The following is a 72,089-nucleotide window of genomic DNA, read 5'->3' on the forward strand; positions in this document are numbered from 1 at the left end:
CAAAGTAGAGCATATTAACTTTGTGGTATGTATACATAGATTTTAGAGCATCTCTTTTGTCAGATTTATTACAATACAATGATGAAGTTCTATTTGTTGTTTAGGTTATGGGAAGGATTTGCTCCATCCTCTAGTGGAATTGTTGTCACTGATGTTGAAGTTCGTCCCATTTCCTACCCTTTTTTCCCCTGTAATTATACATTAACTGTGCTAGCAGTTCTCATTTTCTGTTTTACTTTTCTTTCCAAATTTCTACCAAGTTTGAGTTCACTATCTTGTATTAACCAAGTCTAATTTCTTTGTGTTGAGAGGATTATCAAGTCTAATTTCCATCACGTGTGCATGTCACCTATGCTATGTGAGCATGTACTAATTTTTGTTTCGGTGGTCCAACTTGTGGAAGTTATAGGAAAAATGGGGGAAAGAAAACCCCACCAATAGAATTGTGGCTATTCCATGATTGGAATCAATTAGTACAAGTTCAAGATTGTAAACCTTGAACTTTAATGTGTTCTAGGCAATCACTAATTGTTTGAATATCTAAACTCTCAAGGAGGCCTAAGTGCAACATAAGGATGTGGAACTATGAAGTGCCAATGATCACCACCATGATTCTATCATTCTATTAATGCTTGCATAGGAAGCTTACTGAGGTCCTCTTATAGGCACATGGGGAATGATTTTTCTTGCTAAGCCAATTTCCTTATTCCTCACCTTTCTAATGATTAAACAGCTTTGTCAATAGTAAATACAATGGTGTGGGACATGTTTGGGATTCTTTAGATGTAGAATCTGTTTGAAGAAGTTGGCTAAAGAACTCTGATAAGACTTTACTTTCAGCTGTATTATCTGAGATTCATTTTAACCAAGAAAAAAGAATTTAAATGACAACTTTTACAGGCAGTTAGAAGACTATATGAACAAGTTGGTCTTGGATGGGTTTATGTCATTACCAAATATGAACTTGATAGTTTCTTTGTTCTTCCTAATTTTACCTGTAGTTCAATCAAAATGTTACCATCTTGTAGACAAATAGGGTTTTGGATAATGCTCCCTTGTCATTTTCTCATTATTTGTACTTAATATAACAAAATGCATTTAATAGATTGCAACAATAACAGATGTCATATATGGTGTTTGGGCTAAATACCATCTTCAATCACAGGTAAATTCATATTGCTTAAACAATTTTGTGTTACAACTCCTTGAAAGTTCTCTTGCAGTCATGCCTTCTTTGCTTCAATGACCAAAAAGTAATGCTATAGCTGAATTGTTTTCTTGGATTTACATAATAACAGAGTGGCACCAGCCTTATGATCCACGCACCCAAACCTGTGACTTTAAATTGTTGTGATAAGAAATTATTTGTTTTGATAACCTTTAAATTGTCCATTAATAGAAAAAACCTATCATTTGGATTTAGTTGCACCATGAAAAACTCTCTTTGTGCTTTTTTAACTTGTCTCTATGCAAATTTTCAATATCAAACCTAGCCCACAACATACTTAATAGGAAGATCATGAGACTTGCTTTGAAAACTAATTTTGTTAATGACTAATGTGATTCTGCTCAATCAATCAAATTATTAAATTATATAAATTTGATGCAAATTTTTTTTTTTTTTTTTAGGCCGACAACCTTTAGAAGCGATTTTGGAATCATAAAAGAAGAACAAGGTTTGTATACTACTTTGCACGGATTACCATATTTGAGGTATATGGTGCTGATTCATGTTGGACATTCTGTTTTCATTGCAGGATGAAGTATGTAATGACAGAAATTCATGTAAGATGTGAACTTGCTCAATAATTGCCAGAAGTCCAAGCTTTCCAGGCTTGCTCTTCATTTGCTTACAAGATGAAGAGGTATGGCAAGTCACATACATTTTTCAATTAATTTTAATCATCTAATAGTCTAGTGAGTTGATGCTCTTATAATGCATAAGGATGTGATAATTCACTTTTGCTGGATGGGAAAATGGAGATAACTAAGAAAGCTCACTTTAGAAGTAGTATATCAAAGCTTTTGCTTATCATTCCAAGCCTATTTCCACTTTGAAGTCCAATGGTTGATAAGGATTGAAGAGATGAGTCTAGAGAGGTCTAGATGTTCATGGGAATTAGTTTTTGTTTGTATATAAGGTTTGACAATTTGATTGATTCTTAAACTTCATAGGAGTTCCTAAAAGAGGTATGTCTTAATTTTAGTTCTTTCTTAGTTTTGCTTTGATAAAAATTAGCACCAAAATTTGACTTCATATAACCACTATAAATTGTATTCTTTTTTTGGATGAATAACTCTTTTGCGATTCTTCTTTCTTAATTCCTTTTCTTTGGTCCTATAGTCCTGAAGGTGTTTTTGGATACCTCATGTAACTGCTAGCCTCATGTAATTGCTAATACTGTCTCTCAGGATCTCCAAAGAAGATTATGGTCAGCTTTTTTCTTTTTGGAATTATGGTTGGACATTGGTCTTATGCCTTTAATCCTACATTATGTAGTTATTGCACAATTATACCACGTTCTTTTATTTATTTATTTTTTCTTCCTCCTGATATAAGAAAATGATGTTCCAACTGTTTGCCAAACTAAAACCCCGTAGACCAATGGTGTGGTGGTTCGAATGTGGGACTTCCACATTTACATCACACCCCAAATTAATGAGTTCACCACCCAGGTACCTAATGGGGGTTATACTATAGTCTTTCATATCATAAGATATTAGTAGAACATTTAATTTTTAGAGTCTCTTTGAAGATAATGATAAATGTGCGACTATATGAAGAAACTCTATTGGTTCTAGAAATTCACCTAAATAAAATGCCTAGGGAAACACATTTATTTTCTTTTTGATAATTTGATAATTAGGGGAATATTGAACTATGGATGCCTCCATTGAAAATATCAGGAGGTGCCAATTGAATTACAAGGCTCTTGAAAGTTTTCTATAACATAAATTGACGTAGGACAAGGGGGTACAAGGTAATCGGATTTAGAACTGTTGGGCTAGATCTGGTATTACCTCTATTTTGAGGGCTTAGGGTTAGGTTTTGATAGGGAATAGGCTAGAAAATAAAAGGGATAATAGGGTTTCCAAAGGGGACAAGGATTAGTAGGGTTTGGGGATGAAACAAAGGAAAACAATCAAGGTTTGGGTGGCTGTTCTTGTGCTGTGAATAGTGATCTGTGAACAGTAAACGTGAATAGTAAAACTAAAGAAAATAGATAAATTCTAGGAATCACACCTAGACTTCCTAAGCATCACACCTAGGGTTCCTCGGCATCACACCTCGGAGAAGGTTGCATCACACAAACCATAAAAGAAAGCTTCATAGCTCTTAAATTTTGAAAGCATTCATTAATAATTAACTCCATAGAAAGTACTACAACTCTTTAAATAGATGACTAATACCTGATCCTAGTTGAACTAGGATTTCTTAAAACCCTATTAAGATTTGGACTTGGACTCATTGGGCTTTACTACTAAACCCAAATTAAATAACCAAGCTTAAAATAAAACTAAAGTAAGACCCAAAAAACTATAAGCACAACCCATTACAGAATATTAGGAAATTACAAAATTGTCCTTGATACAAAAAATCAAATAAGATATAGGAAATCTATCTTCTCACTGCCTCCTACATCATAAACATTTTCGTTCCTTTTGTCTTTTGCTACTTTATTGTTTGTGAGAAAGGAATTTTAAAGAATGCTACACACGTAAAAGTGTTAAACCAATTGTTATCAGAAGAAGATTATAGAGGGAGATTTTGTTAAAGCTTATAAAAAGGCTATGATTCCAAATCCTAGAAATGTCTAAAATGTTCATTATTATTTCCAGACATCTTACCAGTGGTGTACTGGTGTTATTGTAGCACTTGGACAGATGTACAGGATATTTGTTTGCTCTCCAAAATGAAATATGCAAGCTAATTATTTTGGATGTGAGTGTGACTGTGATTGAGTTCAGTTCTCACAACACAAATAACATGATATACTGAGCCATATGTGGAAAGTCAATATTGAGACAAATTATAAAAAGACTGGAGAACTTTGCCCATAATTTTGCAGACTCAATAGCTCAAATCTAAGATATATTTGTCGTCTAGGAAATAACTGTTCTCACATTTGACAAATTATTAGGGTTAGTTTGCACTTCCCTATAAATATGGTGTGGTTGTAGTAAGGTCTGTCTATTTCAAATAATAATGTCCTCCCTTAACTAGTAATAAGCACTTTGTCCCAAGCCGTTAGGATTTTCTTCAAATTAATAGAAACTTCAAATTCCTATTAGACATTTTTCTCAAGAAATTTTGGGAAGGAAGAACAGAAACAATGGCCAACAAAGGAATTTTTTGGCACACATCTCACCATTGCAGTGATACAGAGCATGCAAAGATTAGAATAGGTAGCTCCACCTAGGGGTCAATGTCTTGATGTAATTCTTTCACCTTGGTGTTTTCTGCATAGGATAAATATCTTATTCATCCAAAAGGAAAGATCTGCAAAATGAAGAATTTTGTAGCATTCCATTTGGAAATCTCTGAAATACTAAAAAGGGAGCAAATTATTTGGACTTAAAATGCTAAACCAGATTGGTGGTTAATGCGAGAGCAATACCAAGAATCTTCATATGTTGGTGGTGAACAAAGGAAGACTGGATAGGTACCTACAACCACGATTAGTTTAATGATACCTTTAGGGACGATCCTGTCTCCGGTAAAACTCACTAAAAGGGAAGTAAAAGGTCAAAGCCTTTCTTGGCTCAGCTTCATTTGCTAAAATGCAAGCAAATAGATGATGTCTATAGAGCTCTCATTGTCAACCAATACTAGGTGAATGTTAAATTCCTTAATTCTGAGCATTATCACGAAAGGATCGTCACAAGCTTGTCTGACACGACAGACATCTCTTTCAGGAAAGACGATGTCTAGCTCGCTACTCCTTGGCGTCTTTGGTGACGGGCATCATGAATGGATGCTATTCACTTCACTTGCGTATGTCTTCTTTAGTGACTTAGAAGATCCTCCTGTTACTAGTCCTCCTAAGATCATCCTTATTTCACCTACGAGAGTCTTCTTGCTCCTTGTCTCTTGTTCCCTATCCTTCTCGTCCTTCTGCTGACATCTATATGTCTCTATCTTTCACACAAACTTCTGCAATTTCCCTTGATGAATCAGGGTCTCTACTTGGTCCTTCAAATGTTTGCATGTAAGTGCGATGTCCGTGGTCTTGGTGAAATCTGCAATACTTGTTACTTTGACCTTCAATCCGGGAGGTTCTTCTTTCTGTTTGTTGCATGCCCAATACTCCGTGCTTCCTTCTTTATGTCGGGGTTATGGCTAGTTCCTTCATCCCACTTCCTTTTGCTTTTCATTCCTTTAGCGGTTACTGCGTCCTCTGTATTCATGTACTTCCAGGCCTTATGGAGTAACTCTACTATTGTTTTCAGCAGACTCTTGGTGATTGAGAAAAAGAAATCCCTAGGTAGCAGTCTTGCTTGGAAAGTTGTCAGGATGACCTGATCCTCTGCTTCGTCCACTTATAGCAGCTCTTTATTGAAACACATCACATATTGCCTTAATGACTCTCCCTCTACCTAATGAATGTTGAGAAGATTTCCAGTTGGCTTCTTGTGTCTCTGTCCTCCAATAAAATGACGAATGAAAGCCTTACTGAGCAACTCGAAGTTTGCAACGGTACCTGGGGGTATTTTGCTGAACCATACCCTAGTTGTGCCCTTCAACGTTGTTTAGAAGGCCCTGCACATTACTTCATCCGAGGTCATCTGCAAAAGCATCAGAGTTTTGAAAGTCTCGATGTGGTCCAAAGGATCTCTTGAATCGTTAGACAACTCTAGCTGGGGAAGACGAAACTTTGGTGGGAGAGGATGATTCAATACCTCAGTGGTGAATGGTGATGGTGAGTCTGTCCTTCGAATCATTCTGTCTAGGTTTTCCACAGCTCTATCCTTCATTGCTTTCATGAGTTTATCCATTTCCCTCCTCATGTTACGGATTTCGTTCTCCATCTTGGATGAGTTTTCTTCTGACGTCCTCGTCCTCCTGTTGATTTGGCTATCTGATTCTTCTTCATTGTTGTTTCCTTCGATTCTTTGAGGCTAGTTTTGTCATTCTTCATTCTGGGATTTAGCAGCCCTTCACAGTTCTTCATTCTGGCGAGTTAACTCCTCTACACTAGTTACGAGAGCTTGAATCTGTTGTGTGGCCTATTCAGAATCCATCTTGTGCTACGAGGGTCTCTTTTGTCACTTGGGAAAAACGGCTTGAATGATTAGCGTTTCCCACAGATGGCGCCAAACTGATGATGTAAGAAATCAATAGTTAAGCTCCTCGTCTCTGTAGATGGACGAAGTTAGGTTTATTACATCTTCGATGTGAAACCTGTAATAAGACTTGAAATGAAATCGGATACACCGATGTGGTGTTTTCCACAAACACTTCGATGATTAAGTCATAAAAAGAAAAGGTTTTTGGAGAGAAATTGACTTGGTAGTAGTTTTTGGATGAATTTTTTGGTGTACCTTTGGATTCTGTCACTTCTTTATTTTATAGTTATTCTTGGCCTTAATGGTCAATGAATTTCTAATTTATGTCCAACTGCTAGTGTGTTACCAATGGGAGCTCTGATGTACACAGCTCACTTGCTACCATTGCTCCGTTTGTTATTCATTGTTATCAATGCACGCAATACATGTGTAACGCTTGTTGGGATCGTCATTATGGAGAATGACGATTTTGGTTATTTTTTGACTCATCCAGAATCGTCTTCTTGTATTTTGAATTGAGTCAAGTTTTATTTCATATGATATTTTGAATTAGAAACTTTCAAAAATAATTGTGATAGAATTTATTTCAGATTTTCCAATCTTATAATCTTCTTTTGGTATACTAAATCATGGCAGGTTTTATTTCAAATCGATGTATTTTGAAATAGAAATTTTCAAAAAGAATTATGACAATTTATATTTTGATGTATTTCCAATATTATGTGATAGGATTTATTTCAATTTAAAAATTGAATTAAAACCTTTTATGCCACTGTAACTATGATATTGTATCTCCAAAGAACATTATGGTTGGACATCAGTCCTAGGCCTTTTTAGTGGTTATGGGGTCCTACATTATGTAGTTACTGCACAGTTGCACTATGGTTTTCATATGATAAGATATTAGTAGAACATTTGAATTTTTACACTTTGAAGATATTGATAGATGTGTGACTATATGAAGAAACTCTTTTGGTTCTAGGAATCCAACTAATTAAAATTCCTAGAGAAACATTTACTTTCAATAACATTAACATTTTTTTGGGGGGCTACTTTATTGTTTGTGAGAAAAGAATAGTAAAGGATGCTGAACATGTAAAGCCAATTACTATATGGAGCATATGAGATTCACCATAGAATCTGGGTCTCCAAGAGGAGATTCTAGGGAGAGATTTTGTTATAGATTATAAGAAGGCTACGTTTTCTAATTCCTAGAAATGTCTAAAATGGTTATTATTATTGTTAGTCATCTTCTCAGTGGTTTTATTTTGCACAATTGTAAGAATGTATAGCATAATTGTTTGCTTTCCAAACAAAATATGCAAGTTGATTATTTTGGATGTGAGTGCAATTGTGTTCTAGATCAATTCTCACAAATGAAATAATACACTGAAGTATACGTGGAAATTAGTATCGAGAGAGATATAAAAGGCTTGTTTGGCAAGGGATTTCAAGTATTGTTATTCAAAATGATGTGAAAATTATTGTTTAAAAAGTGTTATGAAAATACGTATTTAAAATACTCTTAATGAAAAAGAGACTGGAAACATTACTTGTGTTAAGACATATGTGTTTCACATGTTAGGAACATATGTCACTATTTTATGTAATTGACTAATCCTTTGACAAAACGCACTTTACTTGTAATTGGGTAGATCTAGGATGTGTTTAATGCTTCAAGAAACCTTGTTTCAAGTTCAAGTGTTAAATCCATGCAAATTTGTCCAAGATTCACGTGCAAAAAGTGTTGTTCATTAAAGCTCATCAGCTAGCTCGATAGATAGCAATCTATCAAGACTTAAGAGCTGTTCGAATCTTGTGGCTCTACAGATAGGGTATCTGTCGAGGTTTATGAAGTTCAGTTTTTCAGGATTGTTATTCATCCAATCTGTGATTATATGTTTGGACTTTCTTTTCTCACGACCCTAGACATATATAAGGATTATTTTAAGGGCTATCAAAGGTGAAAACAAGTTGCACAAGTGTTGAGCAAAGTTTTGCTCAAGCAAATTGTGACCAGAGACAAAATTTGCCCTAATTCATCTTTCTTATGAAGAAGCTATTGTGTTTGTGCACCATAGGATTTTGTGACCAAGGAACTTCTCGATCTTCATCGTGTGATAAGCTGAAGAACTTTATAGTCAATAACCATTTCTAGTTGGTGATTGAAGTCGCGTACTGAGATTCGCACAATTGGTTAGTCACATATTGGGAGCCGTGCATTACAATGAGAGATTGTCACTATAGAACAAGTCTAATTGTGTATTAGGGTAAAGGTTCAAATGTAGGTTGGTATAAGGTACTGAGATTCCTTTACTTGTAACTGCTTGTTGTGATAATAGTGGATTCTCGGAAGTGGTGACCTTAAATTCACCCGGTGGGGTTTTTGCCGTGTAGGTTTTCCCCATTCGTAAACAAATCATCGTGTCAATTTATTTTCCACTGCATACTTAGTTTATTTGGTGATTTGTTGGTGCTACCACACTCATTGCATGTTAATTTGATTAATTAATAAACATGGCTAATTAATCAATTAATTTATCACAAAGGGTCAATATGTTTTTCGCCTGTCAAGTGGTATCAGAGCAGACACACTCTGATTAGGGTCAATCTTTGCGATGTGATCCATTGACCCCTGATGTCATGGCTGCAACCGACATGAAAAGATCTTTGTTTTCAAATACATCTTGTTTTTCTAATCTCTACTTGTTTAAGTGTATTAGAAAATACAAGTCTAAAAGTTATTTGAATTCTTTTATGATGACTATTGGAAAAGATCTCAGTTTGACAAAGAAGAAACTAGACAATCTCAGAATGAAAATGTGCAAAGGAGTTCGTTTGAGAAGAGTAAAGGTTAAAGGTTTAGCTCATAAAAGGCAGATGAGAAAAAACACCATTCATACTGATCTGTCATCTAAGCACGAAGAGTGCTTCATGATGAAGTCCGCATTTAAATTTATGGACACATGTTTATGGAACCTTGATAGTAGCTGTTCAAGACACATGACTGGAGACCGATCTCTCTTCAAGATTTTTGAGTCCAAGAAAGGTGGCACTATCACTTTTTGGTGATAGGAGCAAATCACAAATTAAAGGGAAGGGAATCATCTCTCCACCTGGATTGCCAGACATTGCAAATGTTCTATATGTAGAAGGTTTGGGGGTGAACTTATTGAGCATAAGTCAGATATATGATCAAGACTTCATATTACTATTCTCAAAAGGAAAGTGCCTTGTCATGGTTGAGTCTGGAAAGAAACTCATAAGTGGTGTTTGCACTCTAGACAATTGCTATGGATTAGTTCCTGATGCTGATATTGTGTGCAATAGCATTCATTTACCAAATGAAGATCTATGACACCAAAGGATGGGACATGCTAGTTACAAACAACTTTCAATTGTATCTAAGCATGAATCCGTCTTGGGGATACCAAAGCTTAGTAGAGTGAGTAATGTGGTGCGTGGACCATGTCAGCTTGGAAAGCAGACAAAAGCTAAACATCCGGGTACTCAAACATCTGCTATATCCAGACCATTGAAGCTACTGCATCTAGATCTTATGGGTCCAACTAGAACTGAGTCTCTTGGTAGAAAGAGATACATCATGGTTGTGGTAAACGATTTCACTAGGTACACTTGGGTTATCTTTCTACGATCCAAGTCTGATGCTCCTGAGCACATTGAAGCCTTGTGCACAAGAATACAGAATGAAAAGAGCCTGAAGATTGATCGAATTCGAAGTGATCATGGTAAAGAATTTGAAAACTTATATATGGAATCCTTTTGCATAAAATCAGGTACATCTCAAGAATTCTCTGCTCCTATTACTCCTCAGTAGAATGGTGTAGTAGAAAGAAAGAACAGGGTTATTCAAGAGATAGCTAGAGTCATGTTGCACAATAAGAATGTGGCTAGAAACTTGGGGGGAGAAGCTATTAACACTGCATGTCACACAATTAATAGGGGGTACTTCAGACTCGGTACCAAGAAGATTCCATACGAGTCATCGAAGGGAAGGAAGCCAAATGTTAAATATTTCAGAATCTTTGGAAGTACTTGTTTCATTCTCAAGGATAGAGAGAATGTGGAAAAATTTGATTCCCGAAGTGATGAAGGAATTTTTTTGGGATACTCCTCTACAAGCAAGGCTTATTGGGTATACAATAAAAGAACCATGAAGGTAATGGAAACAATAAATGTTGTCATTGATGAATCTTCAGATTTTGGTTCTGAGAAGTTTAGTAAGGAAATCCCCAAATAAATTCTTCATCCCGAGCCTAGGGAAGTTCAAGAAATTGTTGAATAAGAACCTGCATCTCCTAGTACTCTAGATACTCCAAGTGTTGTAGAAGATTCAGCAGACTTATCTACTTCACCTGATTCTGAAACCCATAAGGATAAAGGACCTTCTTCCAGAATCAAATTGAATCATCCTCCTGAACTTATTGTGGGAAACATGAACTTACACTAAGGAAGTGTACAGTTGATAAATGTGTTGCTACTTTGTGTCTTATTCTTGTTACTTGTCGCAGGTTGAACCCACTGAAATTAAGGAAGCTCTTCAGGATGAAAGCTGGGTTGAAGCTATGCACGATGAACTACTTCAGTTTCAGAGGAATGATGTTTGGACTTTAGTACCTAGACCGGATGGTGAGCACATCATTGGCACAAAGTGGGTATTCCGTAATGAAACTGATGAGGAGGGTAATGTGATCCGCAACAAGGCTCGTCTTGTAGCTTAAGGATATTTACAAATGGAAAGAGTAGACGATGATGAGATATTTGTTCCGGTAGCCCGTATGGAGTCCATCAGAATTCTCCTAGCCCTAGCATATCACTTAAAGTTCAAACTTTACCAAATGGACGTAAAAATTGCTTTCTTGAATGGGCTTCTTAAAGAAGATGTCTATGTGGCTCAACCAAAAGGATTCATTGAGCCATACTTTCCGGATCATGTGTTCTACCTCAAGAAGGCACTTTATGGTTTAAAGCAAGCCCCTAGAGCTTGGTATGATCGGTTCACACAATACTTGATGTCACATGGGTTCACAAGATGAAAAGCTGATCATACTCTCTTCATCAAAAGGGAAGATGGCGAGTTGATAGTTACTCAAGTTGATGATATCATCTTTGGGTCGACTAAGAATGAACTTACTCATAGCTTCTCAAAACTTATGCAGGCCGAGTTTGAGATGAGCATGATTGAAAAGCTGACTCACTTCCTTGGATTGCAAATTTGTTAACAAGATTTAAGTATATTCCTATCTCAATCTAAATATGCTAAAAATCTTGTGAAAAAGTTTGGTTTAGAATCTGCTAGTTCTGTTAGAACCCCTATGAGCCTAAATGTTAAACTCACTGTTGACTTCTTAGGTAAAAGTGTTGATTCATCTCTTTATAGAAGCATGATAGGTAGTTTTCTTTACCTTACTGCTAGTAGACCTAACATTAGTTACAATGTGGGAGTGTGTGCTAGATATTAGGCTAATCCCAAAGAGTCTCATATGATTTCTTTGAAAAGAATCATAAAGTATGTCAAAACCACTGTCGACTTTGGTGTGTGGTACCGCAAGGACACAAATGATGTCTTAGCTAGGTATTGTAACGCTGATTGGTTTGGGAATGCTGATGATAGAAAGAGTATATCGGGGGGTTGTTTTTATGTGAGTAATAATCTTGTCTCCTAGATGAGCAAAAAGCAGAACTCCATCTCCTTATCCACTGCAGAAGCTGAGTACATTGCTGTTGGTAGCTGTTGCACCTAACTTTTATGGATACAAAAACTCCTTCATGATTAAGGCATTTGTCAAGAGCATCTTACCATCTACTGTGACAATACCAGTGCCATCAATATCTCTAAAAATCCGATTCAACATTCTCGAACTAAACATATAGAGATTCGACATCACTTCATTAGGGAGCTTGTCGAAAATGGTAATTTCACTCTTGAGTTTATTCACACTGATGATTAGAAGGCTGATTTGTTTACCAAACCTCTTGATAGCAAACGGTTTGAATTCCTTCGCCAAAACATTGGTGCCATCTTCATGGATTGATCTCCTCTTCTCTTCCTTCCTCCTCATGCATTTGCATTTATTTTTATGCATTGCTTTGTTTTGTTTAACATGTTTTTGTTTGGTTAGTTTTCAGTTTTTGCTTTGTTTTGATTTTCATATAAAAATTTTTAAAAAAAATTGAAAATTTGAAAAATACAAAAACAGTGTGTTTGTGTACATTGGTACTTGTGTACCTTGGATGACCATTGAAACAATTTTTTCTAAACTTTGTATCTTTTGTATCTTAGATGAGCATCTCTATGCATAAATAAGCAAGTGAGCTTTGTGGCTCATGTTTGTGATGAGTAAGATTAAGTAATCTCTTGTACTTAACACTCGTATCATTCTTTTTTACGGGAAGAACTAGAAAATCTTAAGAGAAAGGCATAAATAACCATCTCACCACTATTGCCCGCCAATCATGAAATGACATCTCTATGCTACAACATAGCAAAAGTACAATGTCAAATGCTTAACATCATTGGGTATTTCTTTTCTTTCTCTTATATGCCCATGCATGATTTGCTTAAAAAGAAAAATATGCAAAGAAAAATAAAAAGCAAAAAGATCAAAATGCTTTATATATGATTGCAAGTATGTATTCTAGGAGATGTGGGAGTTATAGGATGTATCTCGAAAGTGATAATCTCTATCAAACAATTATGATTGTGTGTGAGTTAAAGCGATTTTCTCATATCTCAAATCGTCATAACATGCATACACTTATGCAATCTTGCGATGTTTTTCACACACAACACATAATATTCTTTGCTACTTTTGATACATGTGCAGGTACAATGTGATTTGGCCATCACAAGGTTTACATGTGTTGATGTATGCTCACTAAACTATCTTGACTTGTTTTTAAAATATAAAATTGGTTAGACTTGTTTAGTGCGTGTGTGTGTGTTTTTGGGATCTATATGCTTAAATTTTTTATTATTGAGAGATGATTTTGAGAGTTCAAAATGCTGTATGGATCCTTGGTTGAGTTGCATGTTTAATTGCATTCATATCTGTATTTTTCACTTCTTTGAAAACTATTTTTAAGCAATCTCGACACCTCCTTGACACCTCTCGATACCTGGCTTATCTGTCAAGCTCTTCAGCTGCTTTTTTATCGCAATCTCGACACCTCTCAATAGCAAGGTGGATCGATCGAGAAAGTTTATGTCCCCTCGATAGCTCTTTGATAGATCCTCGATCCATCAAGCTTCCCTTTTGCCTTAGACATCTGCTCGATAGCTGCATTTGTTGACCCTCTTTAAAGCTTGACACCTCTCGACACCTTTCGATCTGTCGAGAATTACTGAGCTTGTATAAATAGGGTCAGCATAATTTGGATCTCACTTTCCTCGATCTCTCTCGATTGCTCTCAACCGTTTCACCTCCCAAACACACTTTTCTCTCTCTAAACCTCATTCCCAAGAGATTTTCAACCTTAATCAAGTTTCTCTTCACTTGGTAAGTGTCTAAATCCCTCATACTCATGCATTTCATGATTTTTAACCAAAGTTTTTGGGATTTTTGAAAATTTTAGGGTTTTTCAAAATCAAACAGGTTTTTGCAAAATTTTTGGCATAAGTTTTGAAGATTTGATCTTAAAAACTTCATGCATTGCATCTCATGTGGATTATAACTATATTTTCATGCATTTAGATGTGTGTTATATATTTTAAACAGCTTGTGTGCTAGTAGGATTGGATTGGGCTGAGTCCATAATGCAATTACTATTGCACGTCACATGTTCATACATTTTCATGCATACATCCTTTACATTTTATATATTCTTATATATTTGAACTGCTTTAGGACTTTTCTGATTGTTTCTTTCTTCCCCCTCTCTCACTTATTTATGTTAGTGCGTCATGGCACTAAAACGTAAGTCTACTCCATCCCAGAACCTTCTTCATTCTGGGGCATCCACTTCCTTTGATCTTACTCCTTCTTCTATTCGGTTCTGTGATGAGTAGTCTCGAAAGGACTTCTCGGAGAACTTTTCTTGACGAGGTGTTTATTCGAAACGCCAAGTCATTTTGTCAGACTTCTCCGACCCTGACCTACCCACTGTCATTCACAGTAGGGGTTAAGAGTCACTATGTGACGTCCTGGTCACATGTCCATCCTTGCTAATATAGGAGTTTTACTCCAACATGCATGGATTCGATTATTTAGTACCTCTTTTTGTTACCTGCGTTTGAGGTACGTGCATTGTTGTCACATCGGTTATTGTATTCAATGTGCTCCATGTCTCAAGGGTAGAACATCCTGACTACCCCGGTTGTGAGCGTCTAAGGACTATGTCCAAAGACGAGTTGATGTCCGCTTTCTGTGAGCGTCCCTCTAATTAGGGTGAGCGTTAGTTTACTCCATGTTCGACCTTTGCTAAAGGTCCTAGATTCATGAACATGGTAATGACTTTTGTTTTGCATCCCTTATCCCATTATAACTCTATTATAGAGCCCCGTGCTTGATTTTTGTTATCTCTTTTAGAGCATCTCACTATAGATTTTTCCTCTCATTTCATTCTTTCCATTATAGATGTTTATAGGGATACAGCGACTCGTGATAAGCTCATCCTCCCCTTAGCTATCACGAGAATCTTATGCCATTTTTTCTGTTTCATTTTTTGCTTCTGACCACTTCGTCGTTATGAGTGCCATAGATGTCTCTACCATTAAACGGAACGAGGCGCAGCTATGTTCAAGGTGGTTCAGTACGGCAGCTCCTCCCACTCTTTTAGCTCCATCCACATCCGCTCCCTCTTCTTTTGCGAGAGGTGTGACTTTGGCTGCAATCATGGCGCAGCTTTAGCGCATGAATGCTCGCCTTGACACTCTCACTGATAAGTTGTGTTAGGTGAACACCTGTGTTGGCCGTATTGCCAGATGGTAGGCTCCCCTTGGTGGCTTTGTAGAGTCTCCCTCTCCTCCTCCCGAGGCATCCAATGACGACTCCGATGATGATGACGATGATGGAGATAGAGATGCTAGCTCACCTAACGATGACGAGATGTCTACTTGATACTCTTACTCTTTATCACTCGTGACAAAAAGGGGAAGTAGTTTTGGATATGAAAGTAGTCATTTTCATAGGGGGAGGGTTAGTATAGGAGATTTTTGTTAGGGGGAGTGTGTATATTGAGGGATGTAGTAAGGATTAGATGTATCTTTGTCTTTTCTTTCTATTTTTAGAAACATTGTTCTTGTATATGGGTCTTGTGACCATTTTAACATACATTGTACTTATATTCTTTATATATTGATATATGTTTTTTTTTTCCACCTACCCTTACATGTGTTGTTTCTTTTCTCTCTCTATGCACATGCTTTTTATATTTTGTATGCAATCTATTATTTCTGTTTCACACAAAGATGCCTTGATTAGTTTTGTTTAAAGTGTTTCAGAAATACAGGTTGTCAAAGTCTACTTGGCATAAACTCTCTTCTTGCAAAAATTTTCAAGAGTTTGTATTAAGATAGATTTTATTGTATTTAACAACTGAGTATGAGTTGAGTGATTTATGACTTCTCTCATATCTCATTTGTTTGTTGTGGTTTTGTCACGAATTGCCAAAGGGGGAGATTCTTAGGACATATGTGTTTCATATGTTAGGAACATATGTCTTATTTTATGTAATTGGCTAATCCTTTGACAAAACGTACTTTACTTGTAATTTGGTAGATCTAGGATGTGTTTAATGCTTTAAGAAACCTTGTTTCAAGTTCAAGTGTTAAAGTCATGCAAGTCTGTCCAAGATTCAAGTGCAGAAAGTGTTGTTCATTAAAGTTCGACAACTAGCAATCTATCGAGGCTTAAGAGTTGTTTGAATCTCGTGACTTGACAGCAACTCAACGAATAGGGTATCTATCGAGGTTTATGAAAGTTTAGTTTTTCAGGATTGTTTTTCATCCAATCCGTGATTATATGTTTGGGTTTTCTTTTCTCACAACCTTAGACATATATAAGGATTATTTTAAGGGCAGTCAAAGTTGAAAACAAGTTGCACAAGTGTTGAGCAAAGTTTTGTTCAAGCAAATTGTGACCAGAGACAGAATTTGCCATAATTCATTTTTCTTGTAAAGAAGCTGTTGTGCTTATGCACCATAAGGTTTTATGACCAATGAGCTTCTCGATCTTCATTGTGTGATGAACTGAAGAACTTTGCAGCCAACAACCTTCTCTAGTTGGTGATTGAAGTCGTGTACTGGGATCTGCGCAATTGGTGAGTCATGTACTGGGAGCCGTGCATTATAAGGAGATATTGTCACTACAAAACAAGTCCAATTGGGTATTGGGGTAAGGGTTTAACTGTAAGTTGATATAAGGTACTGAGATTTCTTTACTTGTAACCGCTTGTTGTAATAATAGTGGATTCCTTTACTTGTAACCACTTGTTGAGATAATAGTAGTGACTTTAAAATCACCCGGTGGGGTTTTTACCGTGTAGGTTTTCCTCATTCGTATACAAATCATCGTGTCAATTTATTTTCCACTACATACTTAGTTTATTTGGTGATTTGTTTGTGCTACCACGCTCATTGCATGTTAATTTGATTAATTAATAAACTTGGCAATGGGTCAATACGTTTTTGGCCTATCAGCTTATAACCTTCTAGAGACTTAAGTACTCAAATCCAAGAGATTTTTGTGCTCTACGAAACAACCAATCTCACATTTGATCAGTTACTATGGTTAATTGTACTTTCCCTCTTAACTATACTGAAGTTGCAAGGTCGTTATATTTCAAAACCAAATAATATCCTACTATAAGCACTTTGTCCCATACCATTAGGATTTTCATCAGATTTGATAGAAAATTTAAATTCTTATTACCCGTTTTTCAAGAAATTCAAATTTCTATAAGCAGCTTAAGATTTGTAGTTTTCCTCCAAAAAAATGATAGGAAATTTTGTAAATTACTAAGAATCAAGAAGAAGAAACATAGCAAGGATTATGAACTACGTCAATCTTATTATAGAGAGAAGATTTTTACTAGAGAACAAAGATAAGAATGAATACTGGAAGGAAAATAGCAATTTAGCATGACTCGAGTATGCTATTGCAATAGATTACATGATGGATGTCGTGCATTGTACAAGACTAGACATTATCTCCACAATATGATTATAACTCTTTGAATAGAATCAACAATAATGGGAATTTAATCTCGAATAAATTCAATCAAAAGAGGTTTAAAGGGAAACAACAAACTTTTAGTGTGTGATTAGTTCTGATTGTTACGTTGTGGAGGATGCGTCTTATACTTGTAATGGAATTTAATAATATAGTGAAATGTTTATGCAACATGGACATAGGAAGTAGCTTCACCTATGCAAGCATAGAAATGGTTCCACTTCTAGACAAAAGTTAAGGCTTTCTCTTGTAAATTCTTATAATCCAATGAGTTGCATAAGACCATAATATTTAAGCAAATTTCCTCATTTCGAATGGTATCTTTCTGCATACTCCTGCTTGTTCATCTTAACATTCTCATTTTCGCTACACTCATTTTATGGATAACCAACCAACTATTGGTAAGATAGAGCATAACTGGTCATATAGCCGTCTTCTAATTTTTTGCCTTTAACTTAATCTATGGTCACATAGTACTCCTAATGCAATTCTCCACTCCATCCACCCTGCTTTTATGCTATGATTCGCATCCTCTTCAATCTTATCAAATATTGGTCCAAGATATCGGAAGGCCTCAATCTTCAGTATCTCTTGATGCACTTCTTCACTTCTAGTTTTATCCACTTAAAACTATATCATTAATTTGCGAAAGAGTATACACAATGGGACCGCCTCTTGAATTGATTTAGTGAGCTCATCCATCACTAGTGCAAAGAGATATGGGCATAATGTTAATCCTTGATGCAAATCTATAGTGATAGAAACTCACTTGCGATTCATAAACTTGTTCTCACACTAGTTACAACTTTATTATAAATATCCTTAATCAACTTAATATACTTTAGAGGAGCTTTTTGCTTCTCCAAAACCCACTAGAGATAACCTCTCTAGGGACCCCGTCATATGCTTTGTCAAGATCAATGAAAACCATATGAAGATCTTCAGAAGTCTATGGATTCGGAGCCTGCGCGTGGTCGTGTCAGGAAGTTTTACTGGTGGGTAGCATTAGGAAGTCGAGCGGGGAGCTTGTAGTCCTTCTGTAAGAACTTCAATTCTTTCATAGTGAATTCTGTTATGTCTTGAGGATCGGTGGGTCAAATCCTCCCCAGGTTTTTACCGAGTGGTTTCCTGGGTGATCATATCTTGTGTTATTTATTATTCCGCTGCTTTATATCTTGATATAATTATTTGATTGCTTTAACCTAGAATTGCATAATTTGACTAAGTAACAACTTGGCTAATTAATCTAGGCTACGCTATCTGTGTGTTTAAGGGGTCTAAATTTCCAACAAATAATATAGTGAAATGTTTATGCAAAATGGACATAAGAAGTAGCTTCACCTATGTAAGCATAGAAGTGGTTCCACTTCTAGACAAAAGTTAAGGCTTTCTCTTGTAAATTCTTATAATCCAATGAGTTGCATAAGACCATAATATTTAAGCAAATTTCCTCATTTCAAATGGTATCTTTCTGCATACTCCTGCTTGTTCATCTTAACATTCTCATTTTCGCTACACTCATTTTATGGATAACCAGCCAACTATTGGTAAGATAGAGCATAACTGGTCATATAGCCGTCTTCTAATTTTTTGCCTTTAACTTAATCTATGGTCACATAGTACTCCTAATGCAATTCTCCACTCCATCCACCCTGCTTTTATGCTATGATTCGCATCCTCTTCAATCTTATCAAATATTGGTCCAAGATATCGAAAGGCCTCAATCTTCAGTATCTCTTGATGCACTTCTTCACTTCTAGTTTTATCCACTTAAAACTATATCATTAATTTGCAAAAGAGTATACACAATGGGACCGCCTCTTGAATTGATTTAGTGAGCTCATCCATCACTAGTGCAAAGAGATATGGGCATAATGTTAATCCTTGATGCAAATCTATAGTGATAGAAACTCACTTGCGATTCATAAACTTGTTCTCACACTAGTTACAACTTTATTATAAATATCCTTAATCAACTTAATATACTTTAGAGGAGCTTTTTGCTTCTCCAAAACCCACTAGATAACCTCTCTAGGGACCCCGTCATATGCTTTGTCAAGATCAATGAAAACCATATGAAGATCTTCAGAAGTCTATATTTCTTTTTTTGGTGCCAGTGATGAAACTTGCGGTTTCTTTGAAGCCTTTCATGGGTTTCTTACCTTTCTCTTCTATTTCTGGCTGCCTTAATTGATTTACACTTTCAAGCTTTGGGCAAATCACCACTCAACTCGCATTTTGCCATCATCTTGCTTCTCATCATGGCTATAATTGCCATGGCATTGCATATCTGGAGAACAACTACAGCCTCAAGACGCCGAGCACCGCTCAATACGCAGGCTCATATGCTTGCTTTGTGGAATCGTTGCATTTCAGCTAGCTCTGCAATCTCATTTGCCCGTATTGGTTATTCATGGTTAATTTATGGCCAATCCTAATTGTGGGGGTACTGTGTCATTCATACCAACAAATCTACCACTCAACTAATGTGGTACTAAAAGCAGTACCTAGCTTGTTTCAAAAGATTTATCAGTTCTTTTATAAGATATATGAGTGGCTCCTACAGATATTCAAATCAATTTCTCTGCAGCTTCTCAAGCATTTTCTTCATAGGAACAAGAAGAAATCAGATGGCATAAGTTGTTTCGAAAAAAAAACTAATGACTCTATCCAAAGGTTTTTTTTTTTTTTTTCTTTTTTTTTTGAGAGAGACTCTATCCAAAGGTTCATTGTGCTATATTCAGCGTATGAATTGTAATAGTTCTAAATATCCAAGGGTTAATTTGCATTTTTGCAAATAAAAAAAAAAATTATCACTAGCTAATTTTTAAGGTTTTAACATTTTATGGAAAGAAAGATTTCTCTCTTTCTTTCTTTCTTTCTTTCTTTACTTATTTTATTATTATTTTTTGGTTACAACGTCAACAATACTGAACAGTCAGAAGATTTGTAGGTGCTACATCTGACCCAACCATGGCAATATCACAAACAAAAAAGGGAGTAGAAGAAGTTGCCAAAGCTAGGGTCCCAAATTTGATGCTTACAAATCATTCAAATTTGATAATATGTGCAATTTGATTGAAATTTTTATTCTCAATTTTTTTTAAGCAGCAAAGAAAGTTTATTTGAGATTTTAATTGTACACTATGAGCTTGATGTGCAACATCCACATTATGCAGCACAATTTGATAATTTTATATAAATAAAAACAGGGGATTTGAACGGTATTCGGTGCATTAAAGATGAAGATCAAAGAATGTTAGTCAATGCAGGGCAAATAAAAAGAGATGGAAAAGTTATTTTGATAACATTTTTGATGGAAATGGTATGAAAGATGGAGTGATTTGGGTAGTCCAATGGAGGATAGAAATTGCAGATTTGTTCAAAGAATTAGGATGATTGAAATAAAGAATGCACTAAAGAAGTCGAAAATGGGAAAAGTCGTGGGATTGGATATATAGAATCCCCTTTGAAGTTTGAAGTNTCATCATGGCTATAATTGCCCATGGCATTGCATATCTGGAGAACAAGCTACAGCCTCAAGACGCCGAGCACCGCTCAATACGCAGGCTCATATGCTTGCTTTGTGGAATCGTTGCATTTCAGCTAGCTCTTGCAATTCTCATTTGCCCGTATTGGTTATTCATGGTTAATTTATGGCCAATCCTAATTGTGGGGGTACTGTGTCATTCATACCAACAAATCTACCACTCAACTAATGTGGTACTAAAAGCAGTACCTAGCTTGTTTCAAAAGATTTATCAGTTCTTTTATAAGATATATGAGTGGCTCCTACAGATATTCAAATCAATTTCTCTGCAGCTTCTCAAGCATTTTCTTCATAGGAACAAGAAGACAATCAGATGGCATAAGTTGTTTAACGAAAAAAAAAAGGCCACTTATGACTCTATCCAAAGGTTTTTTTTTTTCTTTTTTTTTTTTGAGAGAGACTCTATCCAAAGGTTCATTGTGCTATATTCAGCGTATGAATTGTAATAGTTCTAAATATCCAAAGGTTAATTTGCATTTTTGCAAATAAAAAAAAAAATTATCACTAGCTAATTTTTAAGGTTTTAACATTTTATGGAAAGAAAGATTTCTTCTTTCTTTCTTTCTTTCTTTCTTTTTTACTTATTTTATTATTATTTTTTGGTTACAATGTCAACAATACTGAACAGTCAGAAGATTTGTAGGATGCTACATCTGACCCAACCATGGCAATATCACAAACAAAAAAGGGAGTAGAAGAAGTTGCCAAAGCTAGGGTCCCAAATTTGATGCTTACAAATCATTCAAATTTGATAATATGTGCAATTTGATTGAAAATTTTTATTCTCAATTTTTTTTAAGCAGCAAAGAAAGTTTATTTGAGATTTTAATTGTACACTATGAGCTTGATGTGCAACATCCACATTATGCAGCACAATTTGATAATTTTATATAAATAAAAACAGGGGATTTGAACGGTATTCGGTGCATTAAAGATGAAGATCAAAGAATGTTAGTCAATGCAGGGCAAATAAAAAAGAGATGGAAAAGTTATTTTGATAACATTTTTGATGGAAATGGTATGAAAGATGGAGTGATTTGGGTAGTCCAATGGAGGATAGAAATTGCAGATTTGTTCAAAGAATTAGGATGATTGAAATAAAGAATGCACTAAAGAAGTCGAAAATGGGAAAAGTCGTGGGATTGGATATATAGAATCCCCTTTGAAGTTTGAAGTGCTTAGGTGATGTGGGTGTATACTAGTTGACAAACCTTTTCAATAAGGCCTTAACTGTAAACAAAATGCCTAGTGAGTAGAAAAGTACTTTAATACCTATTTACAAGAACAAGGGGGATAATCAAAACTATACAAATTACCATGGAATTAAACTTATAAGTCACATTATGAAACTTTATAAAAGAGTGATTGAACATAGGTTAAGATGGGAAACAACAATATTAGAGAATTAATTATGCCAAGATGATCCACCATAGAAGCTTCTTACTTATATGACTAATGGAAAGTCTTTAATGTTACTTTTTCCTCCAAACATGGTAAAATTAAAATCTCACAAAGTCCACTTTAGTTTCTTCACCAAAAAGAAAAAGAAATAAGAAAAAAAGAAAGAAAGACAGGAAGACCAAGTCCACCAACACGAGTGCAGTGTAATGCCAAGAGATAAACAAGACACCAACAATAAGTAAATGTGAGAGAATAAAAAGAATTTATTCTAGAAGAAAATATTTTCTTTAACACTTATTTTATATCCATGGTTTTACGTAACATCCATAATTTTTTTTTTTTTTTTTAAAGAATTTACACAATATCCATAATAAACAAAAAGTAGAAAAAGTATGGAAGCAGATTTGAACTCTAGTTTTCCTCATAAAGGAGACTAGTCAATATCACTAAACTACAAGACTCTTGGCATTCAAAGTAAATAGTCATGTTAACGGGTACCCTTAGGGCAATTGTTAATAAACCATTTTAAACAAAAACAAAAACTAGGAGTTCAACATCGGGGGCATAAACTCTAGTCAAAATCTCAAGCGTTGACTATTCTAAATTAACAAGCATAACAAGAAACCCAATTGGCAAAGGAATAAAACCCATCTCTTCTTCCTCATTTTTCCATCTCATTCACACTATATTTTCATTGGATGCACAAAGCTCATCTATCATTGGCCTTAAATATCAGGGAAGCTTGAAAAACTTAAAAGAAAACATACAACCATGCCAGTACAGAAAAATGCATCTTCCCCTTTCCTTCCTGCTAATTTTATACTAATCAGAATATGCCCTAACAATGGTAATAGATAACTCTTTTCTTAAATCTTCAAAGAGCTCAAAAACAACCAAGCAAAAAATGCATACTGTCATACCCCTTACCCTTGAAAGAGGAAATTATGACTATGACTATTTGATAGAGAAATTATGTGAGGCTTTATGGTTTTCATAGGTAAGAGTAAGGGCCTAACTTGCGGTTGTGTAGAAGAAGAAAAAGATAGAAATTAACAACACTCAGAATTGACACCAAAATTTAGCCCATAGGCTTGTTCCCGCTCAAGTTTGGTAGTGGGCAAAAATACTTGGCTACAACTTATTTTGGATTCCATATTTTTCTACAAACAACTACTGATCCATATTAGGAGGGAGATCATCATTTAGATAAGTAAACTTCTTACTATGAAAAGAAAAACCTCAACAGCCTGGGCCCATTGCACATAATAACTCCCCTTAAGACGAATCAAAGTAATAGAGAGCATATCAAAGGGGAATAAGAAATCGGGCTGAATACCTTCCTTGGATTCCAGTAAGCACCCAATTAAGACAAAGAAAGTAAACAAGAGAATAAGTGGCAGCACCAGTGAGCAATACTAAAAATAAATAGCAACCGAAACAATGGTTGACACTCAGTCCACAAATTCCCAAAAGGTAATCACCCATACTCCTCACAACAACCCAAAAAATAGATAGGCAATACAACAGTTCCAAACCAACATATCTGATGCAGCCATGAAACATTAAATTGTTACTACTTTACAAATTCACATATTCAAGATTTATTTTGAGGGGCCAGGCTTGAAGTCTAGTTGAAATAAAAGTCATGTGATGTTAAATGTCTAGTTGTGTCTTAGGGTAAAAATAGTTTTTAATATGGGATTTTATTTAGTAAGTTATGGTCAATTTTGTATGTAGGAGCAAAATTGTAATTTCAACAATCCCTATGAATTAAAGATATTTTTGTAGTTTCATAAATTTAGTTGAGTCTAGGATTCTTTAGGAGATCTTAAATATCTCACATTTTATTTTGTTAGACTCCAATGACCCATGGAACAGAAGTGTGACATAAAATACAATAGGATGCACTACCTGATTGGGCTAAAGTGGAAGCAAAGGAAGAAGCAACTCCCTTTTGCTGAGCTAGGAATTGAGCATACTCTTCCTTTGGTATGGAGATCAATTCTATCACTAGAGTCATCTTGGGAGTTTAATGTGGCCAATGAAGGACAAAGTTCAAGCATTAGTATTCATTGCAGTTTTGCCTTCGATTACAAAATTGACCATAACATGTTAATTACAACCCATATTGAAACCGTTTTAACCTAAGGACACATATAACGAAACCTTCAAAAACAAATGATTTTTACTTTAATTGAATTTCGCACATAGATCCTTAGAAGAATTTTGAAGTAGTAACAAATTAATCTTCAATGACTGCATCAAACTCATTAAAAAAAAAGGGAGTAACTCTATAGCTAAAACATATCATGAATTGAGCAATAGTTAAGAAACTCAACTCACATAAAACAAATCCCAAAAGAGAATGGACAGCCCCCAAAAAAAAAAAAAAATCAAAAAATCAATTTCAACCAATAATTTTAACAATTACATATTGATAAATATAATAGACCTAATATGCTCTATCTGACCTATCTAACTAATCCCAAATCATGCATATCCAGAAGCTAGCCCCTATAAGAACATATTTATACAAGAACCCAAATATGTTCAATAGGTGATAAAAAAGCTTCCAAAATTGAAACCTTCAATAAATTAAGAGCCGAATTTAAGTTGAAACTTATAGAAAACAAAAAGGCAAATAACAATCAAATTTGAAAAATTGAAAAACAAAGGAGAACCCAAACCTGTTCAGTAGGTAAACAAGTGCTTCAAAAATGAGTTCCACCACTTTAATCGCAGCTGTTTTTAAGTTGAAAATCGTAGAAAAAAAAAGTTAAAAAATCAATTATTAGACAAAAAATGATCCAATCAACTTGAAAAAAATGAAAAACAAAGGAATAGAGAGATAAAACCAAGAACCCAAACCTGTTCAATATGCCATAAAAAGCATTCAAAATTAAAGCTTTCAAACTGATCGTTGTGCTCATAGCTTCATCTGAGTTGACACTGGTTAAGAATGAAAAAAGAATATCAATTATTAAAAAAAAGAAGATCCAAGTAACAATCAAATTTGTAAATTGGAAAAAAAATAAAGAAAATCAATGTGAATGCGATCTATTTAATATTTATGCCTAAACAGGGGTTTGGATCCAAGTCGAGCCTCTGAAATCCTGAAGCTCACAATGCTTCTGTCCGCCGCCGACCGATGCGGATGCCATTGCCATACCAATCAATATTATTATTGTTTAAAAAAAAAAAAAATTGACAGTTGACAGTGACACAGACAACAATGCCAAGTTTGCAAACCAAAAAAATAAAAAAGCATTTTTAGAGTCATATTATTTATACATCAAATTATGACTGTATTTACAAATAGTAGGAATTTTCTATAATATTTATAATACTAATTTCACTATATATAGTTATTGTTAAGTATATAGTATTTCTATCAGAGTCAAATTATCATTACTTCGTGTAAAAATTTTTGTTTATTTTAGCATAAGAATCTACTTTTTTTTCCACATATTCACTTTTTAAAATCCCACATCAAATTATCTATTTTACATTACATTATATTAAAATATTAATTTTTCTTAATTTTTAAAATTGTTTTTCTCTCTTCACACACAACAACTACCATTCATTCTATTTATTTATCATCGAAATACGTAAAAAAGAATAAACATCTATATACAAAGTGAACAGTGTCGGTGTAAATTTACACAATCAACATAACAACTTTGCAAATTAACACAATTATATACAAACTAATGTGAGCCATTTTTAGCAAAAATTGTGTCACTTCTACGCATTTTTCTATTATACACTAATAGTCCTAAATACCACAAAGGTAATAATTCATTGGTAAATTTTTTTTATTTTCTTTTTTTTAGGAGAATACTTTCCTCCCTTCACACAGACACAGTTCATGTTGTAACTTGTAACCCAATACCACAAAGAACAATCGATTGACAAACGGCAAAAGTTCAAATAATAATATCGTAAAATCAAAAGATCAAAAAAGATCCAAACTGGCAATTCCAAAGCCTTAAAAACATATTTAGCAACAAACAAAAGCAATTGACTATACAAAGTTTCATTATTCCAACGAATCAATATGACCAACAAAAAGGGATTGTACTGGTGGAAGATGATTGAGGAGGGTGGGGTTCGCGAACAACGTGAAAAAGGGCGCCTCAGGCGATTTTTTAACACTCCAATACCTTCTACGATGGTAGCATCTACCGTCCGGTGGCTGGAGGTTTGGTTCCTATTTGGGAGCTGAAAGTTTGGTTTTTTATTTTATTTTAGGAAATTAAGTTTTTATTTTTTTTATACAAGGTAAAAATTCTACTCTAACATAATCTAAGTATATATGTGTATAAAGTTCATTTCTGAAGACTTGAATTTTGACTCTTACCTCCCACACCTCACAAGCACTTATATTTGTGAAGTAACCACCACATCAATAGTACTATATATATTAGTACACCAACTTTATTTTAGGAAATTAAGTTTTAAGGAGTGATTGTGTGTGTGGGGTAGGTTTGATTGTCTAGTCTTTGACTTGGCATGTTCTATTGGAAGGTCGAAAAGGGGGGTTTTGCACCATGGCCCTAGCATTTTTCTTTCATTTACCTAAAACCACTTTCCTTCCTTACTATTCAAAACATTAGTTGTTATAAAAAAAAATAAATAAATAAAAAAAACATTAGTACTATTTTTCTCAACCAAAAAAAAACATTACTACTGTATTAGTACAATTCAATTATAAAAAAAAAAAAAAAATAGTACTATATATATTAGTACACCAACTATATCATGAACAGAAAAAAGTTTTTGAGGGAATTATGAGCCAATTAACTATGATATTGAATTCCCAAAAAAAAAAACTATGATATTGAAGAAGAAGATGAAAGAGGGAATTATGAGCCAATTAACTATGATATTGAATTCATAAATTAAAAAAAGAAAAAAGAAAAAAAAAGAAAACTATGATATTGAAGAAGAAAATGAAAACACTACCGTTATGTTTCATGATTTTATAGATCACGTTCGGAAATATTACCTCTCTCTATTTCAGACATTGTGGCTGTGTGGCTGTTTGAGGTTTAAATGTTTCTTTGTGCTGAAGTTGGTGTGAATTCTCTGTAGGCTGCAGGATTGGTGCATATATAATCTTCAGATAAGGCTGTGAATTGGTGCAATTGGTGCGATTTTTTGAGGTCTCAATCCCAATCCCATGAACCACAGAATGATACGGTCCAGTCTTCCACTTTCAAAAATGAAAGACAAGTTTTTCAAAGAAGCTTTACTGTTGAGTTTTGTCATTTTCTTGTAATATTATTTTTTTTCTTCGGAAATATTACTGAAGTTGGTGTGAATTCTTTGTATTGGTGTGAATTCGGCTGTGGGGCTGTTGGAGGTTTAAATGTTTCTTAGTGCTGAAGTTACTTCTTTCTATTTCTTCTTTCTGTACGGTGAATTCGGCTGTGTATCACGTTCGGAAATATTACTTCTCTCTATTTCTTCTCTCTGTACGGTACTGTACGGTCTAGTCTTTTATCAAAGACTACAGGTCCATATCACGTTCGGAAATATTTCACCGTAAGGTCCTCTTTCAGAGATTGTGGCTGTGTGGCTGTTTGTGTGTTTTATTACTTCCGTGAATATTCCACGCTTCAGTGAAGGAATATCATTTATTATAAGCATATTTCTATTCACTTTCTTAGGCGAAGTGAGATTTCATAATTGCTACTTTCTTTGGTCATTTATACAATGTTTATTAATAATGGTAACAAGGAGAGGATCATTTAAATTATATTAATTACATGACTCTAAAAAATAAGCCACATATCCTTAAAATGGATATAGTTCAAATGAGAATATTAAGATAAATAAGTAAGAATATATAAAGAGATGGGATTTGAAATAAGAAAATTTTCTCCAAGATAAGGGTAACTCTTATTAATGAAAATGTGAATGAATGCCACTTGAGATAAATTTCTTATGTTCAAATAAAAGTAATAAATAAACTAGTAAGAAAAGTGATTTGACCCATGTTAAGTGAATAAAAGAAGATAAAGGTTGACTAAAAGTAACTTTAGTAGAAGTAAAATAAATAAAAAATGTCAATTAGGGAAATAATAGAGCGTATGACTTATAAAAAAAAAAAAAAGAGTATAACTTCGATTAGAATAAAATTGAAGAAAATAATACATATAACAAACCTTAACTAATCTGTCAATGATCTGTATCTAACCCCAAAAATTTAGGATTAAGACTTCATTGATATTAGCATCATTTTCTATGTGTTAACATATTTAATATAATATAAACAATAAATAAACAACCATAAAAAACTATTACTTTTTTGTTAGATGAAAAAAAGAACATGAGTCCAAATTTTTATTCATAAAAATCATAATATCTTTTGTCTAATAAAAAAATTCTATATATTTTAATATCCCGAACTCACTGAATGCAAATAAAAACAAGTTTATATATTTTTGAAAAAGAAGAGGAACTTTTACTAAAGAAACTTACATATATTTTAATAAATGTGTAGTTTAAATGCACCTAAAATTATAAAAGATAATTCCTTCGCCTACACCAAATTTATAAGGAGTTTAAATGCACATATTTATAAAATTGTTGAAGTTGTGTCTAGTGGCCAATTTTTCCGAACGTTCATAAGTTTTTAATTATAAATATTATAAATATTAAAATAGAGGGGACGTGAAAAGCCAGCAAGCAGTTCCCCCGGACCCTTCCACGTATAGCCCCTCCAAAACCACTATTCAAAGTAAGATGCTCAGACGACGTCATACCCCGTCCAAAATTCCCCACGTCATTCGATTCTTTTAACCGACAATTGGCTAGTTTTCTTTCAGTAAAGCTCACACGTTTTCTTTAAAAAAAAAAAGAATGAAACCCGCCAATGACCAATCCATCCCCATCGAAGTCAAAAATGAGTCTCAGAGTGGACGATATCTTGAGGGAAACAGTCTTAATTAGAAAATTTAAAATATTTATTAGTCCTTGTGTAGTCTTTTTTTTCTTTTTAATCATGTGCCTGAACAATGTGTTGGAGTGGCGCCAAAATGTTTTGAATCCAAAATCTTATGAATATCATGAGACCTTAGGAACCACTAAACCAACTCTTTGGTGTGAATGTATTAAAGAAAAGTTTAGCCGTGAATTATTATCATGTGTTATTTAACTATTTATTAACAAGTGGTTATGTATGGTAAAAGTTCTTGCTTTCTATTTTTAAAAACTTGTTTTTGGGAATATAAAGAAAAAACAATTTTCTTGTGTTTTTGAAATAAAAAACATTAGTTGAAATAAATAAATAAATAAATAAAGGCACATAAAAATGTGCTTATAAGGAGTAATCTCCCTTTAATGTGTACATTAAATTCACTTATTATCAAAAAAAAAATAAAAATCAAACATAACAACACTCAAAATTCACTCAAAAAGATCCAAAAAAAAAAAAAAATCAAATGAAACAACACTCAAAAAGATCCAAAAAAAAGTCTATTGGTCTCAAATGTCATCCAAGTATTACTCCTACAAATCCAAAATCACTATTACTCCTATAATAATAAAAAAGTCTATTGGTCCTACACTCCGTATTACTCCTACAAATCCAAAATCACTATTACTCCTATAATAATAATAAAAATGTCATCCAATCAAATGAAGCAACACTCAAAAAGATCCAAAAAAAGTCTATTGGTCTCAAATGTCATCCAATTAATCAAATGAAACAACACTCAAAAAGATCCAAAAAAAGTCTATTGGTCCCAATCAAATGAAACAACACTCAAAAAGATCCAAAAAAAGTATATTGGTCTCAAATGTCATCCAATCAAATGAAACAACACTCAAAAAGAACCAAAAAAAGTCCAAAAAAAAAAAAAAAAAAGACTCCGTATTACTCCTACAAATCCAAAATCACTATTACTCCTACAATCAAAAAAAGTCTGTTGGTCTCAAATGTCATCCAATCAAATGAAACAACACTCAAAAGATCCAAAACAAGTCAAAAAAAAAAAAAAAAAGACTCCGTACTACTCCTACAAATCCAAAATCACTATTACTCCTACAATCAAAAAAAGTCCCAATCAAATGAAACAACACTAAAAGAAAAAGACTCCGTATTACTCCTAAAAATCCAAAATCACTATTACTCCTACAATAAAAAAAAGTCTATTGCTCTCAAATGTAAAAGAATGACTCCATATTACTCCTACAAATCCAAAATCACTATTACTCCTACAATCAAAATCTATTGGTCTCAAATGTCATCCAATCAAACGAAACAACACTCAAAAACATCCAAAATCACTGTTATTCCTACAAATCCAAAATCACTATTACTCCTACAATAAATAAATAAAATGACTTCGAATTACTCCTACAAATCAAAAATCACTATTACTCCTACAATCAAAAAAGTCTACTGGTCTCAAATGTCATCCAATCAAATGAAACAACACTAAAAAAAAAGACTCCATATTACTCCTACAAATCCAAAATCACTATTACTCCTACAATAAAAAAAAGTATATTTGAGAAAAAAAGTAAGTCATCCAATCAAATGAAACAACACTAAAAAGATCCAAAAAAAGTCTAGATCCAAAAAAAGTAATTAAAAAAAAAAAAAAAAAAAAAAAAGACTCCGTATTACTCCTACAAATCCAAAATCACTGTTACTCCTACAATCAAAAAAAGTCTATTGGTCTCAAATGTCATCCAATCAAATGAAACAACACTAAAAAAAAGACTCCATATTACTCCTACAAATCCAAAATCACTATTACTCCTACAATCAAAAAAAGTCTATTGCTCTCAAATGTATAAAAAAAAAAAAACCTCCATATTACTCCTACAAATCCAAAATCACTATTACTCCTACAATCAAAAAAAGTCTATTGGTCTCAAATGTCATCCAATCAAATGAAACAACACTCAAAAACATCCAAAATCACTATTACTCCTACAATCAAAAAAAAGTCTATTGGTCTCAAATGTCATCCAATCAAATGAAACAACACTCAAAAACATCCAAAATCACTATTACTCCTACAATAAATAAATAAGATGACTCCGTATTACTCCTACAAATCCAAAATCATTATTACTCCTACAATAAAATAAAAAAAGTCTGTTGGTCTCAAGTGTCATCCAATCAAATGAAACAACACTCAAAAACATCCAAAATCACTATTACTCCAAATCCAAAATCACTATTACTATTACTCCAAGTCCAAAATCACTATTACTCCTAAAATAAAATAAAATAAAATTAAAAAAAAAAAAAAGTCTATTGGTCTCAAATGTCATCCAATCAAATGAAACAACACTCAAAAAGTATGTCTCCACTCAAATGGTCTCATTCCAAAAGTATGTCTCCACTCAAATGGCCTCTATATAAGAACATATAGACCTTCCCATTCTGAACTTGCAAACACTTCCCACATACCTTCAACACAACATTCTTTCAGCCAACCTTGCAAACACTTCCCTATATATAAGAACATATATACCTTCCCATTCTGAACTTGCAAACACTTCCCACATACCTCAAACATACTTTAAGGTTCCAAAAACATCCCACAATGGACTTGGAGAGAAGAAATAGGTACTATTTTCATTTTCCTCTTCAATATTTTCTTATCAGCTTATTAGTTATTTCCCACTGCTTGATGTTCTAGTCATAGTTGGCTTATTAGTTATTAGTTATTAGCCAAACCGGTAAACAGGTCATAGTTGGCTTGTGCGTAAGCCAACACAAGCCAACTTCCACAAAACGTTCATCGAGTTTTGAGGAAATGTGTGGATGCTGAGAAGGTATTGCTTGCTGCAATCTGTGCATGGAGTGCGCCAGTTGCTGCTGTCAGGACAGCAATTAAAAAAAAAAAAAAAAAACACGTGAGTTTTAAGACCGTTTACGTTAATGATTTGTTGCCGTTAACGTTAACGGCAACAAATGAGACTCTCTCCCTCCAAAACACGTCTGAGTTTTAAGAGAAGACGGCGGTTAACCGTTAACGTTAATGATCTCTCTCTCTGCACGGCAATAAATCAATCTCTCTCTTCAAAACCCCTTCAACGCCTCTCTCTCTCATCCTCCTCCTTCGTTTTCCTCAGAAATTCCAGCCAAATATTGATGGGTATGGCATCCGCATCGGTCGGCGGCGGACAGAAGCATTGTGAGCTTCAATGGAAATTTGTGATTGCAGGTCTAGGCCTGTTAAGATACGTGGATTTCACTGAGGTTGGACTTGGATCCAAACCCAAACCCAAACCCAAACCTCTGTGTTTGGGCATAAATAGCTCGCATTGATACTGATTTTCTTATTTTTGTTTTCCAATTTACAAAATTTATTGTTACTTGCATCTTTTCTTTGTTTAATAATTGATATTCATTTTTCATTCTTAATCAGCGTCAACTCAGATGAAGCTGTGAGCTCAACTAACAGATTGAAAGCTTTTATTTTGGTAGCCTTTTATGGCCCATTGATGAGGTTTGGTTCTTAGTTTTATAACTCTATACCTTTGTTTTTTCTTTTTCTTTTTTTTAAAGATGGTTTGATCAATTTTTGTTTAATAATTGATTTTTTAACTTTTGTTTTCTACGAGTTTCAGCTTAAAAACTGCTGCGATCGAAGTGGTGAGACCAATTTCTGAAGCACTTGTTTACGTACTGAACAGGTTTGGTTTATCCTTCGTTTTTCAAATTTTCAAATTTGATTGTTATTTGCCTTTTAGTTTTCTGCAAGTTTCAACTTAAATTCGGCAGTTAATTTATTGAAGGTTTCAATTTTGGAAGCTTTTTATCACCTATTGAACAGATTTGGGTTCTTGTATAAATACGTTCTTCATGTATGTACTTATATGTGCTTGTATAGCTCATTGAACTTAGGGGCTAGCTTCTGGATATGCATAATTTGGGATTATTTCGATGGGTTAGTAAAGCATATTATTATGTCTATTATATTTATTAATATGTAATTGTTATAATTATTGGTTGAAGTTGAAAGGGAACTTTATATCTATAAAAAAAAAAAAAAGTTGGAAGGTAAGTTTATTGTTAACCATCTGTTTCATGGCTGTATAATTGATTTTTTTTTTTTCTTTTTTTGGGGCTGTCCATTCTCATTTGGGATTTGTTTAACGTGATTTGAGTTTCTAAATTATTGCTCAATTCATGGTATGTTTTTGTAATAGAGTTACAATTTTTTTCTTTTTTGGTTTGATGTAGTTGTTGAAGATTAATTTGTTATTACTTCAAAATTCTTCTAAGGATCTAGGTGTGAAATTCAATTAAAGTAAAAATCATTTGTTTTTGAACGTTTATTTATGTGTCCTGAGGTTAAAACGGTTTTTATTATGGGTTTTTATTTAACAAGTTATTGGTCAATTTTGTATTCAAAGGCAAAACTGCTGTGAATACTATGCTTGAACTTTGTCCTTCATTGGCCACATTAAACACCCAAGATGACTCTAAAGATAGAATTTGTCTCCATACCAAAGGAAGAGTATGCTCAATTCCTAGCTCATCAAAAGCAAGTGCTTCTTCCATTGCTTTCACTCTAGCCTAATCAAGTAGTGCATCCCATTGTCTTTTATGTTCCACCTTTGATCCATGGGTCACTGGAGTCTAATAAAATAAAAAGTAAGATATTTAAGATCTCCTACAAAATCCTAGACTCAACTAAAGTTGCTAAACTACCAAAATATCTTTAATTCATAGGGATTTTAGAACTCATAATTTTGCTCCTAAATACAAAATTGACCATAACTTACTAAATAAAATTTCATATCAAAAACTGTTTTAACCCAAAGACGGACAACTAGACCTTTAAAATCACATGACTTTTACTTCAACTGGACTTCAAGCATGGCCCCAGAAAATAAATCTTGAATATGCAAATTTGTAAAGTAGTAACATTTTAATGTTCCATGGCTGCATCAGATATGTTAGTTTGGAACTGTTGTGTTGCTTTTCTAATTGCTGGGTTGTTGATAGGAGTGTGGGTGATTGTCTTGTGAGAATACTGGTTGTTTGTGGACAGATTGTCAGCCATTGTTTTGGTTACTATATGTTTTCAGTGTTGCTCACAGGAGCCACATCTTATTCACTAGTTTACTTTCAATCTAAAATAACATTAATGGAAGTAGTAAAAAAGGACATATCAATTAAGGAGGTAACCAAAGAGTACGATTTTGGATAAGATAGAATGGTGGAAAAGAAAATATGTGGCCAACTTTCATTAGTCTATCGAGGTTCCCAAGCCAATTCGAAAGTTTTGGGACTAAGGCTTGATTGTTGTTGTTTACATTTCAACATCAATACTGCTGCATGTATGAGGAACAATAAGTCTTGTATCAGACCTGTAGCTTATTGAATGACTCTAATTATTATAAACTAAGTATTGCAGTCACACATATAAAGAGTGAATTTTTAGAATTCTTGATAAGACAAATTTTTAGAAATTATTTCTTGTGCTAAGGGTGAATGAAATACTATTGTTAGTGGCTTGTTCATCTCTTCAAGTTGTATTGCACTCATTTTGGTAGGTTTGGGAGAGAAACCTAATAAATCTGAGGGGATTTCCTTTAGTTTTTTTTTTTTAAGTTAAGTGGATTTTGTGGGATTTTGATTTCCTTGTGTTTGGAAGAAAAAGTAATATTAAAGCTGAAGGATTTCTTGTTTGTGTTTGTGCCAGTGGGGAAGCCTTTGAAGCATTTCAGAAGTATGTTGTCTTCCTCATCGCGCTTCTGTTTACCATAATTGGTTTTAACTTTCGCTCCTCGAACATCTCTCCACTTGAAACGCATTATGCTATCTTCTTGCTTTTCCTTGTGGCTATATTCGTCTACGGCCTTGCATATGTGTTGATAGCGGTACAACCTCGAGACTCTGTGTACCTTTCCAAACTCAGGTTCATCTGTCTAGTTTTTGGAACCATTGCTATTGAGCTACCTGCCTCAATAATCATTTCCCCCTTTTGGCTAGTCATGGTTAATTTATGTTCAGTCCTTATCATAGGGGTAATGTGTTTGTACAAACAAATTTATCAATTTGTTTGTCTGATATATGGCTGGCTCCTACAGATATTCCAATCAGCAGCTTTTCAAGCATTTTTTTCAAGGGAACGAGAAGACAATGACAATATTGTTTAAGTGGTCTTTTAAAAATTTAAAAAAAAAAAAAAAAATTAATCATGAATCTTTATTGAACGTGGCTTGTTGTAGTACTAGATGTAAGCAAGCAAATTTTGAATGTTTTTATAATATATTCAGCGAATGTTTTTATACTTTACTAAAGATCTCGCATCCAACTGCTAAGATAATAAATTTGCAATGCAATTTTTCAAACTTCAAAAACAAGGTTTCTATAGTTTATAAAGGTTGTAGAAAGCAAGACTTTTTTTTTTCCTGTTTCTGTGATGTTGTCAAAAATTCATCTGTTTGTAAAAACAACCGGACAGAAGCCAGAATATTAGGGCACCACATCTGACCCAACCACGGCAGCCATAGAAAAATAATACAAATAGAAAAAACAGTTGCCTAAGCTTCAGACCATAAACATGCATATACAGTCATGATGCCACTTGATAGGATAATGATGCTTGTGATTCCATTCTTTAGTTGAAGGGTCATATCTGGTCTAAGAGTTGAATTGATTGCAGTATCGTTTTGTGTCAAATTCCCAAGAGTCGCATCCTGGTAATACTTTATTGCCCGATCTGTCTTTGCACATAAGCAGTTGCCCTCCTTTTGATTCTGTTAAATCCTGCTCCCTCATAGCATCAAAATGACTTCCCACTGCAGCATTTGCCAATTCTCGATAGATTCTTTCCTAATACCAGCATTGCAATGTGACTGCATATCCTCACCACATTTATCGTGATTTTCCAGTATATCTGATAAAATAACGTTTGAAACCCAATTGAACTAGGGGCCTCTAAAACCCCCATTTGAGAGGGCATTGTCTACCTCTGCTATTGATCAGTGTCTAGGCGCTGCAATGTTTATTTCTTGAAGTTGACCCAATATGTTCTACAGAAATTTAATCTGCCACTCTATAGATTTCACTATATGATCCACCGTTCCTAGTTTTGTTTCTTGTCATATCAAATTGAGAATGAAAACTGATTTTCTCATCAGAATAATTTCAGATATTCACACCTCTGTATACTCCATATACTATTAACAGAGCCTGACCAGCCATTTAAAACGGAATTTGATCAACTATCACGTGTCTGGCACACCTATTACTAATTAACAAAACTGATACAATACAGAAACCACAAGGCATATGTACACGAATGAAATATTAAAGTTTGAGAATCAATTAGATTGTCAAACCTTATATACAAACAGAGACTAATTGCCACAAAAAGTCTAGACCTCTCTAGATTCATCTTTTCATAATAATCCATGTCAACATTTGGAAGTTCAAAGTGGAAAGTGGCTTGGAATGATAAGAAAAAGCTCTAATTTATTAATTCTAAAGAGGGATTTCTTGGTTATCTCCTTTTTCCCATCCAACAAAAGTGAATTATCACATCATTATGCATTACACGAGCATCATATCACTAGACTATTTGATGACTAAAATCAATTGAAAAGTGTATGTGAACTGCCACACCTCTTCATCTTATTACGACTTCTGGCTATGAGCCCACATACAACTCATTTTTGAAGATCATATATGTAAGAAAATGAAGAGTGAGCCTGGAAAGCTCAGACTTCTTGCAATTATCGAGCAAGTTCTCACTTCTTACATGAATTTCTGTCATTACATACTTCATCCTGCAATGAAAACAGAACATCTAACATTAATCAGCACCATATACCCAAATATGCTAATCCCTGCACAGTGGTATACAAACCTTGTTCTTCTTTCGTAATTCCAAAATGTCTTCTAAAGGTGGCCGGCCTGGACAAAAACATATAAGTTTGCATCAAATATTTATAAGTTAAGAATTTGATTGACCAGAGCAAAATCAGATTAGTCATCAATGTGGTTAGTTTTCAAAGCAAGTTTCATGAGCTTCCAGTGAAGCATGTTGCAGGCTCAGTTTGATTTTGAAAATGTGCATAAAGAGAAGTTAAAAAATCGCACAGATATTTTTTCATGGTGCAACTAAATGCAAATGATATCATTTTCTGTTAGTGGACAATATAATGATTATCAAAAGAAATAATTCCTTATCACAACAATTAAAAGAGGCACTGAATCAGGTGTGTGTATCACAAGGCTGGTGCTACTCTATTATAATATGTAATATCCAAGGGGCAAAAATCAGCTATAGCAAGACCTTTTTTTAACTGAAGCAAAGAAGGCACGACTGCCTGAGAACTTTGAAGGGGTCATAACATAAAATTGTTTATGCAATACAAATTTACCTGCGATTTGAAGACGATATTTAGCCCAAACACCATATACAGCATCAGTTATTGTTGCAATCTGTTAAATGCATATTGTTATATTTAGTACAAATAATGATGAGAGGACAAGGGAGCACTATCCACAACCTTATGCGTCTAGAGAATGGTAGCATTTCGATTGAACTACAAGTAAAATTAGGAACAAAGAAACTTACAGGTTCATATTTGGTAATGGCATAAACCCAACCAAGACCAACTTGTTCATATAGTCTTCTAAATGCCTGTAAAGTTGTCATATGCAGGAATGAGAATGTCAGATAAAAAAAGCAGTGGCAGATTAAAGTAACATCTTAACAGAGTTCTTTAGCCATCTTCTTCAAACAGATTGTGTACCAAAAGAATTCCAAACGTGTTCCAGACCATTGACATTTACTATTTGAATTGCAAAGGAGATTGAGAAGGAAATTGGCTTAGAGAGAATCATTGTCCATGTGCCTACAATAGGACCCAATAAACTTTCCATGCAAGCGTTGGTAAAATGACAGAATCATGGAGGTGATCATAGTTCCACATCCTAGGCTGCGCTTTGGCCTCCTTTAGAGTTTAGATATTTGAATAGTTAGTGATTGTCTAGAACACTTATTAGATTCAAAGTTTTACGATCTTGTACTTGTACTAATTGATTCTAGTCATGGAATAGCCTTAGTTGAAGTTTCCAAACCTATTGATCGATGGTGTTTTATTTCCCCCACTATTCTTATATATTCCACAGGTTGGACCACTGTAACACAAGTATATACATATTCACATAGATGACATGCACACATGCATGCTTACTCACATACTCATAGATAAATACAAGATAGTGAATTTATATTTGGTGGAAATTTGGAAATGAAAGTAAAACGTGAAATGAGAAGAGCAGACACTGCAAAAATACAATTATAGGAAAAATGAAAGGGGTAGGAAATGTGGCGTACTTCAACATCAGTGACTACAGTTCCATCAGAGAGGATGGCATGAATCCTTCCCATTACCTAAACAAAAAAATAGAACTTCATCACTGTATTGCAATAAATCTGACACAGAGATGCTCTAAAATTTGTATTGTAGCATACCATTAAGTATTTTACAAAGTTATCATTTACTTTCCTATGGCCAAAGCACAGAGCCACATGATTTCACATGGATTTTTCAGGAAATTTCTAATGATCCATAAGAGCCACACAAAAGAAAAAAGAGTATATTAGCCTGTGAAGTCATATCGGATATGATTAACAGGTAGTGTTACAGTCACTTATATACTTCATTTTCTACTTCTTATCTTATAGATCCTAGCAAGCCCTCTTCGACCAACAAGCCGTGTATACTACAAATTTCAGCATTGTTTGGAACATACAGTTTTGTAGTCTAGGCCTTGATTCTCCTCTGGAAAGTATTCATCAGAACTTATATCAACAAATTTGATCGTACCATAGTCCTTATTCCTCTCCCTGAGCATGTTGACCTGACATATAATGAACTTAAACACATCAAATATTTAAAATGACCAAATTCACAAATTAACACATTTTACACACAAATCAGGTGTGTTCTTGAAGAAATGCAAAAAATTTTACACACAAATCAGGTGTGTTCTTGAAGAAATGCAAAAAACAGGTCCTTGAAGACAGACCTCACGCATGCAAAGCGGGCAATCCCCATCATATAACATTTTAATTGTCCAATTCTGAGGTGATTGTTCTTCATCTTCTTTCTTGGGTGTTAAGGGATCCACAGTAGCCTCGCTTATCGCGCGGATTGGATATTTAAGTCCTGCATAAATTTAAATAGCACAACAACCAACAAAACTTGCTTCAATTCTTAGTGTCACTGATCAAAATTGTTAAATTAGTTTCCACCTAAAATTGGTTCTATTCTATCAAATAATGAAGGAAAAACATTTACAACAACAGTAACAACAAAGTGGGAACTGGCTATTCTACAAACCCTCAACAAACTAATAAGGGTCGGTCACATAAGTTCTTTTTTGCCATTCTATCATGTCCAAAGACATATTCTCTTTAAGAAAAACATTAAAACACCATAAAAAATGAAACCCAAAACTAGGTTTTCAATGAGAATTGCTTTTTATTGTTTCTATACAAACCGAAAGAACCAAGTAAAGTTTGAAAGATGAAAATAGAGAACAGAGATAGAGAGACTCACCACCGGGTTGGTATATAGGAAAAGCTGTGAATCTATGGAGAGCATGTGAAGGAGGGTAATGGAATTTGAGTTTAAGATAGTGAGGAACTGATAGGAGAGATGGGTTTCTGTGTCTTCCTCCAACGTTACAAGCTGTGGCAACAGCTCCTCTCAATGCCATTGCTTCTTTTCTTAAAAATCAGCTCTTGAATTTTGAAGGATTCAGTGTTTGTTTCGTTTCCTTAAATCCAACGTTGGTGATGTTCAATACTGCTTTTTCATACACGTGGCAGTGCGGGCTTCACTCAAAGAATACTTGCCTATTTGGCCTCCAATCGTCCACTCAATACGTTCGGAAAGTAGAATCAAATGTTTTTTTTTTTTTTAAATAAAAATTTTAGATATATGATAAAACTTTGATTTTTGAATTACAATATTTGCTTTACCCACTATTATTAGGATAAAACATCTGAATACTGAATGGGTACGGATTTCCTCCAAACATGTTCGGAGGAAATGCTGCAAATGAGGACGGCTGTCAATTAAATAAGAAGACACTTAAGTTTGAGCTCATGTGCATTTTAAGTGAAGAGCTGTTAACCCTAACGTTAACAGCGTTAAACACACCTCTCACCCACAGCAGCAGCCTCACGCAACTCTCTCATCTCCTCCACCTCTGTTTTCTCAGCAAACTCAGACCGGCAAGAGCTTGTGAGGCGGAATCGACGGCGGCCACATGCAGCAGCCGCCGATCTCACCGGACCAACTGGACAGCCTCTCTCTCTCTCTCTCTCTCTCTCCTCAAACTCCTCAAACCCAATAACTGACAAATCTATCAAATGCCCATTTGCAGAAACTTACAGAAACACCCATTAAAGCTCACATTTTGAAGAAATCTGAGATGGGTATGCACCAAATTGAATGAAATATCACAAAAGCTTCAAACTTTGACAACAAAATTTTAAAAAAAAAAAAAAAAAATCTGAAATGGGTAGTTCGGGTTGTTTAAGAATAAGAATTCTTACACTGTCTTTGAAGCTCCTTTGCCAAGGATTTCATTGTACTGCAACAAACAAAGGAATCTAAAATTCAGACTCAAAAGTAGATATCAATAGAGAGAGAGAGAGAGAGAGAGAGAGAGGTTTTACTCTGCCAGTCGGATCAACTTCAACAAACTCAGAGTAATCTCGTTCAAGATGTGTAAGAACATTCATTCTCCAATTTGCTGAGATCGGCGGCTGCTGCATGTGGCCGCCGTCGATTCCGTCTCACAAGCTCTTGCCTGTCTGAGTTTGCTGAGAAAACAGAGGTGGAGGAGATGAGAGAGAGGCGTGAGGCTGCTGCTGTTGGTGAGTGGTGTGTTTGAGGAGAAAGACTGTGGCTGTTAGCGTTAGGGTTAACAGCTCTTCACTTACAACGCATATGCCAGTAGTATTTATTATTTTGATCAAATTTATAATTTTATTAAAGAACTGGTATGTGAACAATATTTTCAAAATTAATTATAAATAGTTGGTTTTTTTTTTTTTATATATAAGATATAAGTAGTTGGTTGTTATTAAATGTTATGGGTAGATAAAAAATAATTTAAATTGTAAATTCAAATTAGAATTAAGAATAATTTATTATTTATGATTTATTGTAAAAGTGTTGTAAAATATTACAGACGTATTATTTTTTATTTTATTAAGATAAGTAGTAATTTATAGTAATATCAAAGTAAGAAATTATATGTGTTGGATCTCACTCATTAATGGGAAGTTTGTCCACACAAAATTAGAGGGTTTTTTTTTTTTTTTTTTTAGTTTGTGTAATGAAGTGTTAAAATAATAATTAAATTCATGCTCATTTATAAAGAGAGTTGAGAAGAACAAAAGGTGGAAGCAAACTAAGTAGTACGGACTAATTGCCATGAACGAATCCAAAATCCAAGGAAAATATGAACACTTCGCGAATGGGAGGTCATATTACAAACATAAACTAAATGCCATGAACATCTAGAATTCTCTAAACTCAACTTTTCTTAATAATCCAGATCAAGTATTGGAAGTTCACACTAGATAGTGGCTTCGAATGATTATAACAACCAAATGGCTCTAATTTAGAAATTCCAAAGTGAGGTTTCTTCCTCCTTTTTCTTGTCAACAAAAGAAAATTACCACTTCCTTGTGCATATTATAAGAGTGTCAACTGAATATAATTTTTTATGACTAAAATTAATTGAAGAATATAATTGAAGTTAAAATTTACACGTGTTGCTGCACAAATGATATAGCAGCAAGATTGAAAAAGGGTTACAAAATTATATTCTTTCTTGAGGTAAAGAGGCTAATTATTTAAAGAGAACTGCCGCACCTCTTTCTCTTGTTACAAGTTCTAGCTATGAGCTCAAATCAAGCTCATTTTTGAACATCACATATGAAATTAAATGAAGAACAAGCCTGGAAAGCTCTGACCTCTTGCAATTATGAAGCACAAGTTCACATCTTAAGCATATATAATTTATATCATTACATACTTATTCATTTGGAAACAGCTTATTTAGTTTTTTATTGAACATCACATATGGAATCAAATGAAGAACAAGCCTGGGAAGCTCTAATCTCTTGCAATTATGGAGCACAAGTTCACATCTTAAGCATTTATATCATTACATACTTATCCATTTGGGAATAGTTTATTTAGTTTTTTTATTGAAAACATTTTGCTAAAAGTGTACTAAAAATATATTTCTACTTTGAAAAAATGACAGAAAAAAAGTTGAACTTATAAGCTCAAGCCAAATAAACATCTTGTGATCAAAACATAATCCCTAACATATTTTAGCGCCATATACCTCAATTATGGTAATCCCTACAAAATAACACGACCAAATTTTGTTCTTCTTTCATGATTCCAAAATCTCTTCTAAAGGCGGTCGGCTTGGACAAAAACAAATTATAAGTTCCCATCACATATTTATAACTAATAATTATATAGAGCAGCAGAAATATATTAGTAATTAATGTGGTTAGTTTTGAAAGCAAGTCTCATGAGCTTCCTGTTAAAAAAAAATTTGGGCTAGAAGTTTGATAATGAAAATGTGCATAAAGAGTAGTTAAAAAAAAAAAAAGAGAGAGAGAATTGTTCATGGTGCAACTAAATCCAAATGATAAGGTTTTCTGTTGATGGAAAATTTAAAGTTTTATAAATAAAAAAATTTATTGTCATAACAATTAAAATTTCATACCCATAAATCCAGAAAATCGTAGCAACTCAAAAAATTCATACCCATAAACATGCAACCCACCAAGCAAAGAGAAACCCACATTGTCAAACCCATCCCCACCACTATGAAGTGACAACACAAAATTAGCCATCCTACCACCTATCAACCCCAACCAAAAAATCAATTAGCCCCCAACGCAAAATCCAACCATCAATGGATCTCAACCAAGCCTCCAAAACCCATGAAAAGAAAAACCATATTTGACCCAACTTGAAACAAACTTGCACTAATCCTTACTCGACAACCAGCTTGCCACCACCAAAAAATCCAAGTGAGCCCAAGCTCTCCTAGACCTAGGTATTGCGACATTTTATAAAGTGCTAGAATAGAGCTACGTTTTTAAAGCGCTAATATATAGCACGTATGTGGAAAAATATTATATTCTCAACACTTTTATAACAAATTTTAAGTAACATGTGGTTATAAGTTATTTTTATGAAAAAAAGAATAATTTCAATAATAAATTTAAATTAAAACTAATAATAATTTATTATTTATGATTTGTTAAGAAAATGATCTACGCGTTGCACTTCTTTATTCCAGGCAAATTTACACATTTTCGGCTAATGGATTAAAGAAAGTGACGTGAGATAACCCGGACACATGTCTAATTAGGAGAATGTCACCTAGCAGTTGGCACCTTAGAGGTGAAAGACCAAGAAAGTACAGGGCATCAAAGTAAAACAAAAATTCTTCCGCATTTTCATTTTCAATCTCTCTCTCTCTCTCTCTCTCTCTCTCTCTCTCCGAGCTTTGAAGCTTCAGCGTAACCAAAATGGCGTTCTTGCTTAACAAAACCTCCATCGCTTCGCATTTCCGATCTCACTCCCAGGTACTACGCACTTCCTCTCTTCTCGATCCCTTTCCTTCGTCGTTTCAATCCTCTAATTTCTCTCTCTCTCTCTCTCTCTCTCTCTCTCTCTCTCTCTAGAACACAGTGGACGCGCTCTCTCACACGCGCCGCGCTTACCACATCGAACTCGGGGCTCGCGAGAAAGCCGTAAGTCACTCTCTCTCGATTGCTTTCTCACTGTATCTTTATTGTTTGATATCTGTTAGGGTTTATAAACATGCATATCAAATTCATCTAGATTTGGTCGAGTTAGTAGCTCAAACACTGAATCAAACACCTAAAGAATCCTAAATTTGATGCATTTCTGAATTTTAAATTTAAGTAGGCTTGTCTTTGTGAATGAATTGGGTCATTTTATATGGAACCCAGTAAAGTAATGGGTTTTCCTATTTTTTGTGTGTGGTGTTGGTACTAAGCTGCTTAAACTTTGCAGCTCTTGGCAGAGGACCCGGCTCTGAAGCGATTCAAATCCCATAAGAAGAGTGTGAATGCAGTTAAAAGAATGGGAGATGTTCTCACTCTTGTTGTCGTCGCAGGTAAGCGATTCTAAATTTTAAGTATTTTTGAAGAGTATATGGTAGACATGAAGAGTAATGCAAAATGGACATATTGGAACAAAAGTAATTTGTTCAAGTTATCTAATAAAAAGCTTTCATGTTTTAAGAACTTTCCTCAAATCGTTAAATGAATTACAAGGGTTTTTGAAATTATCCATAACCATTTTATATTTTGACAAATCATTATATGTTATTTGCAAGTTATTTATAATTGGTACTCTGAATTATAGCTTGTGATTTATTTCCACTGTATATGTCATTTGTTCTTTTTTAAAAATTATTTTAAATGTGCAAATGCCAATGGCGTGCTCCTAACATAATAGGGTAGAGGGTGAAGTGATCTAGATCAACCGTATGCATGTGAAACTCACCAATAAAAATAAAAATTATCTTAGTCCTAGGAAGCACGGACATGTTATTTGGGATGCTGTAATGGTGTCCCATATGCTGCATCATATTATAATTTTTAAAAAATTGCTTGTCTGTGCATCCTAGTCTTAGTCTATTTTAGTTGCCCAGAATTTTCTAATTTGTCAAACACTAGAAGCATGAAGTGGTAGTGGGGGAAGGTAACATTTTCTCCTAAGAACTCCAAACATTTGAAGGACGTAGGAAGTGTACCAGCTGGTTCTAGCTTCTCTATATTATGATTGTTTCTATTTAATAATTGTTCTGTCCATGGTATGAGAAGGAACTGAACATCCCCTTTCTCCTCCTCTGTATTTTCCCTTATATTGATTGCCAATATGCCCAAGTAATCTGGTAAGATCCAAGTTTGAACTTATTTTTGCATTTGCAATCCTATTCTTTTTCTGTAAGAGCCTACTACATTTGTATAATTACATAGGCAGTTGCGCATTACAAGTTATATAAGCTCCATAGCAAGAAACAGAAAATAGCATTCTCTATTGGTAGCACCATCTAGCATGCTAGATTCCTGCACCTAAGCTAAAAGTTTGTGATATTTTGGCCAATTCCAAATTTAATCCAGTATGGAGTACAAGAGTTAATTACCAATGTGCTTTAACTCAAATGGTATCTCCTGCTCTTATAAGAGCAAGGGGGAGGGGGAGGGGGAGGTCTTGGGTTCTAGACCCATTTGGTGTGTGTCAATTAGCAGTTAAAAAATAAAAATAAAAAAAGGAACGAGAGTAAATCTAGTATGCAATTGATAAAACCTAAATCTGAGACATTGTATTATGAGAATTGTTTTTGTTCAAAAAGTCTAGGGACATCTTTCTACAACTTTTTTCACAACTATTGATATGGCCTATTGTGATTGGTGGATAATAAAAGTGGTACCGGTGGTATACCCAATTGAGAATGATATAGCTTTAATTACAGCCGGCCATTTGTACTTTACAAAAATTATTACTCTTATTTGTTTGACTTTAAACCTTTTGCTGATGAGTTGATGGTTTCATGGTTGTTACTTGTTTGCATTTTTGCCATGATGTGTGTGCGTGTGATGTTTAGAACCTTTAGATTTGCCAAACTTTTTTGGCATGCTTCCTGAAGAATGGATTAAACTGCTAATAAAGCCATATGAATCAACTTTTGTAAACTTGATTTATTATCTTGGGTGGGGAAGCTTGAGAGTTTTTTGGATTATATTTATCTTATTGAACAGTAGAGTTTGAGCAAGCAGCTCGAATCTAAATTCAAGACAATAGGAAGTGTTCTATTCCTTTTATGTAAAATTTTCAGCAGGAAATTTTATGTTATGGTCTGAGTGACCTTTACTCGAGAAAAAAAAAAGGGCCTGAATGACCTTACAAATTATTGTGTGAAGTGGCCAATCTTAAGTGAGAAGGCCCTTTTGACTTGCATCATTTTAAAGAAAAACAAAAAATGGTAAAAGAAACTTTTAGCATCTTTTGCATTGGGGAATTTGCTTCCATCACAATTTCATTTGGTGACTAGACTGATAGATTTAAGCATCTTTTGGATTGGGGAATTTGCTTCTTTCACAATTTCATTTGGTGACTAGACTGATAGAGCTTCTTCTAGGGCCCTCTATTTTGGAAGGTGTAATTCCCTGAAGGATGAGTGAAAAGCAGCACTATGTTGGGAACCTGTCCAAGTGGGGTTTTGCTAAAACTTGGGATTTTTTTGCTGTGGTTTTTTTAAATATTTGCTCTTCTCTTGTGCAGTTCCTAGTGTCCACACACTCGCATGTGCATGCACACAACACCATCCCTGCCTTTTATCGTGCTGAATGGTTGTAGAACCTATTGTATGTTAGTTATAGCACAAAATGACCTATTCTGTCTGAATTCAGTCATGACAAATCAACAACCAACCTTCATCATTGGACAAAATTGATTTTACTTGGCTACTCAAGTCTTTTTTCCTGTTAGCATCAAGCATGGCCATGTTATCTGGCTAGGCTTAGGTTGTCTTCTCTCACTAGTTGTAATTGTCTTTCTTATGGCATTGCCCTTTATAGCTTCAATTTGAACCACATCATTCTCTACCTATGGAGTAGGTTGCAGGAATTACTTATACAATACTCAATATAAAGGGACTGCCTTTTTATAGTGATTTTGAATCAATTTTGTCTGTTTGAGATAAACTATCAATACGGTTGTTTATATTGGGAATGATAAGAGGATATCTGCATATGCTAATTGTTATAAGTAATTGTATTCTTGTTACCTGTTTCTGAAGCTTTCATTCCTATTTGTGATGCATGTATGTTTCAGGTTGCTGCTATGAAATATATGTTAAAGCAGTAATGCGAGAAGAAGCTCGTAAAAAAGCAGGCACTGCAGGTGGAAGTGCATAATGAAGTGTGATAACTCCAGGACTTCTTTACCAAGAAGAAAGTAAAAAAAGAAAAGAAAAGAGAGAAAGAGAGAGAGAGGGGAGAGGGGGGGGGGGGGGGGGGGGGGGGGGGGGGGGGGGGAGGGCAGACACACTTTTGCAAGTTATTGCAAGACGCCACTGCTGCTACACGCACTTAGGCACTTAGGCTAATGCGAATTGATTTTGGTGTATTTCGCCATTTATTTGTTGAAATGTTACAATGGCGACTCTAACGTGATAGCTCTAATTTTTTGTGAAAATATTGTAGACATAATACTTCTCTTTCTAACTCTATAAGAAAATTGTTAAGCATTTAAACTTTCCATGACTGTAGCTTTAGTTGAACATGAACATTAAATAAAGAAACAAATACAAAAGAAAAAAAAATNTCTTCTACATACTCTTCCATGCTTTCAACAACACCATCACAACAAAGAGAAATTAAATGTAACCCCAAAAAAAAAAAAAAAAAAAAAAAAAAAAAAAATCCAAACTTGATCTATGGCTATTTTCTTCTTAAGCTGCAATAAGTTTACTAACATTATAACATGCTGCTTGTACGTGAGCGGGAAATTAAAGTCACTCTGGATATATGCTAATGAAGACCAAATGGAATCTAATCATTATTTAGGCTAGGACAGCCTGCCATAATGAGTATCGTAACAAGAGGTTAATCTTCAAAAGTTTAGACTAATTTGAACTTTGAAAGATTGTTAGTAGTAAGAATTGCTCAAGCTTATCACATGTTACGTCCACGAGTCTCTTTCTTTGTGTTTGATTTCTAATTGTTTGGTTAGAACATCCTAATCACTTCAAATTACATTTTCATGTAAATATTTTGCTTCAACTGGCTGCTACCTGATTGTCTCATTACAAAGTGTTGGAAACTATGTTTCTTTTGTCCTCACTAAAAATGACTTTTTTCCAATTTTTGGTGTGCCCCCAATGAAAGAAAAGAAAAAGGAGAATCACAAATGTTATTGAGGGTGACTAAAAATTGTTTCTTTTTGGCATGGTACCAGATTATACAAAGAGGAGCCCACTGCCCATCAACAGAGACGATGGCTTGTGAGATTAATACTACGTGATGTGGGGTGGTGACTCAGTGTGGTAGATTGAGTACAACTTTCGGCTCAAAAGTCTGCTGTGTTGACTAGAAAAGTTTTCATTGAAAGCAAGGATCTCTAATAAAATTTTCATTTGATAGCAAGCAAGGCCAAGGATTTCTAATATTAATATGGGATCTCCACATTGAAGTTGTGGGGTAGGGACTAGAGACACAAAGTTTTTGGTGAAGTTGTGATTGGAACAAAATTTGTTGAGCACTGATGCTCTATCATTTTTATGGGAAACGATGACAAATTGCCTAAAAATATTGGTTTATGAATTATTTTTAAAAATATTTTATAAGAAAATGATAAAGTAATTAATTTTTCTAACTGTTTTTTTATATTTTCTATGAAAATGATGTTAAAAACTTTCTTAATATAATTTATTAACAATTTCTTTAAATGCATCATTAACATGAAACTTTTTTATTTGACATCTATCTTAGCAGCCAACCAAGCACCAATTTCTTTTCCCAAAAAAAAAAAAAAAAAAAAAAAAAAAAAAAACCAAACATCACTTTAAAAAGAACAATTGGGTGACACTAAATTTAATGATGTTTTTATGAAAGGTTGGTTCTGTATTCTATGTACAGTCATAAAGATAATATAAGAAATGAATGAGCTGTCAATTACTCTTACATTACACGTACAAACCAATTTACAATATAATGGTACATAACTAATTACCAACAGATCATCATCTCAAACGTTAACTTAAAAAAATAAATTAAATGAAAACTTTGTTCACGTATTGATAAAATAGCAAGCCATAGGTGGTGAAAATAAAAGTGATAGGTTCGTATAAAGCAATTATTCACTATTCATACTTTATTTGAGCATTTACATCAAATAATGCAAAATATAAAAATGTATACTCAGTCTCCAAAATCAACCACATCAATCAAGCTAAAATTATGTAAATTTACAAAATTACTATAGTAATTGTGTAAATTTATACTAACACTATTTACTTTGCATATAATTTTTTATTCTTTCTTTATGTAATTTGAGTCTGAAAGAAGAGAGTGGGTAATGATTATTATGTGTGAAGAAAGATAAACAATTAAAAAAAATTAAGAAAGATTGACATTTTAATGCATTATAGAGTAAAATAAATAATCTGATGTGGAGTGTTTTGAAAAGTAAATATGTAAATAAATAAATAAGTAAGTTTTTATGCTAAAATAGTTTTTTTTTTTAAATTCACGAACTGATATAAATACCCTTACTTTAAAAAGTAGTAAAGAAATTGGATAATTTCATACAAAAGCTATTGTTTATTACTCACAAGTTACAACATATCATTTTAAAAATTGTGTAAAAAATTGGTATCCTCAGACAAAGTCTCAGAGAGAGAGAGAGAGAGAGAGAGAGAGAGAGAGAGAGAGAGAGAGAGAGAGAACAAACTTAGGTTACGTTTAGTATTGGCTAAAAAGTATAGTTTTTTTTTTTATTGTTTAACTTATTTTTACTAATATTTATAAATTTCATTATACTTTTTGATATTATTTATAAGTACTACTATATTATTTCAGCTAATTTTTAATTTTATTTACAATACTTTTATTAAAAAAAATTAACTAAATAAATTGTTCTTCAACACACTCTTAAAAAGCGGCGGGAGCTGTTTTAATTTTGAAGAAGTGGGTGGAGTGTGGTTTTTTTTTTTTTTTTTTAATATATTAATGCAAGGAGCATGATTGGAGTTGAGCTGTAAATGGTGCGTACACTGACTCTGGGGAGAATTGTCGAAGAATTTAATAATAATGACAAAATTAAAAATTGAAAATGATTCATCAACTCATCATGAGTTCATGACCAAACACGGAATTTTTGGGGTTCAAACTTCAATAACCCAAAAACAGAATGCCTCTACAGAAATTTATAAATTTTATTTTTTTACTTTATTTTACGTACCTGGACTAGCCTTGAGGTACTATATACTATTACTTTGCTTATCCACTCCATCTGAGGCGCGTTAAGACACTGCATCAACTTGTGCAAAGCCCAATTTTGTTGGCTTTTGAAAAATTTTAATAGCTTTGGTTAATTAATAAAATTTAAGTTTTTACCTTTTCATTTTGTTAACAAAACTTAATTGTACTATGTACTTTTGATGTGATGGTTACTCTAGGGTGTAAGGGCAAGGGTTAGAGTTCAAGTCTCTAAAAGAGAGTTTTACACACATATACATTTAGATTAGACTAGACATACATATACACTTAAATTAAATTAGATTATAGTTTTTATATTAGAGTTTGTTTTCCCAATTAAATTATTGTCCAACTCACTTTGCCTTGCATAGCTGCACCAAAGCACACAAATATGATATTGATTTTCAAATAGATTTAGCGATTCAACTATTAAAGCGACATATTGAATTGGGTGTTAGGTTGAGCTTTTTCAAAACCTCCAAGACTCCACCAACATCAAATATGGTAATACCATACTTTTTAACTTGGATATATTATTCATTTTTCTTTAATCTTACAAAACAAATTTCACAAATATGGAGGTGATAGATTTCGATTGATATACAATAAAGATGATGATGTAAGTGACATTTACATGTGCATTAATCACAGTCTCCCATATTGGAGAAATTATACAGTCCTCACGGTGGACCACGTCATATGTCCACCATTTTAGTAAAAGACTCTCACTTACTTAAAATTACTGAATCAGTATTTAGTTTTTATTTAAAACTCCACAATTTTAAACAAGTGATAGTCTTTTACTAGAATGATGGACCACATCACTTGTCCACCATGAGGACCTTATAATTTTAATAATTTTAAAATTAATAATTTTAATGTATAAATTTTAAAAATTTATGATTTTTTTATCCTTAAAATTTTTTTTTGTGACAACTCTAAATTTTTGTTAGGCCCAACATAACTAAACTTTGGACAAATTTGGCAACAGACTTTGGGTCTATTTGGATACCACTTATTTTGCTAAAACTGAAAACTTATTGCTGAAAGTACTATAGATAAAGGTAAAAATTAGTTGAAATAATACAGTGAGCCTATGAATAGTATCAAAAGTGTAGTGGGGTCCATGAATAATAGCAAAAATAAGCTGAATAGTAAAATAATTTTAATTTTTTATTCTCATCCAAACGCATACTTAGTTGTAAACTAAGGCTACAACTCCATTCAATTTTTTTTTATTAATTGTGAATTTTAACAAATCCACTTTTTAATTACATTTTCTTCTTATATCTTCCATATTTGCAAAATTTTAAGAAAATTAAAGATCAATAGCTATGTCATCAATCAAATGTTTACATTTCAAATTTTTGTAGTCTAAAATTATACATAAAAATAAGTTTATGGATCAAATAGTAAATAACATCCAATTGACATGAAACTTGACATGTGTTTAAAGAATATAGAGAACATGTAATTCAAGATTTGCAAAATATGTAGCAATGTTAATTTGTTTAGCGAGAGTTGTAACCTTGTGCTACAACTTAGTTTGCAGCCAAATTTTGTTCTTAAACTTTAGTCTTCTTAACAATATATTTAGGTCCTTATATAAAATAAAAAATAAAAAAAGTGCAAGAAAAATTTTATTTAACTAAAATTTTAAAAAAGATGTAGTTTGCAACATTAATAATGAGACTTTTATGTAAGTGTTTCAAAATAAGAAAATTCATAGAAGAAAATTGTAAAACTTTATGAGTTTGCATGTGTATTTTTTTTTTTTTTTTTTTTTTTGTCGTTAATCAAAATAAAAAAATAAAAATAAAAAAGAAAAAGAAAAAGGAGGTTACTCTATAGTCTATTGGTAGCATTAATGCATTATTACTAAAAAAGAAAAAAAAAATGTACCTTTCATATGCCTATGTGGAGATGCTTAAGGACACGCTCATTCAAGAGACTAGGATAAAATCCCACCACGTAGAAAATCGCAAAATGTACGAAGGCACCTGACCTTCCTGAGGGCACAATCGTAATTTAATATAGTTTGGTCCAAATGATATGCACAGCTGGCAGTTTGTATATGCCTAAAGTCTAAACAAAGACCCACTACTAGTGACTTGGTTTGGTTTGCTCTGACACGTTCTTAGCTGTAAATCTCAGAGTTAGAGAGTTTGAAAGAGACAATAAAGAGTTTGAAGGAGACAGAGTCATCAAACTAGGACAGTTTCCAATATTGTTCATATTTTTGTTGTTGTTTTTGTTTTGGAATTTTATTAGATTTCTGGGTTTGGAAGATTTTTGGGAATGACAACATTTGCAGGGACTACCCAAAAGTGCAAGGCATGTGAGAAAACTGTGTACTTGGTCGATCAGCTTACTGCTGATAGCAAGGTCTACCACAAGGCTTGCTTCAGATGTCACCACTGTAAGGGTACCCTTAAGGTAATAACCATAAAGATAGAGTCTTTTGAACATTGGGACACATGGGGTACACTTCTTTGACATTGAAGTTTCATGGTTTTTATAGTGCTCTTTGGCTTTTTCTATTTGATTTTATATGTATGTACACATGCAAGCCTTTGTTTTGTCACTTCTGTACTTGGTTCTGGATCTTCTTATATCTGGGCTTTGTTTAAGGATTATGATCATGAAGACATGAACTTATATGGAGTACTTGAAAATATTTTATTATGTTCATGCATCTTGATGATTATTGTTCTGATTGTGAATATTAATGATGATTGCTATATTTAGTTCTCTATTTACAATCCTAACTTTATTCATGATTTCACTTGTTAAGAAGTTGGCTAGTTCTGTGTTGCATAAATAAATATTAATGATGATTGCTATATTTAGTTCTCTATTTACAATCCTAACTTTATTCATGATTTCACTTGTTAAGAAGTTGGCTAGTTCTGTGTTGCATAAATGGGTTCAATTGGACTATATTTTGATATAAAATTTGGATCAAATAAGATTTACTATATTTTGAATGGTCAAGGAATTATAAGCGGTAAAGTAGGTTTGAATTTGTTCTTTGAAAATTTGAATGTAATTCAGAAATAAATCAAAATTTAGAGAATTTATTCAGAATGTTAATAAGTAGAAGCCCCCAGGAAACCATGCTTTAAATGGAAGTGTCAATTTAAATTATTTAGCTCTATTTTCATCTATAGAGAATCAAACATGAACGAGGTATTAAATTTATGAGCCTAAGATGACTGCCTCAATGAATGACTGCAGTTTTTTTTTATGAATGATAATTCATTACTCAGAGAGTCAGAAACAAAACCAGTAAAGCACACTGCTTATGCATCAAACCAGAATACAACACAAGCCATAACCAGAAAAATACAACATGAAAAGGACCACAACTTGGATAAGACAACAACCAGAGATTAACTAAGCAACACCAGACCAGATCATAGATCAAGCACAAAAAACGGATTCTCCAAGTGCTACAAAGGGTCCTGTTTTGGATGGTGTTTTTCACATTCTACACCAAGATAATCTGCCTAACATAAAAAATAACTCTTCGAATCACTTGTTCTTCAGTGCAATAATGACTCAACCACAATCTCTTAGCACTTCCAAATAGCTGAAATTAAAGACAAAATGAATGGAATAAAGATTAAACTCACTGTCAATCTGACAGTAGATTTATCTGCCACATAGATACATTGTTCAAGTATTACTCCAATTTCATGACATTAATTAATTGCTCATTCTTGAAGTGCTTGAATCTTGGGGTCAATTCTTGGCTTGTTCAGCAATAAAGAGGAATCATGTAAAACTTTTGTAGCTTATTACAATGATTAATAGAATTTCAAATTTCATATTTCTGCAGTATCTCATTTTTTTAGATCAAGTGTGACATCTCTTTTAACTAGCCAACAGATGATGCTCAATATATACTTGTTTCTCCTTTCAACGCTTTCTAGAAAGATGGAGAATTTGTCTGAAAATTTAGTATGGGTATTAGAGAAATATTTTGAAAATGTTTGTCTGGTTTGTTTTTGAATATTTGGGTTGTTTGATATTTATGTAGGTTGCTTGATGATTCTAAATGTCATTTGGTTTTGTTTTTTTTTTTTTTTTTAAATTATTTGTTTGTTTTATTTTTGCACCGAATTAACCGCATTGCACTGCTATGGTCAACCGAACCTGGTGAAGACTAATTCCTACCCTTCACATGTGAGGTGCAACCAAGCATAAGGGGAAACCGCACCCTATAGGTGTGGTGCAAAATCTCCCCCCATAACTGGCCACACCACACCGTGTATAGGCCTAATACTGTGCATGATGTTTCAAAATGTGGTTTTGTAATAGGCAGCTAGATAACCACATTAAAGTAGTTTCACACCTTAGATTCCTCAACTACGCAGAAAGAGTAACCTTAAATCCTCAATCTCTTCATCTCTTGTTATCTTGAAATCACTCATATCCATCACCTATATATGAAAGAAATGATGGAATGTTTGAATAGAAACGAAACCAAATGAACTCTAAACAAATTTTTTTGATAGGTAAAAATAATTTTATTGAGCAAAACTAATTTGTGAAAAAAGTCAAGAAGTAGCCTAAAGAATTACAAATGGAAAACTATCCACACATGGATAGAATCTATAAAAGAATGAATAGAGTTATAAACTCTAAAATTGAAACTCCAAACAATAAACTATTTTAATTTTTTATGATGTTCAAAATTGTTCATTAATGGTACACATAAAAAAGGAATATGTAATGACCTAAGAAAAAATGCTAGCCACATCTGCGCTATACCTCAAAAAGACTAGTCACAATTGAGGCTCCTTATAACTGTTAATAAAGCCCAATTTAATCAAATTAGGGCATCACAATTTCCCCCACTTAAATCCCTAACGTCCTCATTAGGACCCACTTTGTGGGGTAATGTCTCTAAACCCAAAAGGGATACCGGGCCATCTCTGATACCACAAGGGATACTAGGCCAGCTTTGATACCATATGTAACGACTCAAAAAAAAACACTAGCCACATCTACACTATACCTCAAAAGGGCTAGTCACAATTGAGACTCTTTGTAGTTATTAATAAAGTCCAGTTTAACCCAGTATATGTCTAATGTGGGACTCATCACACACCCACACACAACACACAAACAATCAAATTAGGACATCACAGATTATCATTTTTATTCAAATTATAAACAACAATGATTTCAAACATGCAGAGTGCAAATAAGAAGATATCTTAAGGATTTTACAAGAAGTTGAAGCAACCTTGATACCAAGAATAAGTAGGACACAAAATTCTGTTCAAAAACATCAATTTTTTTAGGAGTTAAGTTATGTTGCTCCAATTTCTAGGCCTTATGGATTGAATCAAATAAGGTGTATAATTGCTGCAACATAATTAATCCAATCAAGGGTTCTGTAAATGAAAATTTAAATCAATGAAGTCTTAGAAAAATGACAATAGCATCATCACCTCAAACTAGAGATTATTAGGATGAGGAATTGTGCAAAATTAAAACAAAATCAAACCATTCAACAATCCGTTCAAGATCAAGCAATTGTTACAATTATTAATAAAGTATTGTGATAGGAATCCCAAATTATGTCATATGCTTTGTAATCTCCTCATAGTTATTGTAATCCCTTTAGTTAGTTAATTAGCTATTTGAGTACACGTAACTCATTCAATACATGACTTTATTTATAAAGTACATGTTCAATTAACTAGTAAATTATTTTGAGTTATGTGAGCCAATGAAATTAGAGCTAATCTCCCATAAATATATAATTATAATTCAATATTAGATATCATTGAAAAATAAACTAATTACTTAGTGCATCTCTCTCTTTCTCTATGAAATGTGACTACTTTGAATTAAATCAATTCTCCTACAATTTATATTCATCCTTATCTAGAATCACTGGGTTCCTAACACAATGTGTGAAGGATCAAAGAAAGAAGTAATCTTGAAATCCCACCTCGCTTGAAAATGCATATAAAAATATGTTTATAAGTAGCGATCTCTAATCAATGTGTTGAGGCATGAAAATAAAAAAGGAAAGGGAAAAACTCAAACTAATAGTCGTTGTCATAATATAAAAAGGTGGCAGTACCTCCAAATAGTGAACTCAATAACAGACAAAAGGTGGCAGTGGCACCCGCCCCTACCAACTTCCAAATAGTGAGCTCAATAACGGTGAAGTACTCAATAACAGAAGGTGGCAGTGGAGTACCTCAGCAATGAATCCGCAGAGTGAAAATAAAAAACAACATAATCACTGAAGTACAAACCCGCACCCACTCAATAACAGACAGTCGTTGTCATAATATAAAAAGGTGGCAGCAGTCTTCAAATACCAAGGGCCAAAAACATGCCACATTAATTAAAATGTTTACACACACTTAACTGGAGTTAAAACACTTAAACTAGAAACATGCCACATCAATTAAAATGTTAACACACACTTAATTGGGGTTAAAACACTTAAACTAGAGGGTTGTTTAACTCAACTGAACAAAAAAAACCTTTTAGGAGGGAAACAAAGGTTGAGGTATATCCGTGCACGTTCTACGGGAAAACAAAAAAAAAAAAACTTTTTAGGAGGGAAAAGTGAAACAGAGGTATATCCCACGTTCAAAACTTCACAGATTTTAACCAAAAAAAAAAAAAAGCTTCGCAGAAGGTTTAGAGAACAAGTTCACTCACCCATCTCTGTTTCTATCTTGCCAAAACAGAGGTATATCCGTAAAACTTGTTTATGCTTATCTTATTTGATGTTTGATCATTTTCCTGTATTTATATTGTTGTTTTGGTGAGTTTATATTGTTGTTTTGGTGGCTGGATGCAAGTTAGAGTCTATCTGAATTTTTATTTTTAATTTTTTGAGATAAAGATTGAATCCTTATAATGGCTGGATAATTCTTGGAGTCAATCTCATTTTTCTGCATTTATATTGTTGTCTTAGTGAGTTTATATTGTTGTTTTGATGGCTGGATGCAAGTTAGAGTCTATTTGAACTTTTATTTTTAATTTTTTGAGATAAAGATTGAATCTTTATAATGGCTGGATGATTCTTGGAGTATCTTTTTTATTTTTTTGAGATAAAGATTGAATTTTTTTTTTTTAAAGATAAAGATTGAATCTTTATTAGTATATGGCCTATTTGATTGACTGGTCTATCCACGCCAATGGTCCCTGTTCTGCCTGGTCTATTTCCCATTTGATTGTTGACATTCAAGACTTGGCTATGTCTTTTGTTTCTTGCAATTTTAGTTGGATTAGTAGATGTTGTAACTCTACTGCTCATTCAACAGCCAAATTTTCCCTTGCTTCCAATGACTCTTTCATTTTTACTCTGGCTACTCTTTCATTTTTACTCTGTCTCATTTTTTTACATCATCTCTATTTTGAAAACAAATGATAGGTGAAAGTTATAATAAATTTATGGTCAATTTTTTCTAAGGATAATAATGGGAATACGTGTTCCTTCTAATGTGCCCATGGAATCTACCCCATTTAAAGGGATGGAGTTTGAAGCAGATGAGATTGCATATGATTTTTATAATGAATATGGTAGAGAGGCAGGTTTTAGTATTAGAAAAGAGTATGTAAATAAATGTAAAAAGAATGGAGTGGTTACTTCAAGGAGATTTGTGTGTGCGAAGGAGGGAGTTCGAGGCAAAGACAAGAGAGATCAGAATATAAAGAATCCACGAGCAGAAACAAGATGTGGTTGTAAAGCAAGTTTGGTTATTGTACTTAATCGAGATAGTAAAAAATATGTAGTGAGTGATTTTATTGCTGAGCATAACCACTATCTCCACCTCCCATCAACTGTGCACATGATGCCATCACAACGGAAAGTGGCTACAACTCATGCTATGGATTAAGATTAAAACAATCTTATGAGCTTCTTAGTAAGCAAGTTGGTGGATATAATAATCTTGGTTTTACCAAGCAAGATCATAAAAACTATTTACACACTAAGCAACAGAGAGACATGGAGCATGGGGAAGTTGCTAGCTTAGGAAGATATTTTAGTCGTCAACTTAAGGAAAATCCTTCATATTATTTCACTAGGACTGTGAAGAGTTGATTACTAATATCTTTTGGGCCAATGCAAGAATGATCATTGATTATAGCCACTTCGGTGATGTAATAACGTTTGATACAACGTATAGTACAAATGGAGATGCAAGGCCACTTGGAGTATTTTTGGGTCTCAATCACCATAGAGAAACTGTTGTATTTGGAGGTGCACTTTTATATGATGAAACAATTGAATCTTTTGTATGGTTATTTGAGACATTCTTAGAAGCAATGTCTGAAAAGAAGCCAATCACTATTTTCACAGATCAAGATGCAGCAATGGCAGTTGCAATAAAAGTAGTCATGCCTAAGACATATCATGCATTGTGTAGTTGGCATATGTGGCAGAATACTGAGAAACGCTTGGATCATTTACTAAAAAATGAGCCTCAATTTAACGATGATTTCTTAGCATGTATCTATGAGTATGATGGTGAAGATGAGTTTCTTATAGCTTGGAATGAAATGCTGGATAAGTATGATATTTGTGAAAATAAATGGCTAATTGATATTTTTAAATTGAAGGAAAAATGGGCCCAGGCATATGTTAAGAGAACTTTCACTGCAGGAATGAAGACAACCCAGCTTAGTGAGAGTTTCAATGCTGACTTGAAGGATTGCTTGCGTACTGATCTCGATATAGTAGAGTTTTTCACTCACTTTGAAAGAGTTGTCAATCAAAAGTGGGATACGGAGTTAGAAGCAGAATACAACTCTAGACATAAATTTCCACGATTGAAGCTCAAAAGTTCTCCTATGCTTAACCAAGTAGCAACAGTGTACACGCCTACGTTGTTTGATTTATTTCAGATAGAAGTTAAAGAGGTAATGACACTTTCCATCCTATAACACAATGTGAGTCAAACACATAGTTATGTGGTTGAAGTTTTCAATCAATATGGAAAATATGAAGTCATGTGGAATCCATTAGATGAGACTCTATCTTGTAGTTGCAGAAAGTTTGAGTCATTTGGTATTTTATGTAGGCATGGTTTGAAAGTTCTTGATGTATTGGATATCAAGTTGATTCTTAATAGATATATCATGAAGAGGTGGAGAAGAGATGCAAAAAATGGAAGCAGAAACAATTGCACAACACATAACATTAAGCCGGATACTCGACTGGAATATGTAGATCGGTATCGAGATTTATGTCCAAAATATATTCAATTAGTGAATGAGGCATGTGAAACTAAAGAAGGCCATAATATTCTAAGCTTAGCAATTGCAAATTTGAAAAAAAAAAAAACTTTGTGACCTTAGGAATTGCAAAGCTAATGTAGAAGAAGACATCATTAGGCCTTCCACCGATTTTGTAGACAAAGAAGATTAATTATGTGCTTCGATTACGATTGTACCAAAAGGGATAAAGAAAAGGGAGATCTATCGTAATAAAAAGCGTAGGGCAAAATCATGGATAGAAAAGATGTTGAAACCAAAGAAAGACACATCAAAGAAGCAAACAAAAGAAAAGAAAAGTGCAGGAGGTAATCTTTTAAATTATCCTTATTTTCACCATTCTATTTTATTTTTACATATTAACATAGTATACTATTATTGTTGCTAAACTAGTACAATTTTTACAGGAAATATATGCACATGATGTCATGGCACAAAAGAAAACTGAGGATATCTCTTCTAGAAATATTACTAGTTTTACACAACTTTTAATGGTAAAGATATTTACAATTATATATTTTACTTTGATATTAATAATAGTCTAAATGCATGATTTGATAATTTTAATGCTAAGCTTGTGATATGTGTAATGTGTAATTGGTTTTTTTGTAGTTGGCTTCTACAAGTTCTCCATCACATCAGGGAGGCTCATCAACAAGTGTTGCATTTGCATCACATTTAGAGAGTATATCAAGTGTTGTAGGCTCCAACGACAAAATTAATGATGCAAGAGGTCTCTTGACTCAAGGAAGTGTTGCAAGTGGAGGTCCCTTGACTCAAGAAAGTGTTACAGAGTGGATGGAATGAGATGGTTCATAAAGTCAAGCCATTTTTCTAGTTTAGGATCATGTTTTATAATCTATGACACATGTTGAGATTAAGTACTCTTGTTTTGTAATTTTCCTAGTTTAGGACTAGAGTTTTGATGGTCCAAAACTTAGTCACATTTGGTCACATTCAAATGTTCAAACTTAGTCACATTTGTGACCAAGTGTTCTAGTTTTGTAATTTTCTTACTTTAAGATTAAAGTTATGATGATCCATAAATTTCCTCTTGTTACCAACTAACAGTGATCTGCATGTCTGATGTATTTCTGCATGGTGTTAATTTTTGCATAATTATTTGTTGTTGCATAAATTTTTATGTTTTTCTGCATAATTACTGTTTCTGCAGATTGTAATTTCTACATAATTACTATTTCTGTTTCTGCATAATTGCTGTTTCTGCATAATTACTATTTTTGCATAATTACTGTTTGTGTTTCTGCATAATTACTTTTTGTGTTTCTGCATAGTTGTTGTTTCTACATAGTTGTTAGTTTCATGTCATTCATGTAGAACAAAGCCTCATTTGCAGATATGCCAATAGTTGCAAAACAGAAAATACCAATACCAAATTAGTTAGTTCGATGCCATTAGTGTGTGTGTATTGTTCTCTGCCATTAGTGTGTGTGTATTGTTCTCTATTGAAATGAGTAGAATCCATGTGGATTTTGCTGCTCTTTGTGCCCTTTTAAAGCTTAATTATTTGTGTTTCTGCATAGTTGTTTTCTGTGTACATTGCTCACAGTTAATCACTTTCTTTTAATCACTTTCTACATAGTTAATCACTTTCTACATAATTAATCACTTTCTGCACAGTTAATCACTTTCTGCATTGTTGTTTTCTGTGTACATTGCTCACAGTTAATCACTTTCTTTTACATTGCTCACCTAATCTGTGTACTTGGGTTGCACCCCTATGAGTTACTTGGCATTACAATCAAAATTCAATCCAATAGAGTAGACAATAAGAGAATTTAATAATAAAAAATGAAAAAATTTTATTAAAATGTACACTTTGATCACATAACAAGAATTCCATTGAAATAAACACTTTGATTATAATAACATGAAACTTCTACAATTGGTTTGCTTATTGCTTGACTATACATTCCACCTCTTGCTTCTTGATTAGTGGTGGGTACTTATAGTGAGGCCACAAGAAAGCTGAAGTGCATGTCACATGGGAGAACTTGAGTTTACCAACCAACCCAAATGTGTATTTTCCTTTGGCTTTGGACTTGAATACTACTTTTGAAGACTCTAGGCCATTATGTGCAAGGCATGGTGCAGCTGATACACTGTGAAGTTGTGCAGAGCACTCTTCATTCAGTTTTCCATCTTTTACAATCTTACAACGAACAAACACTTTGAACTTTCCTTCTTCATCAAGTTTCCCGACCCCTCTTATCTTGAAGTGTCCATTTTCTGGCTTGCAATCAATTGTTACTCGAAGCCCTGCACCATTATACACAAAATTATTGTTACTTGTTTTTCAATATTGTTTGTATATGGCATCATTAATCATATGCAAGAAAAAAGAAGAATGCACCCATCACTCTGTCCATATTGTCCATAATTTTTACCCTAAACAAAATATGGGACCAAGATTAGCAAATAATGGCATTTCAAGTCAAAGCATGCCAACATTGCACTTTTACAAGGCAAACTTGACATTGACATTTAAAAGAACAATGCACCCATCACGAGTAGAATTAAAAAAGAAACAATGCATCAACCATGAATAATTCAGTATTTTCGATGGTTCCAAAAAAACAATGCATCAACCATGACCAATGCACACATTAAGGGTAGAGTTCCTTGGTAAAAAATTAAGAGCATATAAGCATTTGAAAGTAACTCTAGATGAGGTCTAAAACACAGCAAATGCAACTCACTTGCAAGATTCAAAACTGTCTCTTAATCAACTCAATCGTAGCCCTTCCCTAGACAGTTAAGACAACGTTGTACCTTGTCATGTGAAACCATCGAAACAACACATAAAAGTAAACTCTTCCTCAAAACATGGTTTATCAAATAAAGTGAGCTTTCATGCTCAAATATCATGAAGAGTTTCAAAAGGCAAATTAGAACTTCTAATTGCTTCAAATTAGCATTCCAAAAAACAAACACAAAAATTCAGTAAATTCAACTCATGCATAATGTACTTCTTTCCATAACCCTTTGTTAGGATACTTCAAAAAATGTTAAAAATGCAACTAAAAAACAGTAAAAAAAAAAACTACCCAAATCTGTTCAATGCATTTTTCCTATAGTTCAACTTATTAAAGAGCATAAAGGAAATTGTTTTCTCAACAACCAAACAAAGCACAAAAGAAAAATTGTAGACCAAGCACTTGAAATAGAGCTCCAACAAATAAATAAATAATAATAAATAATCAGAGAGAAACCTATTTCCTTCGTAAGTGGGGCAAAGGCAAGGATTGATAGCTACAGGGTCATACATAGGCGACCACTCTATGGTGGCATTTCCATTGCACAGTTTGCATTTATAAAACCCTTTTTCTCTGCAAACCCCACAAGGCAACGCAACCTTTCTCTGCACAAAAAACCCGCCAAGAAAATCAAACTCAGAAGCAAAAACACTAGCAAAAGAGAAAAAGAGAGAAAAAAAAAAGTTTGGGAGCCAGAGATGGTTTTGCTTTTGAGTTTTACCCATTTCGCTTTGCTGGCGAAACGAATTGCTTTGATATCATTTTTGGGTCCACCGGTGAGTTTTACCCACTCCACCAAACGAATCACTTCGCTTGAGTTATTAGTCCACCAGTGATGACAGCGGCTACAGTGGCCAGTGGGCAAATTGGCTTTGGTATCATTTTTGTGCGTGCGAATTTTTTCAAAGGCAATTTTTCAAATAGTTGGAGTGCATGAAGATGATTAGGCAAGAAACCCAAATTTTCAAATGGGCTGGTGAGAGAAAAGAATAGCACGATGGCTGGTGGCACCGACGACGGTGAGGACCGTGGGATGGAGAGAGAAAATCCTTGGAGATGAAAGTTTGAACTTTGAAATTTCATATGGGCTGGTGAGAGAGAGAGTTTAAACTTTGAAATTTGAAAGAGAGAGTTTGAACAGCTGGTGAGAGAAAAGGGGTCCGGCCTTGGTTTAACCAAAGTTGAATTTGTTGAGTTAAGTGTGGTGTTAACATTTTAAATGATGTGTCCAGTTTTTGACCCTTGATAATTTTGGACGAAATCCTTACCATGTACTGGAGCCTCTCCATTTCAAAGGGAAATAGAGAGTGTAAGGTTGAAATTTATCAACCATTTTGTTGGCTTTATTCTGTGCTAATGTTCTTATAATTTAAGCACTTAGTAATCCTGTATTTAGGTGGGATTATTGTAAGGTAGTGTGTGAGAATATATGAAGAAAAGCTGAAGTATATGCAAGAATGCAGAGTTTCGCGGCTAGAACTCGCGACTGACTCGCAACTGGCAAGCCGCCAACTGCAAGCACGTGAGATGCACACATGGGGAGCTGAAGGGTCGCGCCAGCTATCGCACTACAGGACAAAAGTCCCAGGCTGGCCAGGCCGTTACGTCGTAACTTGAACTCGCGACTTGGACAAGCCATGAGGTCAAGCCGCCAATCAGCCCTGTTTGGCAAAAACTGACTCTTCATATTCCAAACACACACCACTATATATAGACCCTTATACCCACTAATTGAGAGAGCTTCCAGAGAGAATTTTTATGAGAGAAACTCTAGAGAAAAACAAGATTGCCTCATCCCCAATCTTTACCTTAGAGACTCTACAAATTCATCTACTCTCTTCCTCTCCATTGTCATACCCTTGAGAGACTATTGATCAAACCCTTATCTCACCACACCCACGTCCGTGAGAAGGTTCATTTAGTGCTAAAGGAAGTAGTTTGGAAGGAACCAATATACATTGGTTGATGCTATGGTATAGTAGCAAAATCCGGGAAGCTAAAGAAGAAATAGGTTCAGCGTAACCTCGTTGGAGTAAGAAGCTTAGAGGGCTTAGGTATTTGGGTAGATTAGGCTTGAAGGGTCTTCTGCTGTTCATGTATCTCAATTACATTCTTTAGTGGATTATTTGACCGCTTGGAGGGTCGCGGAGAGGTTTTACGCCGAGGACTTTGGTTTCCTCTTCGATAACAAATCGTGTGTTGTTCGTGTGTTTGCATCTTCCTTCCCTTTATCTTTGCCTTATATTTACAGCTGTGGATGTGTTCATATTTGGCATAGATTAGTTATCAATTCTGTGATTGGCCTATGTTCATGTTCCGCACATTAATTGTTTGATTATAAGCTTGAATTGATATTTTATAATTTGGGGCCTAATCATTCAAGGATGTTTTAGACACATATTGAACTTTCAAAGAGGATCTGGATCCCTCCAACTAGGGGGCACGTGTTAGTGAGTTGGATGAGTTTGATGAAGATAATAGATTTTTTTTTTTTTTTTTGAAGAGATTTCTCTTGTCACCAAAAGGTCAATTCGGTGCTTTTGATTTTTTTGCCAGTAACCAAAATTGGGTCATAAAGGCTACTAGGGGGCCACTTGTTAATGGTTGGATGAGTTTGATGAAGATGGATTTAATGATGACAATGATGGTTTTGATATTAGGAGGAAATTAATTTTGAATTCTTAGAGCATTCCAATCCGAAAATGTCATATTATCCTATTTTACCATCCCAAAAACTTACTTTATCAATTACACAATACCATTTTACAATACACTCAACATCTCAAAATTTATTTTCTTATACAACATATTAAAATAAGGCGAAAACACCATTTTAGTCCTTACATTTTAGGGTCATAGTCAATTTTGTCCTTACATTTTCATAGTAATCAATATGACCCCTATTATTTTTAATTTGCAGTTAATTTAATCTCTATCGTTAACTCACTAACGAAAAAGGTCTACATGGCAAATAGTGTGCACTGTTGGCAAACTTTAAGATCATGTGGCAACTAAAATAATTATATTACATGCCACATCATCTGAAAAAAAAAATTTAATTTATCAATTTTAAAGAAAGAAAAAAAAAATTCAGATCTGGGAAGAACGTGAACTCAAAAAAAATCCAACCCAAATCCACTTCTAGCATATTCTTTAAGCAAATCCAAAAATAAGATCAAACAAATATCAAATGGTTAACCTCACAGAAGATTTGGCTTTATGGTTTTAACTTCACAAATGCTCACAGTGGGATTGACATAAGTGGGTTAATAGAATGGGTATTTTATCGAGCACTTGGCAGTTGACACTTGGTCAAGAAGCAAAGGCTTAGAAAGAAGAGATGAGATTTTTATGTATTGCTCAAGCACACAACACTCTCAATTGTTCAAAGTGCCAAGAACAAAGGAAATGAGAGAAAGGTTTTTCGACCTACATGTGTTCTCTCCATTTTGCTATCACTGTGCTATTAACTGTGTGTTTTTCGTTTTGGCTAAGGTGCTGCAAGGAAGAAAACAATCTCAATGCTCTATTGTTAACCATTTGATATTTGTCTATTTTTGTTTTTGGATTTGCTTAAAGAATATGCTGGAAGTGGACTTTGGTTGGATTTTTTTGGGGTCACGTTCATCCTAGATCTGAATTTTTTTTTTCTTTTTTGTTTCTTTGAAACTAACAAATTAAACTTTTTTTCCAGATGATGTGGCATGTAATATTATTATTTTAGTTGTCACTAAACTTAAAGTGTGCCAACAGTGCACACTGTTTGCCACGTATGCATTTTCCATTAGTAAGTTAACAGTAGGGACCAAATTAACTGCAAACTAAAAATAACAGGGACCAAATTGATTGCTATGAAAATGTAGGGATTAAATTAACTGTGACCCTAAAATGTAAGGACAAAAATGGTTTTTTCGTCTTAAAATAATATATCTTCACAATAAAAAATTTTTTGTCTCTCTCTAATTTTACAACACACCCAAAACTTTCCCATCACTACTCACTAATCCACCACCACAGCACCACCCCGATCCACCATCAACAACACAACCACCACCTTGATCTGCCACATCAAACCCATAAGCTCCACCAACCCATGAGATTCATGAAGTCTTGATTCAAGGGGAGAGAGAAAGACAGAAAAAATGAGAGAGAGACAAAAATTAGCTCCACCAACACATGAGACCCAAGCCGTGCAACCACCTGCCTAAGCTGTTACACCCCCAGACCCCACCGCTGCACCACCAGACCTACACCACTACACCCACTGACCACGCCGCTGCCCACCAAAATCATACCTGTTGAAATCAACCCACACCACAACACGACCCATAACCTCCACCACACAACCCACACAACCCATAACCTCCACAACCCGCCGCCACACGACCCACGCAGCCCATAACCTCCACCACATGACCCACCACATAACCACCACCTAACCCGCGGCATCCAAACCCACCACCTGCTTCACGCCTCCAAACCACCCACATGACCCACGGCATCCAAACCCACCACCTGACCCACACAGCCATAACAAACCCCAAAACCCCATTAAAAAATCCCTTGGAACAAGAGAGAGAAGAAAAATCTTCTGCCAAGATAGTTCCAACCACCTTGGCACCGCCATGATCTGCCACATCTGACACCACATCAAACCCAAGAGCCCCACCAACCCATGAGACCCACAAAGACTTGATTCAAGGGGGAAAAAAAAGGGGAAGAGAGGGACAAGACAAGGGGAGGGATTGAATGAGAGAATCAGAATTGAAAAAAAAAAAAACAAAAACAAAAACAAAAAACAAAAAACAAAAAAAAAAAGATTTTTTGCATTTTACTTTTTTTAATGGGTTTTTTGCATTTTACTATTTGTATAAATTGTTTTTTTTATAAATAATTTAGCCTTAAGCTTTTTGTTTTTAATAATAAATCAACTTTAATTTTTTGTGCATTAAAATAAATTTTTTTTATATACAAAATAGAAATTCTACTATATCATAATTTAAGTATGTAAGTGTGAAACTTTCTTTTAGAAACTTGAATCTCAACCCTTTCCCAAACTCTACGACTGCTTGTATATCTAATTCTTAGGCTGTGTTTGGTTGAATGTAAAATATTTTCCGAGTGTAAAATATTTTCAGGTGAAAATATTTTCAGGAAAGGAAAATATTTTCAAGTGTTTGGTTGCATTCCAAAAAATGTTTTGGAAAATATTTTCTAGTGTTTGATTGTGTTTTGAAAATGCTATTTTTCTACTAGTTTCTCACATTTTCTCAACCATTTTTCTCAGCTTCTAAACAAATTTCATAATAGAAAATTTCAATATATAAACTTAAAACAAACAAAAATCAAAACAAAACCAAACAAAAATCAGAACAAAACATTTGTTAACACCAAAAACTCGATCAAACAGAGAGAAGGAGGAAGAGAGAGTGATCGACAAGTAAGGGAAAGGGAGACGTAGATCGAGAAAAAGAGAGATCGGGCATGGGTGGGTCATGTGGATCGGAGCTCATGGAGGAGGGATTGGAGCTCTTGGATGTGGATCAATCTCACCGGTGTTAGGGTGCTGGTGTGCGATCTTGGTGGTGCTTGGATGAACAGAGCACTCACTGTCGCATGAAGGGGACGAGGACGGCAATCTGACCAACGTGATCGTGGGTTCGACGGTGCTTTCTCTCTCTCTCTCTCTCTCTCTCTCTCTCTCTTTGTTTGCGTGTCTGTGAGTCCTTCTTTCTCTCCCTCTTTCTCTCTTTGTGCGTCTCCGGAAATGGTTTGAAGTGAAAATAACAACAGAAAATTTTTTTATACCTCGTTGCCCTTATTTTACAATCAACACTGAAAACATTTTCAATTTGACCCAATTTTCAATAACAACCAAACACCTACTTTTATGGAAAAGCAATGCACCCTAAAGCTGTGTTTAGTTCATGTAAAATATTTTCCGGAAATACTATTTTCGGGAAAAGAAAATATTTTCAAGTGTTTGGTTGCATTTCAAAAAATGTTTTGGAAAATATTTTCTAGTGTTTGGTTGTGTTCTGAAAATTCTAGTTTTCACATTTTCTCATCTACCAAACAAATTTTATAATAGAAAATCTAAGTGTATATATGTGTGAAATTTCATTTTAAAAACTTGAATCTCGACCCTTCCTCCACACTCTAAAAGTACTTATAAATAATCTAATTCTTAGTTTACGTTTGGATTGTACATTTCTGCGTTCATCTGCATTTGGCATTAGAAAAAGTGGGACCCACGGCTACAGTGCATTTTGCAGCGCTAGGCACTATTCACGCATTTTAAGCGTGGGACCCACAAAACTGTTGAAAAAAATGAAGAAAAACACAGACCCACGACACAGTGTGAACAATGTTTGTCTTTTTAAAAAAATATTTTGCTACAATGTTTTCAGTAATAAATTTTTAATTTTCAGCAAAATAAGCGGTATCCAAATAGACTTCAATTATACTTAGTTTTATCATATTTATTTTTTAATTTTAATTGTTTTTAATCTTTTTATTTAGGTGAAAACACCATTTTGGTCCTTACATTTTGGGGTCATAGTCAATTTAGTCCCTACATTTTGGTAGCAATCAATTTGGTCAATGTTATTTTCAATTTGCAATCAATTTGATCCCTACCGTTAACTCACTAACAAAAAATGCCTATGTGGCAAACGATTTGCATTTTTGGCATATCTAATATTAAAATATTGAATAAAATCTGAATTTTAGTGCCACATCAATGCTTAGAAAAAATTTTTTTTTTCTTTTCTTTACAAATTCTTTTCCTTTATTTATTTTTTCTTTTAATTTTCTTTAAATTTCTTTAACCAAACACCCATTCACATTTAAATTTAACACCACCAATCCTTTTATAAAAATAAAATAAATAAAAAATAAAATAAAAAACACACATGCTACCACCACCAATCTTTGACAACCAAGTCCACCGCAACACCCAAAAATCTCCTACATCATAAATCTTGGAAACTCGTGTGAGAGACAAAGAACAAGAGCTTTGGGTTTGGAAAGAATCGGATTGAGTGAGAAAAGGGTTAGATTTTAGTTCGATTGTGAGAATTGAGGGTTTATTTGAGGAGAGGGTCGCGAGAGTCAAAAGAGGGCTTAGAGAGAGAGGGAGAGAAATGGAAAAGGAGCATCGACGGCAGCGAAGATCCATGGAGATTAGAGATAGAAAGAGGCAGATGCTTCTGCTGCGCATGCGGCAATGACCTTTGTTGGGAGGCCGATGCTTCTCTCTCTCGTATTCTCTGAGATGCCTTCACCCCGTGTGACCTACAAAATGGGTTTAGATCTGCAAAATGGGTACATGGATGGTGGATTTGCTTGAACTGGGTTTTATTGTTGTGTATTCCTTTGTAGATGTAGTGATCTGCAAAACGGGTAGATGGATGATGGATTCGCTTGAAATGTTTTTTATAATTCGTTTCTAGAAGAAAAGGATTTTATCAAATGTTTGCTGTTGGACATAGCTTTTCTTTGTGATCCGTTCTAATCCTAATTTTAACTTACCAAGAACAATGATGAATGAATCTTTTCTGAACAACGAATGATTGAAGAAATGGTAAAGAAAATTAAAAGAAAAAAAAAACAGAGAAAGGAAAAATTTTGGTAAAAAAAATAAAATTATTTTCTAGAAGTTGACCTAGCTTCTTTTTTTTTTTTTTTTTTTAATCTATGTGCTAATGTGGCTACTAAAATTAAGCCATGTCAGCATTTTATTTAATATTTTAATATTAGATACACTAACAATGCAAACGGTTTTTCACGTAAACATTTTCTGTTAGTGAGTTAATGGTAAGGACCAAATTGATTGTAAATTGAAAATAACAAGGATCAAATTGATTGCTACCAAAATATAGAGATCAAATTGACTATGACCTCAAAATATAAGTACCAAAATAGTGTTTTCGCCTTTTATTTAATAATTAAGGTTCAAAGTTACTTTTTCCAATTCTTAATCTCAACCGTCCATCTTACCATGCGAGCTCCATACTTGTCGACCGTCAAATTTGCCCTTTTTAAAAATAATATCCTCGGACACGGACAAAAAGCGTTTTGAGCTTCGATGGCAGCGACAATGGAAGTTTGTCGTTGTCGGTTTGTGTTAAGAAACGTGGATTTCAGAGGTTGGGATCCAAACCCAAACCCCCTATTTGAGCATCAGAACCCCAAAATTCATTGATTTCAAACAACAGCATGCGTCGAGCCACAAAGGTTAGGGATTTTAGTAATTAGTGCTTGAACAACACCTCTTCTTCGTCTCCCATAAAAAAACCTTAACCCAAAGTCCCTAACCATGACTATTCCTATGCCCTCTTATCTGCCATTTTCAAGTCCTCTCTTTCTTTGTTTATATTCGATTGTTACTTGATTCTATTTTTATTTAGTAGTGGATTGTTAACGATCAGATTGAAATCTTTAATATCTCTATTCTTTTGCTTTTCAATTTTGATTGTTATTTTTGATGGTTAGATCAATTTTTGTTTATTAATTGACTTATGGCCTTTCGTTTTCTACAAGTTTCAGGGTTTTATCAATTTGGGCAAATCTTCGTCAAACATTGGAAAGGTTTGGCTTCTGGGTTTTATCTCTCTATTCCTTCATTTTTCTATTTCTAAATTTGATTGTTACATGGATTAATTTTTGTTTAATAATTATTTTTTTTTTTTAACCTTTTGTTTTCTAAAAGTTTCAACTTAAATGCGGCTTTGAATTTAGCAATCAAGGTTCAATTTTGTAAGCTTTTTATCACATATTGAACAGGGTTTTTGTATAAATATGTTTATGTTAGGGCTGTCCAAACATATCCGGTGACCCAACCCACCAAGAGCCCCGACTGGAACCGATCTGAAACCGGCCGACTCGACCTACTCCGGCGATCGGTGGCGGATTTTCTCCACTAGAAACCGACTCTGGCGGGTCGGTTTCGGTTTCTCTACCTCAAAAACCGAAAAAACCCGAACCAACCGGCAAAAAACCCATAATCCGGTGAAAAACCTAGATTCCGGTGTGAAACCCAGATTCCGGCAAGAAAATTCCAGATTCTGGCAATAAAAACCTAGATTTCGATGATAAAAAACCCAGATCTCGGCGAAAAAAGCCAGATTCAGGCGCTATTTCACGCAGATTCGATGAGATTTTGATCAAATCTAACTAAATCTCATCGAATTTGGTGAGATTACAGCTGGATTTGGCGAAATCTCCTAGATTCCGATGAGATTTTCGCCGAATCTGGATTTTTCTCACCCTTTCTCACAGTTTCCTCACCGTTTTCTCACCGTTTTCACAAATCTTGACGCCGACCGACCCGTTCGCCACCCGTTGAAGTCTGATCCGCCCGACCCGTTTACTCCGGCAGTCGGTGGCGGGTAAGTTTTTTCAAAACCCGATTCCATCGGATCGGTTCTAGGTTGGGCACAAACCCGACCCGAACCAACCTGTGGACAGCCCTAGTTTATGTATGTACATATATGTGCTTGTATGCCTCATTGAAGTTACGCTTTAGGTTCTGGATATGCATAATTTG

The 72,089-nt window shown here is 34.1% G+C and overlaps 4 protein-coding genes and 2 long non-coding RNA genes across 10 annotated transcripts in view; 4 read left to right on the plus strand and 2 right to left on the minus strand.

Annotated features, from left to right (window-relative positions):
- LOC136063465 (uncharacterized) overlaps positions 1–2,167 on the plus strand; it is a 5,070-nt gene extending 2,903 nt beyond the window's left edge. Inside the window, exon 2 of the long non-coding RNA XR_010625118.1 lies at positions 1,630–2,167. This is a non-coding gene — a long non-coding RNA (uncharacterized LOC136063465). The remainder of the gene's footprint in view (positions 1–1,629) is intronic.
- A 30,329-nt stretch (positions 2,168–32,496) lies between these two features.
- LOC112007334 (uncharacterized) lies at positions 32,497–35,722 on the plus strand. Its single transcript, XR_002882461.2, has 4 exons — positions 32,497–32,662; positions 32,832–32,912; positions 33,034–33,099; positions 35,118–35,722. It is a non-coding gene; the product is annotated as an uncharacterized LOC112007334 (long non-coding RNA).
- A 223-nt stretch (positions 35,723–35,945) lies between these two features.
- On the minus strand, positions 35,946–41,391 carry LOC112007325 (uncharacterized protein At5g50100, chloroplastic-like). Of its 5 annotated transcripts, XM_065763888.1 has the most exons (10): positions 41,124–41,391; positions 41,001–41,038; positions 39,997–40,871; positions 39,464–39,603; positions 39,188–39,295; positions 38,769–38,825; positions 38,004–38,069; positions 37,807–37,867; positions 37,290–37,336; positions 35,946–37,209 (listed from the first exon to the last, which is right to left on the minus strand). In XM_065763888.1, exons 3-10 carry the CDS (start codon positions 40,154–40,156, stop codon positions 37,171–37,173), a joined length of 678 nt encoding a protein of 225 aa, XP_065619960.1. In that variant the 5' UTR covers positions 40,157–40,871; positions 41,001–41,038; positions 41,124–41,391; the 3' UTR covers positions 35,946–37,170. The 5 variants fall into 5 exon arrangements, with proteins under 5 accessions (XP_065619960.1, XP_023896307.1, XP_065619962.1 ...); XM_024040539.2 differs by having other exon boundaries at positions 39,997–41,038; XM_065763890.1 differs by lacking the exon at positions 38,769–38,825 and having other exon boundaries at positions 39,997–41,038.
- Positions 41,392–43,899: 2,508 nt separating this feature from the next.
- Positions 43,900–47,508, plus strand: LOC112008205 (succinate dehydrogenase subunit 7A, mitochondrial). The gene is made up of 4 exons (XM_024040540.2): positions 43,900–44,075; positions 44,175–44,243; positions 44,530–44,632; positions 47,359–47,508. The coding sequence occupies exons 1-4, from the start codon at positions 44,019–44,021 to the stop codon at positions 47,439–47,441; spliced, it is 312 nt and encodes a 103-aa protein (XP_023896308.1). The 5' UTR covers positions 43,900–44,018; the 3' UTR covers positions 47,442–47,508.
- A 10,456-nt stretch (positions 47,509–57,964) lies between these two features.
- On the plus strand, positions 57,965–58,384 carry LOC112009380 (protein FAR1-RELATED SEQUENCE 5-like). Its single transcript, XM_024041716.1, has one exon. The coding sequence runs from the start codon at positions 57,965–57,967 to the stop codon at positions 58,382–58,384; it is 420 nt and encodes a 139-aa protein (XP_023897484.1).
- A 3,293-nt stretch (positions 58,385–61,677) lies between these two features.
- LOC112033201 (proline-rich protein 4-like) lies at positions 61,678–62,152 on the minus strand. The gene is made up of 2 exons (XM_024065974.1): positions 62,137–62,152; positions 61,678–62,042 (listed from the first exon to the last, which is right to left on the minus strand). Exons 1-2 carry the CDS (start codon positions 62,150–62,152, stop codon positions 61,678–61,680), a joined length of 381 nt encoding a protein of 126 aa, XP_023921742.1.
- Positions 62,153–72,089: the final 9,937 nt, after the last annotated feature.

Source organism: Quercus suber, unplaced genomic scaffold (assembly GCF_002906115.3).
Source record: "Quercus suber isolate HL8 unplaced genomic scaffold, Cork oak 2.0 scaffold_530, whole genome shotgun sequence".
In the NCBI taxonomy this organism is placed as follows: Eukaryota; Viridiplantae; Streptophyta; class Magnoliopsida; order Fagales; family Fagaceae; genus Quercus; species Quercus suber.

Excerpts from the sequence above, each read along its gene's own strand:
- LOC112009380 (XM_024041716.1), top strand. The coding sequence starts at position 57,965 with ATGGGAATACGTGTTCCTTCTAATGTGCCCATGGAATCTACCCCATTT.
- LOC112008205 (XM_024040540.2), top strand. The coding sequence starts at position 44,019 with ATGGCGTTCTTGCTTAACAAAACCTCCATCGCTTCGCATTTCCGATCT. Across the intron at positions 44,076-44,174 it reads ATTTCCGATCTCACTCCCAG|AACACAGTGGACGCGCTCTC; the intron begins GTACTACGCACT and ends CTCTCTCTCTAG. Across the intron at positions 44,244-44,529 it reads TCGGGGCTCGCGAGAAAGCC|CTCTTGGCAGAGGACCCGGC; the intron begins GTAAGTCACTCT and ends TAAACTTTGCAG.
- LOC112007325 (XM_065763888.1), bottom strand. The coding sequence starts at position 40,156 with ATGGCATTGAGAGGAGCTGTTGCCACAGCTTGTAACGTTGGAGGAAGA. Across the intron at positions 38,826-39,187 it reads AAGGCCTAGACTACAAAACT|GTAATGGGAAGGATTCATGC; the intron begins GTATGTTCCAAA and ends TTTTTTGTTTAG. Across the intron at positions 37,210-37,289 it reads AATTACGAAAGAAGAACAAG|GATGAAGTATGTAATGACAG; the intron begins GTTTGTATACCA and ends TTTTCATTGCAG.